The following is a 72,089-nucleotide window of genomic DNA, read 5'->3' as shown; positions in this document are numbered from 1 at the left end:
CACATAAATTGAAGGAGTCTTCTGGTGTGGTGAGATTTATTGAGGGATTTTTCTCTTAAAATGAGATAGATGAATTACTGTAGGCATCAAAAATAAGTTACTATGAATAAGAAATTCAAATCTATTTGAAATTTTAAAAGAAATGGACAAATTCTTAGAAAAGTCCTACATGAAACTGACTCCAAAAATATAATACCTAAATTTCCTATGACCATGAATACATTCATTTATATTATGATTCAAGCAATCAATTAATCAAATAATGGTATCACAAGAAAAATCTTCCAGAAAGAAAACCTCAGGCTTGGATATCTTTACTAGAGATTTTTATTAAAATCTCAAGTAAAATACAATTCAAATTTATATAATTTTGTCTAAAGAATTAAAAAAGAGAATACGCACCTTTAGTATCAAAAACTGGCAAGGACAAAATGGGCTTCCCTGGTGGTGCAGTGGTTGAGAATCTGCCTGCTAATGCAGGGGACACGGGTTCGAGCCCTGGTCTGGGAGGGTCCCACATGCCGCGGAGCAACTGGGCCCGTGAGCCACAACTACTGAGCCTGCGCGTCCAGAGCCTGTGCTCCGCAACAAGAGAGGCCGTGATAGTGAGGGGCCCACACACCGTGATGAAGAGTGGACCCTGCTTGCCACAACTAGAGAAAGCCTTCACACAGAAACGAAGATGCAGCACAGTAAAAATAAGTAAATTAATTAATAAACTCCTACCCCCAACATCTTCTTTTAAAAAAAACAAAAACAAAAAACTGGCAAGGACAAAATCAAAAAGAAAATTTATAGACTCATTTCACCTATGAACACATGTGAGAAAATACTTAGCAAGTTTGTGAAGGTATCAACAGATGAATTATATAAAAAGGATAATATACCTAACTAGCTTGTATTTATACCAAGAAAGAAATGTTGCAAATCCATCTTTGTATTTTGCCATTTTAAGACACTAAAGGAGAAAAAAATATCTCATAAACATCTCAATACAGACAGGCAAATCACTCGTTAATGTTCAGTATTAATTCATTATAAAAATGTGAGAAAATTTTAAGAAGGAATTCCTTAAATCTAGAAGAATATCTAAAGCACTTTTCCATAGATACAATATTTAATTTTGAAAGTTTTCCCTTTGAAACTGGAAATAAGAAAACGACGCCCAATATAACTTCTAATGAATACTGTACTAGAATCTGCCATCAGTGAAGTAAGGTAAGAAGAAGTAATAAAATGTACACAAATTTAAGAAAGATGATATGACTGTATTTAAAGAAAATGCCCAATAATTTATAGTTTAGTTATGTGAATCGGCAAGATTTTAGAATTGTGAATGAGTAAGAAAATAATTTTGTATGTCATTAATATTAAAAGAAAATAAGGTATTGTCAAATTCCTAGTAATAAATCTAAAAACCATGTGTAAGATTTTAAAATTTTTATTAAGACACATGAAATAAGCAAATAAATCCAGATATACAGTATTCTCATGGACTAGAAAAAAGAATATTGTAGAAATGTCAATTCTCTCCCAAAAGTATAGACTGATTTAATGCAGTCCTAAATTGAAATGTTAATAGTTTTTCGTGTGTGTAATGTGTGTGTGGACCCATATAATTAAAATATTTATGTGAAAATCAAAGAGGCAAGATATTTTAAAATAATCATAATACTGAGTAGTTTCTCTACCAGATATTAAGATGTATTATAAAGCCACAATAATTAGACAGTTTGGTTCTGGTAAAGAGATAGACAAGGACCAAGGAAACAAAAATAGACCCATGCAGATATGGACATTTTACTTATGAAAAAGAGGCATTATAGATTTGTGGGGAAAATATTGTAGGGAAATATCAGACTTTTCAAGAAGTGGGATAATTAGATATCTACATGGAATAAACAAAATTGGACCATACCCATCACACTAGGCAAAAAAAATAACACCAGGTTGATTATAGACTTACATGTTAATACAAAACAAAACAACAACAAAAACCCTGCAAAGCCTTAAGAGGATAACATAGTAACCTAGGAGAGTCTCTTTATAATCTTGGGAAATTTTTAAAATAAAACACAAAAGCACTAACCATAAAGCAAAAACAAAACAAACCACAACAAACAAATCACAAAAAACTCATGCACTTTAAAATGGTCATCAAAGACAACATGAAGAAAGTAAATGAACATCACAGAATAGAAAAAGGGTTTGCAACATGTGAAACTGACAAAGGATTTATACTCAGAATACAAAATAAACTCCAAAATATCAATAAGAAAACACAGACAACACAATGAAGAAAAAAAAACTGGGCAAAACACCTGAATAGACACTTCACGGCAAGAAATATCCAAATGGCCTGTAAACATACAAACAACCCAAAGGCCCAAAGTCAAATGGATTAATACACTGTAACATAATGCATATAGCGGGATTATTATGCAGTAATAAAAGGTAAAAGCTAAATCTACATGCAACAACCTGAACAAATTTTATAAGCATGTTATTTAGTGACAGTAACACCATACAAAATAATTCATACCGCAAAATTCTGCCATGTAAAGTTCCTAAATAGGTAAACCAAAACCATATAGATTGTTTAGAGCTGTATACATACATTTCAAAATTCTGAAAGCAGGAAAATTCTTCCCATTTCATGGGTGAATTTCAAGAAATAGAAACGAAGTAAAGGCAAACAACTCTCTAAAAAAAAGGGGGGAAAAAAACAACAACAATGCCTTGCATCACTGCCTCAATGATCACAGCTACTTAATAATGTACCCAGGACTATCTGTGAGGGCAATAACTATTGTAATTAATTTGTTTATAGTTTCTATCATATTTTTACCATGTGCTATAACAAAAAAATACTGTTATTTTCTGAAACGAGTACCAAGACATACATGGATGCATGCTATCTTTTTCCTCCTCACACAAAAACTACCACAAAGCTTCCTACACTCAACTTTCTCAAGCAAATCAAAATGATAACTGGTATCTGAAATGAATTAACATGATGAGATGCTTTAAGATACAGTTATTATCATCTCAAAACCTTTTAAAGATTTCTACCAATGATGCAAATTTGACAGCTTTGCTAAAGCTGAAAGGAAAAGATTATGACTTTTCATAGCAATGTCACATAGGTTGAACAGAAAAGAACAACAAAAGAATCATGTCTGTTGGTAACCTCAAAGAGACCCAAGGTGCTAGATGACCTAATATTTAAAATATTTAAACGACTTCCTTCATTGAAAGTATATGCAAAGGTCAGGCTACCTGGAATTCTTTCTTCTGTTTATCAAACATCTTAATTTGAGCATCACTTAAGCACCATCTTGTGTATTCACTAGGACACTAATACCATTATCACGATCTTTTATGTCTATATGCATCATATTAACTACCCAAGTTTCTCCTTGGAGAAATAAAACCTGTGGTTTGTCATTGTTGAGACAGCAACTTGGGGCTTCCCTTGTGGCCCAGTGGTTGAGAGTCTGCCTGCCGATGCAGGGGACACGGGTTCGTGCCCCGATCCGGGAAGATCCCACGTGCCGCGGAGTGGCTGGGCCTGTGAGCCATGGCCGCTGAGCCTACGCCTCCGGGGCCTGTGCTCCACAACGGGAGAGGCCACAACAGTGAGAGCCCCGCATACCGCAAAAAACAAACAAACAAAAAAGACAGCAACATGATGAAGTCACTACCACTTGGTAACACTTGTTCTTTGATGGCAATGAAATGGATTGTATCAGGAGAGGCCTTGCTTTCTCCTGCCTTTTTTCATAAATCTCGGGGCTACAAGCATATCAGTAGACATGCGAGCAGGGCAAGGTGCATGATGATGACTGTAGTAAAATATCTGGCTTTTCCTTCTAACTCGCATCACCCAGAGCCACAGCCCACAAGCCTACTTTTGGAATCTTCATATGAATCCTCCCTTTCCTTATCCTCACATTCATCACTCACTGTCTACAAGGGTAACAGTGCGCCTCCTTCACCATTCGGAACTTTATATTTATGACATGGATTGGATGTTGATTTTGAATCACAGAAAATGTACTATTTAAAAATAAAAGGAAAATGACCCTGGAAATAACCTGTAAATACATTTCAAATCTTTCTTTTAGTTGAAACAAATGAAGCGTGTTTTTCATTCTTTGTCTGGTCTCAGCCAGATCATATACAGAATAAACATAGCAAAGAAAGAAAATTACTAAAAGTGATGCTTCTTTTTTATTTGTCACCTAAGAAAAGCAACAGTCTCTGGGGGTTTCTCTCTTCTCTCTCCTTGGTTGCTTCTGTCAAATTTTATAATAAAATATATCACTAAAGTGAAAAACATAGATTCTGTAAGAAAAGAAATACCTAAACTTTATGTGGTGTTTTGAGAATTACTTAGCTTGTATAATTTCTTTGACATTTAAGGAAAATAAGTACACTGAAAACGTACTCTGAGATGATTCATAATTGCACATATTTTGACTTAATTTGATTTTAGAATTTGTTCGAGGGAACTTAGTAACCAAAAGGATTCCACCAACCACAAGGAATAAAGACTTTGATCCAAAGAACATAGTGTTATTTTGTACCATTTTCTCTTCTATTCAATATATTTAGATTGCCTATTTGGACTCCTTCATTTTCCTATATTTTCACATAATCTCTCCATTTTAGTTTCCTTTCAAAAACATTTTTGTTTCATTTTTCCTTCATTTCACATAGGGAGAATTTAGAAAAAAATATGAAAAACCATAGGTTAGGGCTCAAAAACGTTTTTTTTTTGTTGTTGTTGTTGTTTTTTGCAGTACGCGGGCCTCTCACTGTTGTGGCCCCTCCCGTTGCAGAGCACAGGCTCCGGATGTACAGGCTCAGCGGCCATGGCTCACGGGCTCAGCCGCTCCGCGGCACGTGGGATCCTCCCAGACCGGGGCACGAACCCGTGTCCCCTGCATCAGCAGGCAGACTCCCAACCACTGCGCCATCAGGGAAGCCCCCAAAACGTTCATTTTTTTAATTAAAAAAAAAATAGAACATACTTCTTTAAAGGCATGACTTTGATATACAATTGATTTTTCTGTCCTCATATAATATATGCTGGTTTATAAACTTCACCAAGTGAGAGTTCATTCCAAAACTGACCTTTAATTTTGGCATTCTGTTAGTAATCCTATGCTTAGAAAAATGAGCATTTTCCTGTTGGTTCAACTGTAGGTATTTCAATACACTATTTAGCCACATTTTTCTTTTGGAGTTTAAAAGTGCACTCAGGCCTGCCACGAAGAGTGTCATTAGTCTGAGAATGGCAGAAAGGATTCATGAAACAAAATTTAGGACACTCCAAACACATTTCACCTGTGGGCAAACTGCTGCAGAATATTTTCCATTATAGACACACGCTGTCTTTAGTGAAAGGCCGTTTTAAACTGACAGTATGTATTCATTCATGTGTGTACATTTTCCCCAAAAAAACATTGAAAGAGTGACTTATTATGCTGTATCTTCAGCTGTAATAAATAGCCTATAAATATTCAATTTACTTTAGGACATATTACAATTAAGGCATAAAGACTAAACTAATCAGGCCAGGCACAATTCACATCCAAAAGGGAACCAAACAATTCAGAACCACAGAATGCATTTTAAAGGCTTTGGCAGATTGCTTTGCATATTTTTTAAAGAATTATTATATTCATTTAAGATAATTATGACCATACTAAAAAGAAATAATTATCTGGTATATTGAAAGGATATCTGTAAAAGAAAGCTTTATTGATATAACAAGAAAATAATTTATTATCCAAAACTTATAGAGCAAATCATATAATTTTATACTCACAATAGCTGGAGTTTTGGTGTTCAAATTCACTGTTTTCAAAACTATTAAATAAAGATGCACCTTATGCATTTACTATACATTAACAATATATAGTAAGTATAATAAAATTATACTACTAAGCTATTAACCTTGAAGAATGTGCCATGTACCTGCATTCCATAAAGGAGTGAAGTCTTAGCCCTTACCTACCAAAGATGAGTTTAAGACCTCTAATCCCTTAAAGATGTTCTAGAAAATGTATTATTAGGCTACCTTCTATGTGAATTCTTAGAGCAATTCCTCAGGATTCCATTGGGAGAATAAAGCCATAGTTCAGTTAAAATCCATGACTTTATGCTATTTAGGACTATGCACAAGGAAATTTAGGGGTTCTGTGAATACACGGTGTGAACACAAAAGCAGCATAGGGAATTAATGACAAAGAGATGTACATATATAACCCACTCTGTACACTCACATATACACGTGTATCATGTTTATAATGATAAAAAATATTTTACAGTATTGGGAAACTAAAATTTAAAATGTATTTACAGGTGGAAATCATTGCAAAACACATTTCTGAATGATCAGGTAGACTCTGCAGTGTGAAGAGAAAAACAAATGGTTGGGTTCACTTGAAACATCAACACACTTCTGAAGAACACCAGAGTGAAGTGCGTGTGTGTATGTATATGTATGTGTGTGTGTGTGTGTGTATGTATATACTTTTTTTTAATTTTTAAAGCGTTCCAGAAGTCCTCCTTATTCAGATTTCACTACTCAGAAACTCGGTCCTAAACAGGACCTACAGGTCTCCTGTAGGAACCAGGAGACCAAGGTTCTAACTGCCATTTTACCATTATTTCACTTTGTCACTTGAAACAAATCAATTAACCTGTCTAAATCTCAGCTACCTCCTTTTTAAAGTTAGGAACTAGATTAGATGATTTCTATGGTTGCCTCAATCTCTAACAGTCTATGATGCTGATTACATTCTGGCTTGAGAGCAAAACTCTTTAGTGCAAGATAAGAGGCTACTGCTTAATGACACTGTGACCTTTATAAATGATATTCCCACAAACGTAAGAGGGGCAAAAGCTTGAAGGCAGTAGGATGAAAGGCTTATTCTTCTCCAGGGAGCTACGTGGTTCATCTCCTCACTTCATTCAGGGCTCTGTTGAAATATCCCCTCATTAAAAAGGCCTTTTCTGAACACCCCACATAACCACTCACCTACTGTTCTCTTCACATTACCATTTTTCATTTTTCTTTCTAGCATCCCCGGACACCAAATATTTTACATTTTTAATATTCTCCACGTTTATAATCTCCCCACCAACATTAACTCCATGACAGCAGTTTTGTTTTGTCTTACTTTAATTCATGTTAGTGCTTCCAATAGAATAGTGCCTAGTATACCAAAGGTGCTCAATGAAAGTCTGTGATTGAATGATTGATACTTTCAACAGCGAGTACTTGGACATGACTGGATCACAGAGGCGCGTTGACACTGTGTAGAAGAAAATTGAAAAAAAAAAAAAAAAAAGAAAGAAAATGACACTGGAAAGTAAGCTGGAGCATGGCTATGGAAGGGTTAGTACAACATTCTAAGGGACAGTTGTCTAATAGAACTTTCTGTGATGATGTAAATATTCTAGATTGCTGACATCCAATTCAGTAGTCACCATCAACGTGTGGCATTTTATTAATTTTACACTTAAATGTAAATAGCCACATATGGCTAGTGGCTATTGTATGGAGCTGTGTAGTTTCTAAGAAATTTGAAACTTAACTCAAAAACAACAGGAATCAATGGAAGGTTTTCCAGCAGAAAAAATAATGGGATAAGAACTATATTTTTGAAAAATGATACTGAAAGTAACATTTAGAATGAACTGGAGGAGAGAGAAACTGGAAAGCAAAATGGCCAGATAGAAACTTGGAAAAATCTGGATGTTAGGAACTGAGGAAACCAGTTTGAACAGAAGGAGAAGAAATGACTGGAAAACATCAAAGAGGCAAAATCAACAGGACTTCAGTGTTTTTAACTATGACCCCATGTTTGCAGTTATAGATGATTAGATGGATAACAAGCCCACCAACAAAAGAATCCAGGTGGTGGAGAAAAACCATACTTGTGCTAAGAGACGTTCACTAACAAAAATCAGCTCATTTTGAATATTTTTTTAAATCCAGATGCCTGCAACTCAATTATGGCCTGAAAAACATGCATCAATTTTAAAAAGAAAAAAGAAAAATATTTGCTTGCTTTCCTAGTTTTGTCAAAAAACAAGTCCAAAGAAAGTTCCTATCCAGTTTCATACTGGCACTAAATTGAAACTGTTTCTAACATTGGATATATATGTATGTGTGTTTGTATGTGTGTGCATATACATACAGATATACACACACATACAAAATATATGTTTGTAAGCACATACATATATAGTTTGAAAAATAAATTAAGATCCAAGATGTTATCAAATAATCTACTTTGTTCCTCTTTCCTGGAGAAAGGCCACCTGGGACAAGCAGTGACATTTTTTTTAATGGAGGAATACATTTTTTAGGGTCATGTCTCAACAGTGAAACTCTTTCTATCACAACACAAGGAAGACTTCTCCCATATTGGCAACTGTTTTTATATGGTTGGCAGGTTTCAATGAGTCTAAACATGAATAAAATCTAACCACTCCACTGGATGAAGAGCTCATGAACTTCCGCTTTTAAAGATGAAGTAGAAAATAACTGACAGATGTAAGAAAGCCAAAGAGTGGTTTAATATTTCAACAACAAAGAAGCCTTGACCCTTATCTGCTCTATTAAAATCTTAATATAACAAAGTCATATAATGGGACAGTCAGAATTTAGAAGCAAATAAGTTTCTTGGCAGACTAAGGATTTTTGCCATCTGTATCTCAAAAGCAGAAGGAAACATACATTGTGTTCAGGCTCTGTAACAAGCATATGAAAGTCAAAGGTGTATCTGTATACCCCAAGCTAAGTAAAAATGAAAAGAAATGCCTGCAGGGCTCATGTTCTGAATAAAACTGTCTATATTTTGAGAAATTCCACTCTCTATGGGCTTCTAATGATTACAACAGCAGGAGATGGAGTCAAAGAGACTCAAGGCAAACTGAGAAGCATGATTTTAAGAGAAACCCCCCAACACCCAGTAGAATGATAACACAGATTTACTCAGATTTCAATCTATATCTCCTAGGCAGACATATATTTGGACAAGAGCAGCATGACAGAATATAATTCATCTGAGAGACTGACACATACTGGCCACCTTTTCTATTTTTCCTCTCCTGAAAGAGATGTGATTATAATTATAAAGCACAAAAATTATTTTAAAGAAGTATATGTAAACTAGGATTGCAAATCTAGGAACTACTAAAAATCTTCAAATGAGAAATACTACTAAAAAATGACCATAGGTAGGAGAATGTGCAGAAGATAGCTTATCACTTAGTAGGTTAATACAAGTCTGATAGATTCAATCTTAATTTTGAATAATTAAATTTTCATTAAAATTCAGTATTCTATGGATAATATTATAATTGCTAAGAATTAAACATAAATTGTTCATAGCCTTAGCTAGAAGGTAAACGGGAGTGAGAAAATCTCACAAGTCATCTGAAGGTATGTATTCACCTAGACATTGCATTTTCTTCAATATTTATCAGCTCATTACTGTATTTTTATCTCTTTGTGATGAAAACATATCTTTGGCCAAAAGATCTATATTCTCACTTTTTTCAACACTTCCTTTGCCTATCTCATAACCTTATACATGTAGCTCCCCTCACTGGTTTGGATCTAGTACAAAAGTTGGAATCTGAGACTGTTTTTAAAGAAATATAGATCCAATAAAACTATGAAACTATTTTCAATATCACGGGTAATTAAGGATACTTAAGCGAAAACTATCATGGATATGACTGTACACCTATGAAATCATCAGATAACTAAAATGTCAGCTGACACCATGAGCTATTAAACATTTGAGAGCAATGGGAACTCACACAAACTGCTGATGAGAGCTATATTGCTACAACTGCCTTGAAAAACTGTCATCATCTAATAAGCATATATCTCACATAAAACTGCAGTTATACTAGAATATACAAAAATTTCATAACAACAGCATTTGTGATAGCCAAAAAATATATATATATATCACATATATGCAACAAAAGTAAAATGAATAACCAACTTGTAAAGAAAATGAACTAACTACAACCACCATCAGTGATATATATGATTCTTATAAGTATAATATTAATTAAAGGAAGCATAACATAAGATATATAATTGTTTCATTTATATAAAACTCAAAAATATGTAAAACTGTATTATTTTACTACATGAGTACAATTTTAAAGAAAAGTGAGGAAGTGATTCCATAAAGTCCAGATAATCCTAGTGAAGAGGGAATGAGGAAATGATTATTAAAGGAAACAGTGCATGTTCAGAGTGCTGGGAATGTCTCCATGCAGGTGGGGGCTACTCAGCTGATTACTTAATAATTACTAATTATATTATACATTATGTATTTCTCTGTACTTTTCTTATACTTCATACTTTTAAAAGGCTTAAAAAATTCATCCTTGACCACTGTAATTGGTTAAATAGTGGTGCCCCAAAAGATACGTCCACCCAGAACCTCATAATGTGATCTTATTTGGAATAAAGGGTTTTGTAAATATAATTAAGATAAGGATGTTGAGATGAGATCATCCTGGATTAGGGTCCTAAGGCCAATGAGAAGAGTCTTTATAAGAGACAAAAAAGATGCAGACAGAGAGTATGGACTTGAGGACACGGGGAGGGGAAGGGTAAGCTGGGACGAAGTGAGAGAGTGGCATGGACATATATACACTACCAAACGTAAAATAGATAGCTAGTGGGAAGCAGCCACATAGCACAGGGAGATCAGCTCGGTGCTTTGTGACCACCTAGAGGGTGGGATAGGGAGGGTGGGAGGGAGGGAGAGGGAAGAGATATGGGATATATGTATATGTATAACTGATTCACTTTGCTATAAAGGAGAAACTAACACAACATTGTAAAGCAATTATACTCCAATAAAGATGCTAAAAAAAAAAAAGAAGATCAAACTCCAAGTTTCTAAATCTAACACATTAATATGAAGCTGGGGACCAAAAATTTTCACAAAAAAACAAAAAGAGAGAGAGACAAAAAAAAAGGAGGAGAGACACAGAAACACAGGGAAGAAGGTCATCCAAGATGTAGTTGGTAACTGGAGTTATGCTGGCAAAAGTCAAGGAAAACTGTGAGCCACCAGAAGCTGGAAAAGGCCAGAAGCTGTTAGAAGGAACCAACACCCTGATTTTGGACTTCTGGCCTCCACAACTGTGAGAGAACAAATTTTTGTTGTTTTAAGCCGCCAAGTCTGTGGTAATTTGTTAACTGCAGCCCTAGGAAACAAATATATGCATTCTGCAAACAACATTGTAGAGTGAGTCCTTTAGATTTCGGGCTGTGGAACTGGCCTTGGTTCCAATTCTGACTCAACCATTTACAAGCCTTGGACAATTCATAGTACCTTTTAACCTCAATTTTCTCATGTGTATAATAAGAATATTATCAACTTGAAAATGTCACAGTAAAGGGTAAATAAAAGTAATTTTAAAAGCTCAATACTGTCATATATGCAGGGCCCACATAATTACACACATTTATACCCTCTCCTCACAATGAGCCACAAATAATGGACTGTTCTTGAGGTAAGACCATCGTATGAGGAGATGAACACATTAGATAATTGTAGTGATGTTATAAAATTAAATTCAATTAACTTGCCTTAGACTCATTTCAGGAACACCAAGCAACTGGTCCCAGCAGAGGCTTAACTCCATGAAATAAAGGGGCTTCTCTAGTCTAGTTTACACTTATTTGACCCTCTAGTGTAATAACATGGTTCTAAAGATTAAAACTGTCAGGTGGTTTTAATCTCCGCTCTGGTATTTAGCAACTCTGTGTCTCAATTTAAGTTATTTAATATTTCTGGCCTAAGTTTATTCACCTAAAAAATGAAGATGGTAATAATACCTACAGCAAATGGTTAGAGCATAAAAAAGAATTCAATTCAGCATCGACAGCATCATTTAACAAATATTCATTGGTCATCAGTCTTATCACGTCCTTCATTTTTGACTCACCCTTTTTTTTTTTTTTTTGCGGTACACGGGCCTCTGACTATTGTAGCCTCTCCTGTTGCTGAGCACAGGCTCCAGACGCGCAGGCTCAGCAGCCATGGCTCACGGGCCCAGCCGCTCCGCGGCATGTGAGATCTTCCCGTGTCCCCTGCATCGGCAGGCGGACTCTCAACCACTGAGCCACCAGGGAAGCCGTGACTCACCTCTTTCTTTTCTTCTTTTGGCTGCCTTCTTGGGTCTTCATTACGGCAAGCAGGGACCCCTCTTCATTGCGGTGCACAGGCTTCTTACTGCGGCGTCTTTCTCTTGCTGAGGAGCACAGGTTTTAGGCATGTGGGCTCAGTAGTTGTGGCTCGTGGTCTCATAGAGCACAGGCTCAGTAGTTGTGGCACATGGACTTAGTTGCTCCGTGGCATGTGGGATCTTCCCGGACCAGGAACCAGTGTCTCCTGCATTGGCAGGTGGATTCTTAACCACTGCGCCACCAGGGAAGTCCCAACTCACCTCTTTCTGAATTTACTTTACTGTCCTATCCCACAAAACCTAAACTTTGGGCCTACTGTCCTATCGCTCTCACCTTTCATCCAAGCTTCTTGAAGGATTTGTCTCTGTTTCTCTTTAGCGCCTCACCTACCATTCATTGCTCAATCCACAAAAATCTGATTAAAAATAGGTTTTTAATATACATGCTGTGATTCACACATATCCATATTTCCAAATGCAATCTATATGCCAGTGACTTAATTTAGGACTCTGAGATGCATACTCCAGCCACCATTCCCTTATTTTTATTTAATATAGAAGCCAATTTTTAGCCTGCCACATAACCACACAGAATAAAAGACCACATTTGCAGGGCTTCCTGGGAGCTTGATGAGATACGACTAAATTGTGGTGAAAGAGATGTAAACAGATGGGTTGGAGGTTGACTAAGTCTCTTTCAAATGGAGGAGCTATGCTATCTTCCTCTCTTCCTCCATTTTGCTACTGGAGACACCACTGGGACGAAGCATCTACATCAGAAATTTTGGATCCTGTGGGAGAATGCCACACCCTGGGATGGCAGAATGGAGATCTCAATGACGTTTTAGGGCTCATTTCAGCCTAAGGTGCCTTCCACCATGCTCTTCCACATGAGTGAAATAAATTTCTTATTTAAGCACCTGTGATATGGGAGTATTGCTGTTCTGTGTAGATAAGCTAATCCAGTTGATTCTATATACTTAGACCAAACCTCTGTGATGAGCTCCAGTCCTTTATTACAGGTTACTATTTAATATTTCAAAGAGCCTCAAGGTTAATGTATTCAAAACCAAATTCAACATTTGTCTCCTCCAAACTTCTTTCTTATATTTTATATCTCAATTAACCATGCCAAGATCTGCCTAATTCAAAGTCTGTATAGTCAAAGGGGAATTCCCCAGCCCATTTGTCTGCAAGAGATTAGAAGACTCTGCTCTATGAAAATTAGCCCAGGATAGATGATCTCTAGACATTGATATTTAAGAATCCCCAATTAAATGACTCTCCTTAATGTGAGGGAAGTACTCCATTCTCATGCTGGCCTCTTTGCACACTGAGCATCCAGTCAACCCTTTTATTCTGAGCATGAAATCAACATTTTAGTTTGGCATTTAAAAGTGAATGGATGGAGACTTCCCTGGTGGTCCAGTGGTAAAGAATCCGCCTTAACAATGCAGGGAACACAGGTTCCATCCCGGTTAGCGAATTAAGATCCCACATGCCACGGGGCAACTAAGACCGCACACACACAACTACGGAGCCTGTGCACCTCAACAAGAGAAACCCGCAGTCCACAACTAGCAAGAAGCCCATGCAGCAACAAAGAGCCCCACGTGCCACAACTAAAGACCTGACGCAGCCAAAAATAAAAAATAAATAAATAAAAATCTAAAAAAAAAAACAAAACTAAATGGATGAGCATCACAGATAAAATATCCCCCTCAAAGAAAAAGAGTGAACAAAATCAATAAACAGAAATCAAAGAGAAAAGCAAAGGGATCTGGGGACAATGGATGATGATGAAGAAAGTTCTCGATTGACAGCCATTGCAGAATGGAATAAGAAGCTGCCAGTTTAAAAAAAAACACCTAGATTTCAATGTGTTCGTACTAAGAGAACGTTATAGCACTTCTGGAGAATTTGGAGTGATAGGGATGTACAAATTAAACACATAATAAAACCAGTGATTACTCCAGATAAAAAGAGTTGCATAAGAAAGCAATTATATTCATAGTATACAGCATTTAGCTCAGATAGAACGAACTTACTCATATAATGTAACAACTGAATAATGTTTTAACCAAAAGTTATGATAAAACTCTAATGAAATAATGGAGGTAGAGGATATGTGTTTTTATAGGTATGAGCAGATTGTTAAAAAAGCTTCTACTCTGGGACATTAATGGATACATATAGTGTAAAACCAAGAATCAAGAAATAGAAATATCAATAAGCCATTTAGATATATAAGTACAAATACCAAAAGAAAGAGCTTCCAAAGTTCAGATACCTGCCCCGGATGATTGGGTATCTTGGGCAGGGAGAGTCGGAGCAGAAGAGCTCAATTTTTTACACACTGTACTATTTTGTTAAGATATATGTTAATTTATTACACTGAAAATATTAAATTAATAAACAGTTATTTTTAAGAAACTGTAGTAACTTGAAATATGTTATCTAAAACACAACTATTTCTTAGGAAGATAAATGCTATAATTAATAAGTGAGCTGAAACTGTCATATCAAAGTGATTGAAAAATAATGCTTTGAACATTTTCAACTATTTTTAAAACTTTGAAAACTGCTTGATTTCTAAGTGCGTATACTTTTCCTATCTAATTTTTTATGCTATTTATTTGTTTAGCATGCCTTTTTCCACTGTGTCAAAAAAGTTCAATGTTAGACTCACATTTTCAGAAATTCTAAATTAATCAAGTGTGAATTAATTTATGATAGATGCTAGACAGCAAAATTCCAAATGCTGCCGTAAATTCTGCCTTTGAAACAATCACAACTGTGAAGTAGCAAAACTGAAAATAATCTCCATAAAAGTCCAATATTTTACAACATAAAACAATCACTATTAAGACAAAAAAAAAGTCTTCACTATCTGAGGTTGAGGTAGGAAACACATAAACAAAATGTTCCCTCACTCTATCACTTATGCATTATCAAGAGACTTCAATTCTGCAATTTATATACCCCGAGTTGTGTGTTAATTTTACAAAGTTACTCTGGTTTTTACTAAAGTGAAAGGGAAATGAAAACCTTTCCGGGACTGGCCTAGTATAATGCATTTGTAAAGGTGAAACATTAAAGTGAAATGGAATGGGGCACAGGAAATCAAATGAGTTTAAGGATTTAACTATAATCAGGGAATAAAAGGTTATTCATTTCTGCAAAACTCAAAGCAGTCTCTGACGAGTCTAATTAATGAATAAAATTCTTGTTTCTTTTACAATAGACCTTTAAGCTATTTCTACTCAGCAGTCTCAAAATAATTTCACTAGGAGGTACGGGAGTTATTGAGCTGAAATGGCAGCTGCTGTTTTTCTCAGTTTCCTTTATTCCATAAATGGATTGGTAACTTACTTTTGGCTTCAAAACCCTTCTCCACTGGCAACTCCCCTCTGCTTTGTCTCTCCCCAAAAAGTTTAATCTAATTTAGAGTATTCAAAGGGGAAAGAATTAAGTTCCTTTCTAAAAGTAATTAAAAGCATGATGCCTTTTATTCACTTGCTTTTAAATTAGGACTGCCCTTTCAAAGAAATATTAAGCTGAAACAGATAAAGTTCATCTTAGTAAATACTACAGTCATCTAGGGAAGGAAGGATCTATTTGTAAGCCAAGCTCTCCATACCTGTGGTTTAGCAATATCCACACGAAAAGAAGATTAAGCAGCTCTCAAACTGCATTTGAACTATTCAATAGATGTCAGCATATTAAATTCCTTACTCTTAAAGATCAACGAGATATATTTTCATATTTGAATACTTTCTTATCATAAAAATACATTCAGTGCCTTGCCGGTAACAAAACAGGATTGATATTGATCCTAGATTTGACCACAGATTATAGTCTTCAATAAAATATTACTTAGGAGAAATATATAGTCTGGAATTTTTAGTGAGTCATTTTGGAGAACAGAACTAAACCAAATAAGTGAGGAGAAATGTAAAAAGTGGAAAATGCTCTGAGTCAATTAACTAAGGGCAAGCTCCCTCAGACTTCCCACAACTAAAGATTCCTCTGAGGATACAAGTAGGCTAATTAAATAGGTAACTTTGTGCTTCTTAATTACTTTAATTTCTCCCAGAAAGGTATTCTATGAAATTTCACAATCATTCTATAGAAGCCACAATATAAAACTGAAGAAACTAAAACATTCCAACTCTATGGGATGAAATTTAGCTAGAAATTAGACATCCACAGATAAGTATGTATAAAATAATTCTATATATGTTGTACAAAAGTAGAACTCATTGCATACAGGTGGAAGAATGATTTATACAACATTCTTTGAATGTTTAGAAGGATTAGATAATTAATTGCATTGCAACTCTATAAAGTATAAGAAATTCTTTACAGATAGAAAACAGGTTTGCCGCAAACCAGTAAGATAAAATATACATGGAACAATTAAATACATAGATTGAATAAAATCTGTAATGATATAATTTATCCATCCATGTCTAAACATAAAATCATCCATTCAAAGTAATTTTCTTTATAAAAGAACTTTAAAAACTTTACAAACTGCTTGAATATATAAATATGAACAATTATTATCAATAATGTAATTTGTTTTTAACTTCACATAAAGGACCACTGTGTTGAAATAATTCTGCAATGTATTAAAATGCCTCTGCCTTATTAAGAGGAATAAAAGCAACAGCATGTAACATTTTCTCTTTGTCATCATTATGACTGTCACATGTGTAGCACCTAATTGAATTAATCCAGTTTCTGTTTCTCTGCTTCCAAACCTAGTGACACTACTATGTCTTCACTATCATCCACCCCTCCTTTCCTAATCTATATACAGCTATAACCTAGAAAGAACTAGTGGTTCTCAAGTTGCGTACTGTGACTAGCAATATCGCAGTCCCGCCTTTCACATGAAAACATTTTTATCCAGATCTCTATAAGTACTTAGCACAATGTCCCAAACATAAAGGAGTTCATTTCATATTTTTCTTAATGAGTAAATAAATGTGTGAAGTTAGTAAGCAAATAAATAAGCTTGGCAGATAGGCATACTGGTAAAAATCAAACAAGGAAATTTTAGCAGGAGAAAATCATCCAGAGCACTACAAGAGTGAGCATTTTGCACTTACAGGTTTTGCAAGGACAGAGGACATTACTTGTTCTAAGACCACTCTTCGTCCAACTATATAACAATGCGTTGAGAGAAACCCTATAAAGTGTGTACAGCCAGCACACCTATACTATTAGCAGACAGCACATTCTAGAAGAGTCCATCATACTGACATTTAGCATGTTTAAGCACTTTCATTACAACTTGAAGGCAAGTCCTATTTTTGCAAAGGTCAATGGGGATAGGCTCTTAGAGCAGTCAAATTTGACAAAGTTGTTTATCATCGGTTTCCCCGTGAAACGTACTTGCTCAAATAACAGCCACTAGATATTTCTTTGCTTTAATTTCTTTATTGTTATAATTGTTTAACTATTCCCCATGGAAGATAGGGGTTTTACTGAGGCAACCAAGAAATTCTTCTAACGTCTCCTGCTGGGGACTTAATATCCTAAATCCAAGTTTTGCTTCCACCAACATATCTGCTTAAATACTGCCTTATGTTTCCGGTGGGGAAAAAAAAAAAGCAACTATCAAAAAACTGAAACCAACTCGACATCCCATGTAGACATACCTTTACTTTAAAAACCTTCTTGTCATTAAATGACAGAGTTGTTTTAATGGTTCTCCCACTAATTCAGTGTTAGGGGCAAATTGCCTAGTGGGAAAACATTCAGTTTAGCAGCTAATGAGAAATCTACTTTAAAGTAACTCCTGAAGGAAACCTTAAAAAAGAACATGTAAAGTTGTGCTTGTTTTCTCTTCTCATGGCGAAACAAACATGGGTGCTTACTAATAACCCACTCTACTTCATGTCGGAGTTCTATTACTCTCACAGATTTGAGGGGACAAAAGTCCTTAATTTTAAATTAAGAGATCCTGTTAAACCGTTCTACTTTTCCTATTCTCCATGGAACTTTTCACCTTCTAAGATACTAGACTATTTATTTATTTATTACACACACACACACATACACACACGAAGTTGAGAACATCTGTCTATTTTATTCATAATGTACCCAAGCACTAAATACTAAGGTACATGGGTAGGTGCTCCATATGTATTTCTTGAATGAATAAATGAATTAATCAATCAACCAAAAGTTCTTGCCATTTTTCATTTCAGATTCAAGTTACATGGAGCATTACACATTATTAGCTTCTGGAGGGCCCTATAGTTAATAAATGTGAGTTCATAAAAGTAAAAAGGTCTAGGGCTTCCCTGGTGGCGCAGTGGTTGAGAGTCCGCCTGCCGATGCAGGGGACACGGGTTCGTGCCCCGGTCTGAGAAGATCCCACGTGCCACGGAGCGGCTGGGCCTGTGAGCCATGGCTGCTGAGCCTGCGCGTCTGGAGCCTGTGCTCTGCAACGGGAGAGGCCACAGCAGTGAGAGGCCCGCGTACCGCAAAAAAAAAAAAAAAGTAAAAAGGTCTAAAATCTAGATTATAATATAGGTCTATGCAAGCACAACCTAAAGAAATGATCATTTTTTTCTCTTAGGCCCTAGCCAAATATGCAAAATAAGTCAGCTGTACTTATATTGCAATACCCACATCTTGAAGATATTTATTTTTTATTAAACCTAAGCATCAATAGTGGGAAGGATTGAGATCTCAAGCAATATATTCTTAAAAACATTTTAGGAAGACATATCCAGTGGGATTAGGTTAGCTCTAAGCATATTTGTTTCAGGTTAAAGGATACTCATACTTAACTTGCTATTTCACTCAGAAGATATCCAGGAGAGTAAATTATTCAAAAATAGAGAGGATAAAACCTGGGGCCCACTGCATTTGTTCAACCCAAATAGGAGACCTTGGGTTAGTCTCCTATTTTAGCAGATTTTCATGGCTTCACTTTATTTTAAAGATGAACTTAGCTCAATACATTTAGCCAAAGTCTCCTTGGGTTCCTAAAGGTTTATTCCTGTTTTAAACTCCAAATGCCTAACAGCGTTCAGACTTCCGAATGCTGGAGAACTTATATCTCATCAAAAAACAATAAGTTTCCTTGGAAAGCACTTTAAAAAACATTCAGGCTTAGAGAATTTATCTTATTGACCTAGGAAAAGGCAGGGGAAAAAATCTGAAGAAATAGTTTCTATCTGAATTTCTTTTTCTGCTTATTTCATATTAGAATTAATCATGCTTATATATCAGCTTGAGAGAACCAAATGATCCTAAAACAACTGGCCAGCAGTAATGTGAGTATCTGCAAGCAAGCACATCTATTTGAAAATGATAAGCTACATATGGACCAATAATTGCAAAGCAACTGAGTGCATTAAGATGAATAAACAAATTATGATGGCAAAGAGGACAAAGGCAACAAACAAATAAGAAATACGGGAGGAAACATAAATAGAAAGTTAGGACTGCTTACTTATCCATGGTAGTAATGTGTAATGTCAGCCCTACACTGATAATTACTGACTTGTCTCTGGGTCAGTGTCTGAATCTACTCAACTCTCAATTTTCTCCTCTATACCTGAAGAATCTGGATTAGATAAAAGGATTTTAGTTTAAAAGGGAAAGGGGTGTGGTATTTCACAAAGTTCAATAAGTAAAACAAAACAGGAAAACTTACTTGCCTCTTGGGCTCTCACTTCCACTTGTCTGTGGGTAACGGTCAGGAAACCCTGGATGCACCTTGTGAAAGTCTCTGGAAGGAATGGTTTCAATGTACTGCTGTAATGCCTAACTTTCTTATTCTCCACGAGATGCCACAGTATGGCTATCGATCATCAATTTAACGTTTATTGTTTTGCTACTTCATTCATAATTGTATTATTGTTCTCATGAATAGAATGCATTTAGAGTAGATAGCAGGCATAAAGAATAGCAATTTTGTACTTAACATTCTCAGAGATAGCTATCAGACCTCAGGACATTAAATCAAGAAGGTATTGCATTTTTACCACTTAGCAGTCAAATCATATTTGCCTGTAACTTTTAAAACAGAAAATGTAAAGAGACAGAATAAAAATTTCTCTGTCTTTCGTCTGAGATATAATTCTAAAAATCCTTTCAGCTTTAAAATTCTGATTTTAACATTAAATCAACTGGTCAGTGAATACTCTTTCTAATGTATCTTTATTTAATAACATTAAAAAGAAACAAACTTCTTAACAATGTTTCAGAATAGACCTGTTACTTAAGATACTTCACAAGAGCCCTCTCTTACCTAAGGGAGTTTATTTGATGTTCTTACATTCACAACAAAAAGGAAGGAGTAGTTTAAAATGGGGCTAAAATGACAAAAAGCTTAAATATAAAATTGTTAACCAATTGAAATATCTTCTATACACTTGCAATAAAACATGGAATTTAGCTGTGTATACTGCCACCTATAATTCACTGAAATATAACACATTCTTCTCAGATAGAAGGAAACACACAGATGTTCCTGAACACAATAAAAATTCTACAGGAACTGTGTAACCATCAGCAATTTAATACAACAGCACCATATTAAAATGATGTCCTTAAATGCCATAGCCTTTATTTTTTTCCTTTATCCATTTTATTTATAATTATTAAAGTTGAAATAAAACTCTAACAGCAATAACATTTCTGCCTTTACATCTAAAGCTCATCTTCATATGTGGGCAAAATTTAAGAGCACAGAAATAAATAGAGGAGTTCTTGTTACAGTCTCTGATCTACGAATTAGAACTCATGTTCCCATGCAGAAGGAAATGATGTTTTTTAAAGGGACATTCATTTTAAAATTGTAAATAAATTTTCTCATCTCAACAGAGCTTATTTCAGATGTGCTTTTAAAAAAGAATCAGGATAACGAATAATAGATTTTAAAAATAAATCATATGTTTTAGGTTGATATCTACTCACTTTCTACCTTTCTGAGATAAACACAATCTTAAGAAATACAGTGATCAAATAAGGAACAATATACTAAAACATAAATTAGAAGCAAAAAACTTTTAGAAAAATCCTAATGTGAACTTCAGTAAGAAACAACCATAAAACAACCAGTAACTTAGTTGTTTATTTTTCCCAATCAGAAGAGATTGTCAAAACTATCTATGCATATTAGAAACATGTCATCATTCCAAAAGGACTCTCCACTTGGAATCTGAAAAACAGGTCTCACTATTTAAGGACTCACCAACTGAAAGAAGCCTCTTCCTAGAGTTTCTAGAAGCTCAATACGGAAAATTAGGATATTTTTTTTATCCTGCTAGTGAAGAATATACAGAAAACCTAACAATCCTAATTCCCCCTCTTCCCACACCAATGTCAAAAGGGACTCACCTTGCAGTAACATAAACGCCCAAATCTTTCAAGCCTGCATTTCCCCTTCTAGACTCTCCATCTGTTGCCACCATCAGCAGTTTCAGATGACGGATGCTACCTATAGGAGTAGGTCCCGACTACTCTCCACTTGACGAGCTTCCCATTTCTGCTGTCCCTCAGATATTTGTTAAGGGTTGTTTTTTTTTTTTTCTGCTTTCTGGAGTAGACCTGAACAACACAACGTTAAGCTCTTTTAAGAAACCTATCTGGATGGGTGTAAATATTCGACATGTGAACGTATCTTAAATGGAAAAGGAAGTTATGAAAAGGATAGCCTCACCAACGTGCCCTCAGGAAAATAGAACATAAGTATTGAGAGACTGATTTCCCATAAATGCCTGATTTGCATACGACGGAAACATCTCCTGGCCAATGAACAGCCGCCATCAATCCCCCTCCATCCTCAAGCCAATGAATTTACAGCTTGGACTCTGGCTGGACTCCAGCTCTTTGCGCTCCATGCTCGTAAATGCGTCCCGCTTCAGACCCTCAACAGACATCCCTGTAGGTTGCTGTGGTTTGTGTTTGCCAATTGTAATCCTTTGCTATTCCCAAATGAACTCAATTCCTGGTAATTGAAGCTTGCCTCAGTTTACCTCTTTATTTAGGCTGCCAAATACTATTACAGATCTAGTTATGCCATGGTTTTATACTTTGAGTTAATGCTCAAATTCATCTGGAGTTCATTTTTGCATATTGTATAAGATGAAAAACTTTAACCTTTCCTTTCACAACAGACATGGAACTTTACCACTGTAAATCAAGCAAACATATAGTATCTTTCAACTTTGATCTATCCTGTTTCACTGATATGTTAATATATTTTCTTATACAAAAAACATGGTTTTAACTAATGTGCTCTTTTTTTTCTTACATGTGTGAACCTGTGTTCACCTTATATTTGTGTGTACCTTACATTTATACTTAAACCCTTTCATTCTGGTCAACTAATCCCGTTTTATTCGCCTGTGAAAAACCTCTCAGATTACTCTTAATCCTGCATGTATAAAATAATTACTAGCCGAATTACAGAATTACTTCTAAACTCCATAATATCTAAACCACAAACAATACAGGTCTGTTAGTTATGAAAAAGGAAGCTGGGGGGTAAGAAAAGAAAAATATATGTATACTATGGTGATCAACAGTCCTTTTTTGGAACTGACATTCCTTCATTTCAGGAAAACTGAAGAACAGAGAAACTAGAAGCAAGATGGTGTCCCTGGCTTTGCCTGGTGTCACGGTGGTTGAGAATCCGCCTGCCAATGCAGGAGACATGGGTTCGAGCCCTGGTCCTGGAAGATCCCACATTCCGCGGAGCAACTAAGCCTGTGCACCACAACTACTGAGCCTGTGCTCTATGACACCGTGAGCCACAACTACTGAGCCTGTGTGCCACAACTACTGAAGCCCATGCACCTAGAGCCCAAGCTCTGAAGTAAGAAAAGCCACCGCAATGAGAAGCCCGTGCACCGCAACTAGGAGTAGCCTCCACTCGCCACAACTAGAGAAAGCCCGCACGCAGCAACGAAGACCTAACACAGCCAAAAATAAATAAATTAATTAAAAAAATAAAGTGTCCACTCTGGCTGAAAATTCAGGACATTGCTTTGAATATATCAAGTCAGTCAACCTTTCTTTTTAACTTAACCCTGAAACACTTCTAAATTATATTTCCTGATTCTACCTAAGGCAGCAAATGCCCTCCCATATCAGCCATATTTACTTTTAACATCTAACATTCTAATCGCAGAAGACTCCTTCTTAGCTTGTCATTCTGACCTTATAAAAGGAATAAAACAATTCAGAATACTGGCCATTGTACTTACTCTGGTCATAGTTATACAGTCAACGTAGTATATATGAAATAAGATGAAAACTAGAAAACAAAGAACATTATAATATGGCACATCACTTTTGAATAGTAGCAGTTCAGCAAGAGAAGGAATGCATTTCATGAGTTGTAAGTGAGAGATCAAGTGTTTTGAACACACTTGTAATGTACAGTGGATTTTCCATTTTAAGTAAGGTTTCTTTGAAATAACCAACTTAAAAGACCTTTCTCAAATACAGATTATTAAAAGTATAGCCTTTGGAATTGAGTATAATATCTTAGACATATTTTTAAGATGAATAATAGTGGAAAGTTAAAAAGTCAAGCATTCATTCATTTAGTCAGCACGTCTTTATTAAGCATTGATTACGCAGCCAACAAATCTATCAAAAGTGTGACCGTTCACCTGAATGTTTGTTAGGTTCCTTGGGCTTAAGCAATACTTCTCTCCCTTATTCTGCCCAGCAGAATGAAAATATGTTCTTGTTATATTAGATACTTGGTTAGGTAGTCTAATCAGACAAGATTCTAAAACTATTTTGAGAAAAGCAGCTATCATCACTTCACCATTAAATTAGAAGCAGCAGCCAGGATTCTCAAATATATATGCTAATGAACAAGCAATGATATTAGGTTTTATCATAATTCTAAGGCTGAGCATTGGCCGTTAGCCCAATCCATACCAAAAGTATTACTCAGGTGTGAATGCTAAATGAGGATCTCACCCATCTCTGCTGACCTTAAATCTGACCAAGTTCTTGCGGGTGACAATGGGGAGCAATAAATCCAATGAAACAAAATTGAAGCCGCCTGGCATCATAGATTCAAGTAACTAGGTCCGAAGTCAGGATATTGGCCTATAATTGAAAAGCTTAATTTGCTGTTCTTATGATCTCCATAGAAAAGCTTGTTGCTATCACTGTTTTCACTTCTTTACTGTGCCAGTTCCTTTAACCTGCTTCAGATATTTCTTTCTGCTAACCTGTAGTACTATTGCCCTTAAAATCCTTAACACAAACTGTCCTTTTCTGGAAATCTTTGCTTAACTAAATGTTTTTATTCTAGTCTTTTCTTTACTCCCCATGCACTCAGCATTCATAGTCATTATATGTTTAAATGAATTTTCCATGCTGTTTAATGAAGCTATTAGAACATTTTTATGCATATTCTTTATTTATCAAACTGAGGATGAATTCTGGAGAAATATATCCATGATTTCCCTTGTTTTCCATTCTTTCTGTATCCCTACAGCTGTGCTCCTATCACACAAGCACCAGTGCATGTTTTTGTTTCTAAAAGTATAAGAAGCTACCAAGGAGAATACTAATAACGTCAATGCTAGACAGAAATATAGCAAAGAGGAGAATGCTGAAGAGAAAGTCAAATACATTTGAGGCTTGAGGCTCAGAACTGGTCATTCTAATAAATTCATTCTACTTTAAGTGATTTTCACCAATTCGTTTTTAATTTTGAGGATTTTAGTACTCATCAGCATGAAGACAGTAGTAGGTATTAAGACTCTACGTCGGGCTTCCCTGGTGGCGCAGTGGTTGCGAGTCCGCCTGCCGATGCAGGGGACGCGGGTTCGTGCCCCGGTCGGGGAGGATCCCGCATGCCGCGGAGCGGCTGGGCCCGTGAGCCATGGCCGCTGAGCCTGCGCGCCCGGAGCCTGTGCTCCGCAACGGGAGAGGTCACAACAGTGAGAGGCCCGCGTACAGCATAAAAAAAAAAAAAAAAAAAAAAAAGACTCTACGTCAAGGAATTGGAGGAAAAATCATGAATATGTCAAATAAGAGTCCTTTAATCCTAAAATGTTGATAAATATAGAAATAAAAAAACAGTATTTTACAATGAAACACCATGTTTATATCAAAATGATTTTATAAATCTACACATAAGTTTTATCATATAAATTAAAACTTACAGAAAATTTAAACTTACCTAGAAGAAAATAAAAGTGTTAAAGCAACGTGATTATGAAGAAAAGCCCATTGATTTTTATGTTTTGATGCTTAATTAAAATTTAGTTAGATTGGTCTTCTTCATTTATTATTTGCATTCTCTTTAAAATTATAATCTCCTGCAAAATAAGTAAAGTTGTCCTCAAAGTAAATACTTTAGTTTGGGTTTCATGAAGATAATAAAACCACCAGGAAAATCAATACTAATTATTCTCAATAAATATCTTAGTTAAGGACTATCTCATTCAAAAAAATCTTGCTATGATAATAGTTAATATTTAGTGAAAGTCTACTATGGGCTGAGAATTTTACATATATCGTTTCAGTTTAAGCCTCACAATGACTCAACAAGGTAAATATATCATCATATTCTAACAGATGTTTAGAGTGTTTAATACACTTTGACAGTGTTTCAAAGGATTTAAATAATTTGGCCAAGTTCAAATATTTGGAGAAGCAGGGATTTGAGCCCAATTTGGTTTAATTCTTCATAATTTAATGTATCATCATCTGCCACAGTTGGGTGCCTTCAGAAATTAGTCAGATATAGAACCTACCTTACAGGGCCTACATTACACATATTCTGAATAATGGGCACACTTCTAGAAGAAATATGATATTTCTCTTCTATCAGTACTTATTGCCAAAACCATAATACATATTTTACTTACAGTAAGTAAATAAGATTCCATAATCATCTTGGCCTCTCCCATTGCGGAGCACAGGCTCCGGACGTGCAGGCTCAGTGGCCACAGCTCACAGGCCCAGCCGCTCCACGGCATGTGGGATCTTCCCGGACCGGGGCACGAACCCGTGTCCCCCCCATTGGCAGGCGGACTCTCAACCACTGCGCCACCAGGGAAGCCCTGAACTCCATCTTTAATCTCTAAATTAATTCAGTTTTTGTTTTACCTCCTAAGTAAATTCAATCAGATAGACTAGGAAAACATCATAGTGTAGTAAAACGAGACTCAACCTGAGCATTAAAAGGCCTGGATCTGCATTTTGTATTAATTTGGTGAGATATTTAAATTTTGAACATCCTAATATCCTTACCTATAATGTTGGGATGATATTACTTGTAGACATGGGGGAAAATACCACAACTTATCTAAGAATGCTTGGCATATACTAGCTGTTTACAAACCAGGTGTCACTTTCACCTAAAAAACCCCAAGAAACTGCAATCAAATAAAGCATTTTACAGTATAGCATTGCAAGTCTATTTAAATAAGACATCATAGAAATCAAGTTTCTTATAGAGTTATAGTAACTAGCCAAACTGAGAGAGATACCTTTTTTAATTGAAGTATCTGCTTTACTATTTGTTCTGCTTACTATTGTAATTCTAATTACTAATGTAATTCTCACTCTACGTTTCATATTCTTTCCATGGTGCCTGTCTCCAATACCGTTTTTCAAACCCTTCAGAAAATAATGCTATAACTTGTAACCCTAATCACGATTTGAGTAATCTCATTCTGTATTCATAAAATCAAGGGGCTTCCCCTTAAGAAAACAATTTATACTTTCCAGACAAACACTAGTATTGTGTTGACTGTATCACTGTCAAATAAGAAGCAAACTCCCTGGGGAAGAAAAAAGAGAGATTTCTAGACATCTTTTCTCTTACTCATATAAACTTAATCAGGGCTTGCAATTAATTTTTGAAATTGTTCTATATCGACCTTAATGTTCAAAGCTTCATTTCTACCTCTGGGCCCCATCAGTAAAACCCATACATCATCCCTGTTAGCAAAGCAGCTGGCTTTTTAAATGTGATGTCTTGTAGTTCTTATTTACAATCCTAATCACATCATTGATTTCAGTAATCTTCAGTAAGAGTAATTATTAATGCTGTCAAAAGCAGAGGCTGGGATTCAATTTTTTTTTTTTTTTTTTTAATAAACCTGGATCATTAAGATTAAGCCTAATAATGTGACTCTAGAGGCCTCTGGGTAATTAGAAGTTTCCTCTGGTTGAGTATGTAATACAGTAAGGACAATGTCTTCACTTAAAATTCTAAAATATTTAGTTATATAAGCCACAAATGATTAAATAAAAATGCTAGGAGTAGTCACTCATCATAACACAGAAGTAACTAACTTTTTTTTTCAGACAGGCACCACACAAAATTTTACCTAATTGAGTATTTTTCTGTAATTTAAGACAGCCATAGATCTATTTTGTCTACTAATGCCAAAATACTAAGGCACGTGACATTTTTACTCACTCAGGTGTGTCTTTAACACACTAAGGAATTAAACAATGTTCTAAAAAAAAGACAGGATAAACCAATATGAAGAGGATAAGAGACATTTTGGAGAAATCAGATATTTCACTATCCAAAGCAATTTTTAAGAAAAGGATAAGATGAGGTAATGCATTTTGATTTTCAGAAAAAGAGGTCATGATGTAATAAAGATTGTCATTCCGCATCAGATCTCTTTATTTACATTTTGAAAGAAGGTGTGGAACAAAACATAAGTTTCCAAAGGACTACCTATTTGTCACTAAAAGACAATATGTGAGGGAGCCGACAAGCATGTTACTGTGTCAATGTTGATCACCCACCCCACACTCAGGAAACATATATGTATTTGGAACCAGTATCAAACACCGTTGTCTAATTTAAAAATACTCCTGGACTTCTTACTGATCAATATCTCTTATAGAAAGGATAAGAGTATAGAGCATCTGAACTGAAACAGTATTATTAGAAAATGATATCGTGAGCATTTAGGATGTATAATTCATGTTGCTTTCATTTGCTCAGACCACTGTAAAAATCCATAAATCATTTTCTTGTTCATGTATTGTTTAAGTGCAATTTGTCATTTTGCATTAAAGGGCTGCTTCAGCTCATCAGTGCTTTTAATTCACTGTAGAGTTTAACAAAACGCTGGCCCTGTCTGATAACCGAAAAGACACTGAAATGTGAAGCCACACCAATATTAACAAGGTTAAACAAAATGGAGAAGAACGGTTCTACTTCAAATATCAAGTAACACTTAAGAGCTGGTATTCTCAGCCCGCGAAACTGGGTTGGTTTGTTCTGTGGGGTCCAAAGGATTAGAACACAGTAACAAAAGAGTTACCTGAATGCTTACAATAGCATGTATATGCTATAAATCTTTTCCAGAAACTCTAGTCAACACTCACTCTACTGTAGATGAACCAGAACGACCAGTGTGGCACTGGCTCCGAAGCCTTGCCTTCCCACCTCTTAAGTTAGGTTACATTACTACAAATAAACTGATTTCATGGTTACCCATTCGAGATGCTATACACTCCAGGTACTTTGCATTTCCTCTCTGCACTGTGCTTGCTGGGAATGACAAGTGCCAGGAACCACTCAGCTCAACCCTGGCAAGGGGCCTGGCATTTGAAAGACTCCTTATTGACAATTTAAATTTTTTTTCTTCCATTTCTTAAAAAAAATTTTTTTTTCTCTCAAAGCCCTGGGCACACTGCAATAATAAGAGGATTTAGAAACAAATTGCTTTCAAGTCAAATTAAATCACTGCAAACACTCATTCATCCAAACGCTGGTTAACAAACTTGTTTCCCTCGCGCCTTTTACAGAAAAGGGTAGGGAAGAAAGCAGCCCGGTTAGCTGCTTTCAAAGTTTGTAACTATGTACATAAAACGCGACGGTGAGATCCTTAGCGCCCCCCTCCCCATTCGGCTGCCCTTAGAGGACAATGAAGTAGACGAGGGTGCATAATCACTCACACACCTACCAGGATTTTTTATGAAAATTGATTTTGATAAACCGCCTCCAAATAATAATAGCTACTTTCCCCATCTGCTTTAGGATACGATTTGTCTGGGCCCAGATGGTTGGCGCTCCTGGAGGGGGCGTGGGGTTTGGAGGAGGGTTACATTAGGAATTGGTTCTCCCGGCCGGTTTCAATAATTGGGGGGAGGGGGTCGAAGGACGCTGCATTGAACTGTATTCTGCACTTCAAAGAGGTCGTCCACCCCCCCCGCCCCACCCCCCCGCCGAAGCTGTTATCTATGTAATCACGGCCTCACTACATTCTGGGGTCCGCCAAGTGAAAAAGAAGGGGGGGGCGGAAATCTGCTGGATTGACACAGCAAGGAAAAAAGTACACGGGTTTCATTTCAAAAGCATTTTTAAAAGGCAGATTTAAAGTGTGGTTTTGTTTCGTGGGTGACGGGGCGAGGGGGGTCTGTTTAAGGTTCCAGAGTAAGGAGGCAAGTAAGGCAGTAAGGGTGCTGATGCCAACGTCTGAATCTTGGCCCGGGACAAAATACTCTTGCAATTGCCCTTGGCCGGAGCTACCCAGACGGAGGCGGACGGCCAGGCTCGCGTCTGCTCTCCCAGGCGGAAGACTCCGTAGTCACCCCGCCGATACCACGGCGCCTCGGAGACTAGAAGTCAGAGGCGAGACCTCTACAGGACCCCGGCCGGCGTCGCCGGCGTGAATGCAGGCCTCTGCGACCCAAGAAATCCTAAAGAGCCCCCAACAGGCCAGCCCTGTCGAATGAGAGCTCCAAAGCGAAATTCTCCGGCATGCCCTGTGTTGCTTTCGCCGCTAGGAGACGCCTGTAACCCATGTTTGCGGCGAGAGTTCCCCTTTCAAACACAACTGCTACCAAAAAGAAAAAAAAAAAAATGCAGCTCAAGCGTTAACAGTGGAGGTAGTGATTATTTACAGGCAAATCTGGCCATCTCTCCACGTTCTCATCTCCACCTCGGGAAGCACTCTGGCTCTCAGCGAACGTCCAAAGTCGGCTCAAACTTCATCTACATCTTGAGAGCACAAACCGTCTCCCGCAAACAATTTCCGGATCTGCATTGTCATTCAGCCGCATGTCTCTCACACGCAAACACGCACGCACACGGGCACACACACAAGTGTTTCCGTATGTACAAATGAAATATTAGAAAATTACCGTCATTTAAAAAATGCTCCAGGATTCTGATGGGTCAGCTTGAAGACCTCAAAACGTGTCATTTCAATCCTTCAGATCTAAAGAAAAAACAGGGAGGGGGAGGGGTAGAAAGTACAGATGCAATGCCGTTATTAATATTCAGATACACTATAATCTCCTTTTCATTGATCCACAGGTCCTTTTATAAACTGACGCTCCATTCGCAGCCGCAGACGTGATGCTAAAATCATTTCAACTGCAGCGGTTTTCGCTTGGCTTTGGCCAATCGTCAATTTACTGCAGCTGGAAAAGGATTAGCCATTTTTGCTGGCATCCTTTCCTTCTAACCGCTCAAAGGCAGGACCCATCTCCATGAAAGAGCCAAGGGGGGCGGGGGGCTAGGGCAGCAGACACGCACTCGCAGGGGCATGCCTCAGTCTATAATCACGCCCATGGCCACTCGCCCTCCTTAATTCCCCGCCAGGAGGGAATGGCAACGTACCTCGGGGTCGGGGAAACGACTCTCCTTTTCCCGCAGGTTGTGGCGGTGTTGCTCTCAGGTCATTCATTACCAGGAAGCCCCAAGGGACCTTCCCATCCTGTGGCATAAGAAGGAAACTGAACAAGGGCGGCTTGCGTTTGAATAAACAACCCCTTACAGCCCACTAATTAATACACAATTATGTTTTCTGGGGTTTTTTTAAATCTTTTCTTGGAGAATTAACATTCAATCCACTCTCTCGCATTGAAGAGTTCGCGCTCTATTTCAACTTCACAGGAACTGGGTGCGTTTACGCGCCGCTTTGCCCCCGCGCCTCAGGAGTGAGCCCTCGGAGCTCGTCAAGCGCATCCTTCGCGACCCGGGAGGAGGGGTGGAGGGTGCTCCGTTGGGGCTTACACAGAGCTGTGCGCTGGACTAGGAAGGATGGATGCGAGCACCGTGAATGTGCAAGCGCGTTCGCAGATACCCGCAGCGGCACACACTCTGGCTCCGCGTGTGCAGCGACCCAGCCCATGCACCCACCCCCGCCTCCGCCCGCGCCCGCGTTCGCCGCCGCCCAGCTGCCCTCATACAGCGGTCTTGCCCCAAGCTGGGCAAGAATCGGTGCTCCGGTCTAGCAGAGGGCGGAGGGGGGAGCTCTCCAATTGTCAGAATAAGCAGAAAAAAGCCTGTGCGCGCCGCCGCGGCGTCGCACTTGGCCGGGGGGACGCGCAGGCACATCCGCGGCGCCTTGCAGCGAACAAGCCAGAGCCCCGCGAGGCCAGCGTTAGGCGGGCGGGCTCCAAAGCGGAGCTCAGATGAAACTCCTCAGTCACTGACCGAAGGGTTCACAGCTCAACCCGGGTCCCCAAGCGCATTAATCTATTTGGTAAGAATATTGTGGATGTACGTTTAGGAAGGGAAGAGGTAAGTCTAACGCGGCCGCACGTCTATAGGAGCCGCCAGCCCTCAACCCTGGGCTTGAATCCCGCGGCTTTTCAGGACCCACCTAAGCTTCACCCCTCCCTACACGGCCCCTTCAGACCCTCACACTTAGTTTAACACAGTCCTTATCGTATCTGTTTTTTAAAAGCCCTGCCAATCTCCACCAGAGTCCCTTAATTAGGTAACCCCTGCCAATTAGTGGCCCCTCTGCAACTTTTTCCTGTTCTCGGTGACTTATTTCCACGAACAGTAGCAAGGAAAATACCTTAAAGGAAAAAGAATGCTAGCGTCATTGGAAACCCCGCTCCTGGGAGAGGATACCGCTGCTATTATGTTTTCGCATTTGCTGATGCAAACAGGGGAACCTCTCTATTCCCTCGCCATTACCTGCGGCCGGGGACTGGGAACTTTCCGTGGCAGAGTCCCAGCTAGCGCCTCGGGACCTGCCGGGCTGTGGTCGCGCTCACACTCACACTCACCCCGGCAGCCCGGGCGCGGGTTGCATCCCGCCCGGCCCGGTTGCTTGCGTGACGCGCCTGCTTGACGGTCAGGTTGGCCAATTAGCGGTGGCTCGGTGGGTGGTGCTTCTCAGCGATTGGTTGGCAGAATGAGGGCGCTGCGCAAAAACAGGGAAGCGGAGCGCTCGGAGCTCAGAAACTGCCAGCCGAGATCGCAGGCTCTGGGGCTGAGGCAGGAGGAGGGAAGGACTGGAAAGAAGAGAGATAGGTTAGAGGGAAGAAGAGGCTTGGGAAGGAAACAGCAAGAAAGAAACTGCTCTTCACACTTCCAGAGAGGCAAACGACGGTGGAGATGAGGACAGAGAGTAAGACTATGAAAGCCAAAAACTACAAATAGAGCGAAAGAGGAAAAAATGCCAAGAAGCACATCCATCCGGAGAAATGAAGAGAATGAAAGTTTTATGCTGCAGAACCGTTCTTTGCTTTTTCGGCACAAAATTCTCTCGCCGTTTTTAAGCTCTTCTGCATTTGCCAGCCGTTGACGTTAAGAGGCATGTTCAGCGGTGCCAACAGCATCTCCTCTTCCTCTTCCTCTTCCACCTCATTCTTCTCCTCCCATCAGCAAGAAGACAAACCGAGGACAGTCTTGAAATATCAAAATTTCCTCCTTGGGCTTTGCCAGCACCGCGTTGCGCCAAGACTGTCGGAATAAAGGACGCTGACTATTGTTATTATTTTATTAATTGGTCAGTGGAAAGATTACAGATGAGGAAAGGGGACGCCTGTCACCCTTCCTGCGCTAAGATTGAAAAATTAGGCTGAACTGGGGGAAACCCTAAAATGAGGCAAAAGTAATTAGATTTTTAAGGACAGAAAGCCACAAGACAGCCCCCCCACCCCCCCCACACACAGAGCGCACTTTTATTTGAGATTTTTTTTTTTTTCGTGGTGGCTGGGGAGGCGATTGGGTGGCTGGCTGGCTGCGGGAAGCTGCTTCCTTTCCCTTTGGAGATGATTGTGCTATTATTCTTCGCCTTGCTCTGGATGGTGGAAGGAGTCTTTTCCCAGCTTCACTACACGGTCCAGGAGGAGCAGGAACATGGCACTTTCGTGGGGAATATAGCTGAAGATCTGGGCTTGGACATTACAAAACTTTCGGCTCGCGGGTTTCAAACGGCGCCCAACTCTCGGACCCCTTACTTGGACCTCAACCTGGAGACCGGGGTGCTGTACGTGAACGAGAAGATTGACCGCGAGCAAATCTGCAAGCAGAGCCCCTCCTGCGTCCTGCACCTGGAGGTCTTCCTGGAAAACCCCCTGGAGCTGTTCCGGGTGGAGATCGAGGTGTTGGACATCAATGACAACCCCCCCTCCTTCCCGGAGCCGGACCTGACCGTGGAGATCTCTGAGAGCGCCACGCCGGGCACCCGCTTCCCCTTGGAGAGCGCATTCGACCCAGACGTGGGCACCAATTCCTTACGCGACTACGAGATCACCCCCAACAGCTACTTCTCCCTGGACGTGCAGACCCAGGGGGATGGCAACCGATTCGCCGAGCTGGTGCTGGAGAAGCCGCTGGACCGAGAGCAGCAAGCGGTGCACCGCTACGTGCTGACCGCGGTGGACGGGGGAGGAGGGGCCGGAGGAGGCGGAGCGGGAGGGGGCCTGCTCCCCCAACAGCAGCGCACCGGCACGGCCCTACTCACCATCCGAGTGCTGGACTCCAACGACAATGTGCCCGCCTTCGACCAACCCGTCTACACTGTGTCCCTCCCAGAGAACTCGCCGCCGGGCACGCTCGTGATCCAGCTTAACGCCACGGACCCAGATGAGGGCCAGAATGGCGAGGTCGTGTATTCCTTCAGCAGCCACATTTCGCCCCGGGCGCGAGAGCTCTTCGGACTCTCTCCTCGCACTGGCCGACTGGAGGTGAGCGGCGAGCTGGACTACGAAGAGAGCCCGGTGTACCAAGTGTACGTACAAGCCAAGGACCTGGGCCCCAACGCCGTGCCCGCGCACTGCAAGGTGATCGTGAGAGTGCTGGATGCTAACGACAACGCGCCAGAGATCAGCTTCAGCACCGTGAAGGAGGCGGTGAGCGAGGGCGCGGCGCCCGGCACGGTGGTGGCCTTGTTCAGCGTGACCGACCGCGACTCAGAGGAGAATGGGCAGGTGCAGTGCGAGCTGCTGGGGGATGTGCCGTTCCGCCTCAAGTCTTCCTTCAAAAACTACTATACCATCGTGACCGAGGCCCCTCTGGACCGAGAGGCGGGGGACTCCTACACCCTGACCGTGGTGGCTCGGGACCAGGGCGAGCCTGCGCTCTCCACCAGCAAGTCGATCCAGGTGCAGGTGTCCGATGTGAACGACAACGCACCGCGATTCAGCCAGCCGGTCTACGACGTGTATGTGACCGAAAACAATGTGCCGGGCGCCTACATCTACGCGGTGAGCGCCACAGACCGTGACGAGGGCGCCAACGCCCAGCTAGCCTACTCTATCCTCGAGTGCCAGATACAGGGCATGAGCGTCTTCACTTACGTATCCATCAACTCCGAGAACGGCTACTTGTACGCCCTGCGCTCCTTCGACCACGAGCAGCTCAAGGACTTCAGCTTCCAGGTGGAAGCCCGGGACGCCGGCAGCCCCCAGGCGCTGGCTGGCAACGCCACTGTCAACATCCTCATCGTGGATCAGAACGACAACGCCCCTGCCATAGTGGCGCCCCTTCCGGGGCGCAACGGGACTCCGGCGCGCGAGGTGCTGCCCCGCTCGGCGGAGCCCGGTTACCTGCTGACCCGCGTGGCCGCGGTGGACGCGGACGACGGCGAGAACGCCCGGCTCACCTACAGCATTGTGCGGGGTAACGAAATGAACCTCTTCCGCATGGATTGGCGCACCGGGGAGCTCCGCACGGCGCGCCGGGTGCCGGCCAAGCGCGACCCCCAGCGGCCTTACGAGCTGGTGATCGAGGTGCGCGACCACGGGCAACCTCCCCTGTCCTCCACCGCCACCCTGGTGGTGCAGCTGGTGGATGGCTCTGTCGAGCCTCAGGGCGGGGGCGGGGGCGGGGGCGGGGGGTCAGGGGAGCACCAGCGCCCCAGCCGCTCCGGCGGCGGGGAGACCTCGCTGGACCTCACCCTCATCCTCATCATCGCGCTGGGCTCGGTGTCCTTCATCTTCCTGCTGGCCATGATCGTGCTTGCCGTGCGTTGCCAAAAAGAGAAGAAGCTCAACATCTACACGTGTCTGGCCAGCGACTGCTGCCTCTGCTGCTGCTGCTGCAGCGGTGGCGGCTCGACCTGCTGCGGCCGCCAAGCCCGGGCGCGCAAGAAGAAACTCAGCAAGTCGGACATCATGCTGGTGCAAAGCTCCAACGTACCCAGTAACCCGGCCCAAGTGCCGGTGGAGGAGTCCGGGGGCTTCGGCTCCCATCACCACAACCAGAATTACTGCTACCAGGTCTGCCTGACCCCCGAGTCCGCCAAGACCGACCTGATGTTCCTTAAACCCTGCAGCCCTTCGCGGAGTACGGACACTGAGCACAACCCTTGCGGGGCCATCGTCACCGGCTACACAGACCAGCAGCCCGACATCATCTCCAACGGAAGCATTTTGTCCAACGAGGTAAGGCTGAAGCGCCAGGACCACCATCTCTCATCTCCTCCATCCGAAAGCCTCCTCTAGCCCGGCCCTTGTATCTCTGGTGCACTGTGTATTTATTTTTAGGATATTAGCTCACTTGTATCTTTGTGGAGGCAGGAATGGGGAGTCACCTCTCCCACACTTTCGTGTATAACTTAAACTTCGTGTTGTCCCTAATTTTCTGCGCTCCACCCCTCCACGTTTATTTTCATTCCCCTCCTTTGGTACTTTGCCACCTTGGACCTTCCCTCTTCCCTCTGGCATCTTTCCTTTAAAATCCCAACCCCCCCTCAGTCTTTTCCCTTCTTAGAAATCTGGGGGTAAAGGGGAAAGTGCGCGGTGGGGAGAGGGAAATGCGGTGGAAGGACCTTCTGGCGCTGGCAAAGGTGTTTTTTTTTTTCTCTTTGCATTTGTCCCAGGCGTTAATAAAGTTCATTGTTTTGCTTTGTTTATCGATGCTTTCAGTCGCGTGTAAAAGTAAGCTATAGATTGTTTAACTTTGCACAGTTGTCTAAACTTGAATGCATGTTTTAGTGAATGAGTTATCAGATCCTTGTCCTTTGAACTCGGGTTGCAAAAAAAGCCTTCAGTTCTGCTCTGGACAGCATTTACAGACGCTCTTGAAGCCGAACGCCCACACAGTGTGAATTTGAATGAAGTTGCTTTGGCACAAACCCCTGTAAGCGTAAACTAACGGAAGGCTTAAACAATTGTTGTCTTGAGTATATCTTTTAGCTAATAATTACCTTCTTGCCACCGTTTCGGATAACTCACTGCTGTTGGCTTTCTTCATCCAAGAATTTGGCTTGTCAATTCCGATTTCTTTTTATAAGATGGAGAAGTAGCGAAGTTGAAAGGAGGGAGGGAGGGGGGGAGAACGGAGTTGATTTCTGTAAAAGAAAGTTTGGACCGGAAAAGGCGTGTGGGTGCTGGAGGCGGGGAGGAGAAGGCAGGGGGTGTTTGGAGGGGAAAAAGAATTGGGGCCAGGAGGGAAGGGAGGATTATGAACTCCTTTCTTGGCAGGTTATTTCATTTATTTTGAGTCTTAGATATTATTCATTGATTTTCATGAATATTTGTACAGCTCATTTGTATCTTAAGCACATTTTGAAAATAAACAACAAAATAATTCCATAAAATATCCAAACTTTTTCTTATTGAGCGTGCTGTTTTTCTTGTGTCAACCAGTATATGCACCTAAACACTGTATCTAGGCCACTGAAACAGAAAGACTGTAGCATATATAACTAGGTTGACCCTATTGGAGACAATAGTTTATGAGCCCCAGCTATGAGGTCATTTGCATTCTCTCCTTAACACACACACACACACACACACACACACACACACTTAAAATTGGCCTTTTATCTCTGCATTTTTTTTTTAACCTTTACTGAAGATCTAGATTGAAGTGTCTCTGCATATCTTCTTGCCTTTACCCAGCAATCACTAGTCTGAGGCTTTAGGACAGCTTAGATATTCATAAAAATGTACACAATTACTTAAGCTAGAATTAGTTCCTAACTTCAAAAGCAGACTTGTTAGTTAAACCCTTAGCATTCAAATGCTCTTGATTTATTTATTTTTTTTCTAGACTAAACACCAGCGAGCAGAGCTCAGCTATCTAGTTGACAGACCTCGCCGAGTTAACAGGTATGGACTCCTTTTTTTTTTCCTACCTTGGTGTATGGACAAATTACTACCTACTAAAAGTAGGAATTAGGTATATTATTCAATATCAAAATAGAAAATGATAAAGTATTTCCAATTAGGGCAGGACATAAATACTGATTACGTTAGGTTTCCTAGACAATAAACTTTAAAAATATTGGTGTGTTTCATTTACGTACAACCACTAAGTATACTTGAATATTTTGTCAGTTTACACTCCTACACTGCTTCTAATAATCTTCCTAGCTGTTCCAGATATATACATATATATATCTTCTATGAAAATGATATAAACATATGCTTAGTTCCAATCACAGAATAATGGCTAAACTTTACATGCCTTAACGGCTCCAACTAACTGCTAATGTTTAATTTTAGAGAGTTAGGCTTAAGGTTATGAAAACTAGCTTTAAGCAGAAATAAAGCCACCTGAGAGCTCTAGGCATCTGCAGCACCATCAGTGACCATGTGGTGGCAGAAGAATGTTTTCTGTGTTTCTTCACCTTTTTTATTCTAATATTCACATTTTTGTACTTCTAGTTCTGCATTCCAGGAAGCCGACATAGTAAGCTCTAAGGACAGTGGCCATGGAGACAGTGAACAGGGAGATAGTGATCACGATGCCACCAACCGCGGCCAGTCAGCTGGTAAGTGTGATCAAAGGGCAATGCTGACTTTTATAGTGTTTTTCAAAAATCAATCCTGAAAGGATGATGTTCTAGGTAATTTTTAGTGTTAGTAAATCTACAGAAGAATGGTGCCATCCTATGTCGACAATTGTATACTCGAAGAGGATTGTAATATTTACTGTTCCTTCAGAGAATGAAAGCTAGAAATTCATTGTGGAATATGTTAGACTATGAAACGTTTCTTTTTTATGTAATGTTCTTTCCTGGAATTATACTGCATACAAAAGCCATAGATTTCTCGCGTGGTCCAGTCCTCAGTCTTCAGTCAATTACGATATTATTAGACTTGCTTACGGATGAGGTAACTGAAGATGAATGAAATTGGTTGACCTGCACAAGGTCACAAGAGGATGAGTGGATGATTGGGGACCAGAATCCAAATTTCTCCATTTCCAGAGCAAGGCATTTTACATGTCAACGAATATTGAATGAGAGAAGGAATGGTGATTAAAATCATGAATAGGTTGAAAGCAGGATTTCCAATCCTGGGTTCTTAGGCTTCAGGACACTAGTTAACATTTGATAATGTGTATTTTCTGAAGCATCCTAGGTTCCCTCATATTTTCATTGGATCCATGTTCAAAAGTTGAACTCTAGGTATATTTGTATGCGGGCTTAATGGTATTCACTGATGGAGGTTACAACGTGATACGTATTTTTTACTTTGTTTTACTTTATCTTACTTTACTTTTTCTATATAAATTTACCCTTTAAGTTTTATAGGATCCTGATAACTCTAACTACTAATAATTAAAGAAAACACTTAAAAGAAATAAAATATGTACCTTAAAATAATGAAAACAATTTCACAAGGTTTGGGTTTTCTTTCCACTTAATTTGCATTTCAACTATGAAGGGTGCTTGTTGATTTTTTTTTTTTTTTTGCTTTTTCTTTTTCAATTGAGTTTTGTGTTCATCTGACACATAAAGAAAGGCAAAGGCAAGCTAACTTTTATAACTTCTAAGACGCCCATCATTGGACTGTCTCAAGGTCCAACTTCATTCACTTGAGCTTTGAGCTTTATTTTGGTTAGTGATTAAGTGTAGGGTGATAGGGTTCTCATTTTCAAGGTACCATTGATCCTCGAGAGCACCCATTCCTTAACACGCTCCCTGGGCCTCTGAACGGTGCTGACGCAGTGTGCCAAAGGGCAGTATCAGCCCCACGGTCGCCTGGCAGCAGTGGTGGCTGCAAGCCTCTCACTTGGCTTATGTGTGCCGTGTCTGAGGCTGCCTTAGCCTTGGGAAACGCAGGCAGGAGGAGGGGAAAAAAAGGCTGCTCAAGGGTCTCTTTATATTGCTGCAAGTCATTAATATGCAGACCTAATGAGACTTGAGAACTGCCAAGAATCCCCGGAGGTCCCTGCCCCTTGCGGGCCTTCACGCTAAGTGAACAGAGCATCTATTTAGTGTCTGGGAACCTGACAACAAACCAGATCTTGCCAGAAGTTTATATTTGAGTACAAAGTCCCTTTCATTTTTGGCCTATATATGACATATGATTTATTGTTATCTTTTAAAAGGTATATGTTTAGAATTGCTCATTCCTATTCCTTTTTCAGAGTTTCTAATTTAATAGTCTGCCTTTTAAAACTTTTGAAACAAAATGCTTAAAATTAAAAAAAAAAAAAAAGAGTATCCACTGCTGCATGGTTCCTTGGGTGCACTTTATTCCTTTCCCACTCCCCCCTACTTTATTTTTTTAGTTTTTTTGTTTTTTTTCTGTAGCACTCCAATCTCAATGAACATTTCAATTAGTTTAGTCCCCTCAGACATAATGAGCCATAATAACCGAAAAAAGAGAAATGAATAAACATCTGCAAAAAGTGTTAAATTTGGAACATGGATGGGAATACATTCTTATCAGTGCGCCTTCCCACTAGCTCTTTCATTTCACAGGCGCTCAATGTTGCCATTTTGGTAATGTTTCTTTTAAATTATTTGAGATGTCAAAACATTAAAAGGAAATTTTAAATGCTAAATTGTGTAAGGAAAACATATTTAAAAGCAGGCAGTTTTTCTTATCAAAATGGCAAATTCTTTTTTCTATCTTTGAGTTCTTAAACATGTAAAAGTATTACAGAATTAACAATCTACTTCATTAGCAGTTATAGAGCTGCCACCACATACTGGGCACAATGATAGCTGTTTTCAAATTGTAATAACACACTCGTATTAAGAAGTAATTATACCTTCGTGTGCTGAATTTAAGTCAGATTTAATATGTCTAATTTTATTGTAAAAATGATTTTGAAGTGTTTACCTTGTAAAGTATAAAACCCTAAATGCAGAGAATTAAGATGTTAATGACTTTTTCCTGTCCATTCTTTGTTGGGTACTATAAACTTTACACCAAGTAGCCACAGTATTTCCAAAAAGTTAAGCCTATTTCAGGTAAATAAGTACATCTGCTTTATTACCTTCTAAAACCAAGTATTGATGGTCTTCCAATTTTGCAATATTTAGAGAATATTCTTCATAGCACATACATTTCCAGGTTTAGAATATGAAAAACTTTTGTGCTAATAAGCAGATCCCACTGAGCTAGGTTATAAAGGGGGAAAGTTAGACTATCAAGGAAAAACAGCACTGAAAAGAAATAGATTCTGAATTCTTTAGTTTGTACCTCATTTCATACTACATTATATACACTGTTTAGCTTAGTGCTTCACCTGTTTAAACTTCCTAAGTTTTTATTTATTCCCACTTTCTTTTTCTATGTTAACATTAGCTTGTATTTATTTATTTGGATATTCCTTCTATTTATTCTTCTATGAATAGTTTTCCTTTTTGTTCTTTCTCCTCCCTCCCCCCCTTGCTTTTCTCCTTTCTAAGCCATTTGCAGTCACCAATCTTGTTCATAGAAGGGCTTTAAACACGGAGGCAGCTGCACAGAGAATCACATAAGCTTTTTCAGTTTTCCACTGCACCTGGCTCCATGTGTGAAATTCTTCGGCTTGACCACTGCTCTGTGGCACTTACTTTCTATAGCCTTGTCAAGGTGCTTTCCGTTTTTTTCAGTGCAGTATTGATGTATTGGTTAGATATGGCAGAAGTCCAAGGAGATGTGGTAAATGCTTACATAAACCATCACAAGGGGAGAAACTGATTAATCAAAGCTTAAATAGCAAAAAAAAAAAAAAAAAGATAAAAAAACAATAAAATGAACTTAAAACCAATATATTTTCAATTTTATAATACCATTAGATTAAAAGATAGAATTTTTGTCTAATTTAAATACTGATACAACATTTTTAGTTGTATATTCTTAAACATTTTAATATTTTTGGAGGTAGATCTAAGGCAATCTATTTAATTGTGAGAAATTTTTTTCCATTTATTAAATACTTACCATGTACATACTAGGATTAATTATGAATTTATTTTTAATAATTGTGCCTTCTTGAAATATGTATTGAAGAAGAAAATGCTAGTAAGTGATGATTCAGTTAATGTTACTTGTTATATTTACCTGAAAATTTTCAAATTTCTCTTCTTGTAAATTTTTCTTTTAGTTATAAAGGGAACTTAGCTTCTCAATGTGTCAATTTCTTACCTAATTATCATGAGATTTATACATGACACATGGTCAAAACTTGGCTATAAATTTAAAGAATTAAGTGATTCGTATTATTGGTATTTTCATACTAGTAGATAAAAGTATATCATGAAATGCATTAAGCCACTGCACTACTACTACAATGTCAATAAGAGAATTCTTGGTTTGTCATAAAATACAAATTCCCCTTTCCTGACTCCAATAAGAATTTAGATAATGGCAATTAGTTTCTGGCTTTATAAATAAAGTGAATTCATACCATTGCCTGAATAAGCAAAAACTTTCTGTTAAGGTTTCTGGTGAAAATGTGAGCTACAACTTGATAATGAGGAGACATTTAAAATTGGAAAAAATATAAGACCAATGTTAAGAGAAAACAGAGAAAAATATAAACATTTTGAAAGATAAGTAAGGAGAAAATTTTGATGTGCATGTTTTGATTTTTTTCATGGGTGAATTATGTTGTTAAATCTCTGCTCTCAAATCAAATTTTCCTAAAAATTATAGCAATATTTATGGTTAGAGTTAATATCTGTAATTTCTCCAGTGTTAAATAATTAAAGGAAGACTTGAAATTTCCTCCAAAACTTGAGTGTTGATTTTTTAAATTATTTATCATATTTGGGGGAAAAAAACCCCACATATTTTCTGAAGGCTTGGTATGTGAGAGAGAAATGAGCATGTAAATTTATAGTATTACATTCATCAGAAAACAGCACAAATTGAATACAGATACCTTTTTGGAATCAGTTTGTTCTCAGTGGTAATATCACTGCCTCTGACTGTAAGGGATCAAGTTACTTGCTAGTTAAAAAAGATGTATTTAAAAATTTGTCTGAATATATCTTTGCATAACAGGCAGTCTATCATTTCAGCTGTCATGCCTTGCAGAACAGACATTTCTGAGAAGTGGAAAAAAATAAATAAATAGGATAAGAAATTGTAAATAAAATATGTATGTTGAAATGCTTCTTAGGAATTACCAAAACTCAGGCTTGGCCTGTATTTGTCTGCTATACAAATCCCACAGGTTCTAAAGTAAGGGCATTTGAACAAGAAGAAAAAAAAAAAAAAGAAGTTAAACTTATTTTCTCTTGGGACTTCAGTTTGAGCTGTTAAAATATTCCGAAAGCAATGTGAAAGGTATGCATTTTTAAATGTCCCATGTACTGAAATAACTGACATTCCTGTCCTTTATGCAGTCATTTACCACCACAAAAGTTAAATATGCCTCTGCTTATCTGGTCATTAAAATAATATATTTAGGGCTTCCCTGGTGGCACAGTGGTTGAGAGTCCGCCTGCCGATGCAGGGTACACGGGTTCATGCCCTGGTCCAGGAGGATCCCACATGCCGCTGAGCAGCTGGGCCCGTGAGCCGCTAAGCCTGTGTGTCTGGAGCCTGTGCTCCGCAACGGGAGAGGCCACAACAGTGAGAGGCACGCATACCACAAAAAAAAAATATATATATATATATATATATATATATATATATATATAATTTAATTATTTAATGGGATTAGTGATATATGAAAAAAGATAAAATAATTTTAAAATAATTTTAGTCAATGGCTCCCTAAGGTGAGGACCAGTAAATGGGCAAGATGTATTTGGTTCTCAAACTATATATCTAAGACAAATGAAAAAAACATTTTCAGTGAATGTTTCTAAAACTTATTTGAAATTTATTGATGCACTATTTATATGATTTTAAAAAATTGTTTCTGTGTCTGATATTTTCCTCATGATAAATTAGTATACTTGTCTTATCAGTAAAACTGGTGAAACATCTACATGCAGAATGTGTGCCATATTCCCTTTCCTTGTAGTTATATAAAGCTGTGTTATCACTATGGGGATCCCACTTTAAAAGGAGTAGCTCATAAATTTATTAAGAACATTATTTACAAGTGTTCCCCTTTCAGGCAAGTAACAGTGTTCTTCCAACAGAAAACTTTATCATATTCCTCACTTTTCTTGTTATGCACATGATATGTTTTGTTTTACAGGTTCTCAATTCATGAGAACTTTACTTCATCATCTAAGGGAATTTTAACTAGCCTCTAATAAGTCAAAGAGGCAGAAAAACATACACTCCGCGAGAAGAAAATGGGCACAACTGAATATAAACTACCCATAAAAACAAACTCTACTAAAAGTACCCTCTAACATAGGCAAACATCTTAATGATAATGTTGAGAGACTAGGTTATTAAAATTTTTCTCTGTGATTATCATTTTCAAAATTATAAGAATACTTGGGTACAGTGTTCAAACAGATGTGAAAGATTGTTAATGGTCTCATGAGGTATATCTGAAAGGGTTTGATCAGTTATGTGATGAAAAAGTGTATTAATATCAAATTTTGCATTAGTACCCATCTTTATCAGGATCCAATAAAACAATTCTGTCTTAAAATTTGAATTTTTTCATCAACTTCAAATTTAATGACATGAATTTATTTTTAAAATATATAATTGCTCGTAATTTACTATTAATGGTAGTTCCACCTATCAAAAAGGCCTTTTATTCCTTATCACACTATAAATAGGGAGCATTTAGAGTACAGTGCCTCAAAAAGAGACGTCTCTGGTTCTCTAACTTCTACCTAGCTCATATGTCAGTGTGCATCAGGGATATTCTCCTTCCCTTCCTCTTTTTTTTTGTTAAATACCTATCTCCTTACAGGCATAGGACAACTGAACTTCCCTGGTGTCTACAGAAAAATTGACATGTTTTACATGCTGTTCTTAGTCTGATTCCTTATCTTGGCTTCAGCTCATGTTTATGTTCCTCAACAGTTCACTGATCAGTAGTTTACTTCCAGGCTTATGCATCAATTATCAATGGAATGTTAGAATTGAAGTCAGACTTAGCATTATACGTAGTTTAATTTAAAATAAAAAAGTCATTGTAAAGTGAGATTAATATATGATAAGAAGCTTGGTGTTATTTCTTAAAACATAATATATGTAATTAGTTGTTCTTAACTCCAAAATACTTGAGGATAATCTGGAGGTTTAATAATTGTGAAAAATTGATTTCTTTATATTATATAGAGAGATGTTAAAATATATACACAAAAAAGTAAATTAGTACTAGTAGAATACCATTAGGAATTTGCAAACTAAAACTTGTTCAAGAGCTCAAATCACTCATAACATTTAAAGAAAAAAAATCAAGTGTGTTCATGACATAAATATTACTCTGTTGGTCAAAAAAATAATCCCTAGTTTTTCCACACCAGGCATTTCATGCATTTGAGAGTTTCTGACATACGGACTAATCACACTTTGGTTATTTCAAATTGATCCTGTTTTTAAACATATTTAATAAATGCGTTGCTCTGTTTAGAAACACGTTAAAATGTGATTTTGTTTATGTACTTATTTTTTCACCTACTGCTAGTTATCAAAATGAATAACAAATGGTATTCTATAGTGCCCCCAAATTGTTATGTTTTCTTAAGAAAGTGAGTGAGCTTTCCTGAGTCATAAATAACGTGTTTAATATTCTTGTCAATCTATGGGAGACAATGAAACTTGAAGATGTCGTTTGAAATCTTGGTATTCTATCTAGGATTAGTAAGCAAACAGCTCTGTGTTGTCTAGGACAAGTGTTTTCCAATATAGAACAAGTAATAAAGTATTTGTCAATAGCGTTTGCAGCTGACTCATATTGCACTTGTTACCTTGGTTTCACTAATTACAGTCATTTGTTCTGGACTTGTCTAAGGTGGTAAATGATAAGTGGTTTGTAGTAATATGGACTACGAGAGTGTCACTGAAAAATAACTTTTAGGAAGTCATTTTCTAGGAACCTAAGAAAGCATGCTCTTGGCCACTCACGAAATCTTATTTTATTCTTGTTATTTACTGATGTATCAGTATGTATGCCATGTTTCTGTTGAATTTCACTTTTTATTTCATGTCCAGATTTTATAATCTAAATGTCATCACTAGTACTTCCCATATTTCTTCCCTTTTTGTCTCTAAGAAAAAAAATATCAGATGACTTAACATCATTAGAGATTATGGATAACGAAGGTTTGCCACTTCGGTTTTTTCTCTGTTATGAACTTCACGAGAGATTTTTTTAAAATATTCATTCTCACTATTTTCTAGTTATTTAAATAATTTAGAGCCAACATTTCCCCCCCGATATCCTGAGTAGTTGAGAAACATCTATCTCAGAGGCCTCTTTGCCAAGAGTCTTACCCTTTATAAAATAATGTAAAGCGATTTTTGGCTCCTGTCAGGTTAAAACAAGAAAAATTTGTCAAGATACCTTCACCCATTTCTCTTTATGCTGCCTGTAACTTTTCACTTCTAAGTAGCTGGTCATGTTGGTGAAGGCTCCCTCCATAGCTTCTGTGTTTTCTGCTCGCAGGTATGGATCTCTTCTCCAACTGCACCGAGGAATGTAAAGCCCTGGGCCACTCAGATCGGTGCTGGATGCCTTCATTTGTCCCTTCTGATGGACGCCAGGCTGCTGATTATCGTAGCAATCTGCATGTTCCTGGCATGGACTCTGTTCCAGACACTGAGGTGTTTGAAACTCCAGAAGCCCAGCCTGGGGCGGAGAGGTCCTTCTCCACCTTCGGCAAAGAGAAGGCCCTTCACAGCACCCTGGAGAGGAAAGAGCTGGATGGACTGCTGTCTAATACACGAGCGCCTTACAAACCACCATATTTGAGTAAGTATTCCGTAAAAGGCTGTAGCAAAGTATTCCCTTTCAGGAAATAAAGTTCAACATGCCATTCTTCTTAGTAAAAATAGAGTTCAGGTTGTTTTCAGAAACAAGGATAAAAGTGACTCTTGGATGCAGACAGCACTTTACAATCGAAAAATGGATATACTTAACAAGAAGACAAATTCCTGGGTTAGGACATGGTGGTTGGCTACAATCAAAGATAATTTTTGATGTTGTTGAAAACATTTTTCAAATGATCTTCCTATTTCCTTTGAATACTGCTCACCTGCTGACTTGATTTCCATGTGTTTTGAAGGTCTTAAGGTGGAAAAACATCTCTTCACAGTTAAATCACCGAGAGATCTCGTTTTCTTATTGCTTACCAGCATTATCACTTAATCATCCTTTTCCCACAATGACATTAAACACAGGCTAAATTCAGAAATCATTGCAGCCATCAGTTTGATCATTCTACGTGATTTAGTAATATGTTGGCATGGATACACGTTGCTTATCCGAATCAGAGGAACTACACGATGAAAGCATATCAACACAGCAATATTATTCATTTATTTAAAATAGTAGCTTCTTCTAACATTGAGACATTGATAATTGTAGTCAGCTCTTTCGATATTGGGACCATAGTCTCGAAGTGGATAACTTTATACAACCACTCTGAAAAACAACAATGCTTTGAGATTCTTTAGCATATATTTATTAAAGTAGCCTAAAATCAAATTTTAATAAATAAGGACTATGATTCAGTCTTTGCCCCTCAAACTAAATTCTGGATTTAAAATTTTATTCATTCTTTCTGGATTTAAAGTTTTACTTATTATCAAAAACCAAGCTTTTCCAAATTTTACAAAACATATTCTCAGTAGTGTTTCACTTAAAGTAATAATATACATTATAGAAGTACATTATCAATAATTTCAAGGTAAAAATTCAAAGGGCATATGATTCAGAGTAATTCGAATTTGTATTTCTAAATAAATGCAAATATTTCCTGTTAGCATAGATTAACTGGTAAATCTACATCAAATATAGTGAAAAATCAGTTCAACCTCTAACTCTTAGTGAGTACCAACCTTGAGGAAATTTCACTTACATTATAGAACTGAAATTTTGAACATCTACAAATGTCTTTTCTCTACTGACTAGTTTTTCTTTTTAATTTTAAGAATCATGGTAACAATTTTTGTTGATAAAAATATTAATGCTACATATATTTTAATGCAAATTTCTCTACTTTTTAATAATCTAGTATTTCATTTAGATCCCTGATTTCAGGAATTATAAAATATGTTATCAGATATATGTGCTGCTAGAAATCAAAGAATGCATCTATTATTTTACCAAGAAAATTAAGATTTGTTTGCATATCATTCCCGATGTGTATTATAATTAATTAATTTTGAATAACAATTTCCGTCTTCTGTTTTAGCCAGCTCAGCTCATACTGCTCAAAATTTAGGGTTTGGGATGAAGTGTGGACGGGATGAAAAAGAAGCAGAAAAATAGCATTTTGTTGTTTTTATTTATACTCTCCTCAGTTCTTCATATAACTTTAATCATGTCTGAATTTTTTTTTAACTTCTAGTGTTTAATGTCATCTTAGTCTCACACAGTTATCTTTAAAATTACTTCCTAGCTCTGATTTAATAGGCATAGTCAATTTTATGGTTAATCTAACTGTATAAGCTAAACCAAAACCCTCCATTCCTGACAATTTTGCCCCCCAAATTCACATGGTGGTAGTTGTTAATACGTGTATCATTTATCATCAGGAATGGAAATATTCTCATCTTCTAAATTGAAAAGCACGTCCCTTATGTAATTAAAGAAGCTAAAAATTAGCACTAATTACCTTTATTTAAAATCAGAATGTTTAAATAATTATTGAGGAAGCAGTTTTTCTTTTGCTAAACATGCATTTTGTTTTTTAATGAACATAATGAACATTTTGATGTTAAGAAAAGTAACTGTATATTTAGTTATTTTTGTAAAGCCCTAAAAAAAGCCTAATCAGGCTACCACTGTCATTTATAAAATAATGACAGGGAAATGGTGATACGCTTAATAATACAAATGAGATCATTGTCTACACCCAAGAACTTTCTATTTCTACACCTCTGATGGCTAAAGTTAAACTTAAAAATTGTAAGAAAACAACTTTTACACAAAAGTGCATGTATGCACATTAAAAACAATGTACTTTGTGTTTCTAAAAAAATACCTATATACAATTATATTTCTTCTTTTTTTAATGTATAAGAAAAGATCCATGAAGACTATACATAATGCATTTAATGAAATGGAACTTATTTTTTTAATCAGGAGAAATTTTCAGCATATCTCTTAAACCTTGTCTCATTAGTCATGAGCTCTTTACAAGCATGCCTCCTCTTATTTTTGTCATAATGTTGTATATTGCTAACACTCTGATAAGGACCAAAGGGATACGCTGAAAGATGGAGTAAATAAATTTAAACATGGTCATATAGTCAAAATATAGTGTTTAGATTTATCTTAAAATGTTAATAAATTTTAGCTTAGCTTTAATTTTTATTAAAGTAATAAAAAATATGAAAATACTTTGTCTTAATAAAAATCAATAATTGTTTTCAACACATTAAAATGAAATAAAAATATTCTCTGGAGTTTAAAACTAGTTATATTTTTCATACAGGATTCAAGAATTTCTTTAAAATTACTGACATGTTATTTAAAATTACTGAGTCTTTCAACTGACACAGTAAGTTATACATAAAACATCTAGATAGTCTGAAAAAATAAAGATCATAAAAATAATTCAAGTTCAAGAATATAACTGGTAAAAGTTATAGCATTAATGTAATTTAGAAAAGCCCAAAAGTTAAAACAACATGTTTAATATTATTTTTGTAATCATTCTTGCTTATGATTTTGGTTTCACATTTTGAACATTATCTCTTCAGATTTTTTTGTCTGGAAACAAGCATATCTTTCAGTTTAAATCCACCTAAACAATACAGTACTAAAGGTATGAGGATTTGTTATTTGGAAACCTGTTGATTTCTTGTCAAAAACTTAGTCATTCCCTAAGAATTGAAAACAATCATAAGATAAATGGCCAATGAAATTTCATCTAAAATGTATGTGTGAAATCTTTCTTTCATTTGTTTAAAGGGTCATACAATAATAAATTATATTGAATAAAGTGAAAAAAAACTACATGGACATCATGATTTTTAAATCCTAAATCCATGAAATTTTCTACAATCATAAGACTGTAGGAAACCATTTATTGAAAAGTGTTACAATTGATTCTGCTTTCATAGCATACAACATTTAGACTAGTCCAGGTGTGTCAAAAAAGCAGCTGTCTCCTGACCTAACTTTGTTTTTGCCTACTTTTGAGCCCTTTTGAAATTTCAACCCAACTCATACATATCATAATGTAAGAAAAGATGTCAGAACTTTGAAACATTGCATTTAAAATGCTGCTGACACTTTGACTTCTTTTCAGTAACCCTCATTTTAGGAACATTCTTTTTGGCATCTATATTATTTCTACCTAACACTTCAAGTTTTTACTTTTTTGAAGTCGTAGAGTGTGTTTTGTTGAGTCACACATCTTCCAATTCCTTCATTATCTTAGTTGGCCCTCTAAGTTTTCATAATTTGTTGAAGTCAAACGAATTATGAAATATATATAGGAGCATATACAGTATTCAAAATAAAATGACTTTTCTTACTGGTACAGATTACCCTCATACTTATGTACCCCTGTGTAGTGTTTTCTCTGGAATTTGTATATTCCTCTAATGTCATAAGCATAGCATCACTTTATCAAATATTAAATTCCACAGAAAGTATTTTTATAGGTGGCCTTTTGACATTTTTGTCTGTTAGGTCCATATGTTACTAAATGAATGGACATGTTTTTCAGTAATTTTTCCTTTTTTAATAGATATGTTTGTTTCTGTTCACTTTTTCTCCAAGTTGTGCTACTTTTTTTTTTAATAATATCCTATTTCTGAGATTTTTGTTCTCTCACTTGTCTTTATAAGAATACCTCTAGATTTGTGAATCTAACTAATTTTCTTACTTTTTTAGTTTATCTCTTTGTGACAAATCTCTGGTTTTTGAATCACACCAGTATTTCTATTTTTCCATTAAATTCTTTTATTCTGTAATTATGAATTAATCTCTCATAATCCAAATAGTTTACTCACATCAACTCTGTGAGCAAGAAACAAATGACAACTCAGGATCAGAAAAAACCTGACCCCAGTTCATATTCTCCATATATCTACTGTTAGAATTAAATGTTCACTGAATTTTACAGTATTTCACTTCTTTGAAAAATGGTAATCTATTCACAATTTATGGGATTACTCCAGTTAAATGGTGTAGCAGCTGACTGGAACCTTTGTATACTCTAGATAAATGAGATATCATAAGACTATCTTGTTTCTTCTCCTTTAGTTGTTGAGCAATGGTCTGCCTCAACTAATAGGATTTAAATGAAAGCTATAAAAATCTTTCTGAGGTGCAGATATGAAACAGAACTGTTCATTTTACATCTATACATCTGGCAATTTCTGTAGGCAATTTGTGTTTTACTTATTCAGACAGCAGTGCTTCTCTGTGACTTATCACATATCATTTAAAATGTGTGCCTTTGGGTGCATTGAAACTAGTTAATATCCAATACTCCCTTGGCATATTTAGACTCATTACCCAGCCATGCATATTATAAACGCAAAATAATTATGTGATAGAAAATGAATTAATGGACGAATGAGTGTTTTTAAAGCACCCAAACTTTCTTTAATACTGTCATCATACTTTACTTTACACACACATCTACACACAGCTTTTGATACCTCTAGGCAAACTCTCTTCTTTTCTTCCAATTAAAAAAGCATGTTTTAAATTAGTTGTATTTCTCTCTAGATAGTACCTACAAGGTTTTATGAGGGAAGATAGATATTGAACTCATTCAAAATATTGAAATACACCTAACCAAGATGTTTTGTGAAATATGATGGTGTTTTTCAGTACTTTAAGATTTTAAACTTCTTTTGATTTATTCAAGGGTCTTACTTCATATTCTAAGGAGGAATTAAATTTTTTTTTTAATTTCTTAACCCTCTTAGAATATTAATTGCCCCCCTTTCTTACCAGGTCTGTAAAACAATCTTTTACATGTTTTATTTACTAATAAAGCTTTCATACTTTAGCTCTCATCCTTCACATTTTTATAAAGCTAATGTATATACATATATACATTTTCTTCGTTATGGTCACTTATATTTCTTATTTAGTTCCCAGGTAGGAGTTATTTATTTACATGTTATTATTTACATTTTTGAGTTAATGGATACATGGTTAAATAAAACATTTAAGGTCATATAGAGAAGACAATTGGTTAAAGTAATTTATATCTTTTTCAGTGTTTTACACTGCTTAGTAAATGATTCTTCATCTACATAAGGCAGTTTATTTTGTGCACACTTTGCATTTTATTGAGTCAACATTTAGCACATTAATATATTTATATACTTCATTTTATATTACAGACCATTTTCATTCTCTTTCTTATTTTGTACATTGGAAGTAAATCCATATAAGCATTTGTGCATCACGTGAGCCTAACAAAGGAAGATTATCAATTAAAATATAAATAGAATTGTTCAGTGAAAAGGAATATCTACTTGGGAATTTTTCCTGCCTCCTCATACTGAAGATTTTGGGTCAAAATTTAAATGCATCAAATTATAAAGATATTGTAAATAAGTCTCGAATATACAAATTCAATTGCTTATAAATATTATTAAACATTGTTCAATACTCAACGTGCCAGACTTTTTTTGAGTGAGTCTGCGTCTTCTGAAATCCTTTTAATAGGAATTAGTATCATTTAGACAATATAGCTTGGAAGTTGTTTTGGACTATAAGGTTCATTGTTCAAGATTAAATAATACTACTGAATCAGGACTAAACTCCGCATAATGTGAGTCCATTTAATGCTTCCTAAATTATAATAAAAATCTTGGAAGTTTTATATCTAGGTCTAATAAGACTCCCTAATTACTGTGTTAGTGATTTCTAATTAACTACATCAGTTTAGGTGGGGACAGTATAGAAGATTTGAAAGATTGAACCCCAAAATATAATTACATACAAAAGGACATGGATAAAAACAAATTGTAAGCTGGAAAATCTACAGATAAAAATCAGGATTTTATTTTTGATTTTTTAATTGATATAGTATATGACATTATATTTATATATTATGTCTAGGCACTTAACCATATTCTTTTTCCTAGAGATACATTTCTTTTAACTGTAGGGATTGAAAAGATTATATGTGAAATTTATTTCAATAAAATTTTTATAACCTGTCCTCTTAAGTGTTGTCTAAATTATCAAAGATAGTTTTTAAATCATTGAGTTCAACAAGTGATTATAAATATATTTTCTGCATTCTATTTTAATGATTCTGTTGTATGGATAGAGTTGTGCATATTTGCAACCCATAGAGAAGCATTATGTTTTTAATTTAGTTTAATTTTTAATTATATCTATCAGTTACCAGAGAAAGAACAGACAGAGATTATGCTTAACATAAGAGTAAATTTATTTAACTAATGGCTATTTCATTATCAGAAGCTGTTAACATGATAATATGGTGCTTTTTGAGAAACAGATAACTGATACAATCAATTTTGGTTGTTCCTTTATTTTTTGGGGTCCTGGTTGTACTTTTTGAGGATGAGTTCATATTGCATAATACAACAAAATTAACCATGACACTGTAGAGGAAATAGATTTCTGTATTATGAGGAAGACATTATTTTTACTGCTTGTAAAAATGTTGTAATCAGTAGGGCTTTTTTTTCTCTTTTAATGTTGATGTTAGCTGGAATCCTACACAAGATTCTAATATTACTTGTGTTGGATATTTAATTGTATATTTTACACAAACTGGAAAATTGACATTAGTTTGTCAGCAAGTGTTCCAAGGTTCATATTTATGCCAATAACTATGTTTCAGCTGAAAATTGGATAATTACTACCTTATTCCATAAAAAGCATATCTGTAAATGTTTTTGTCAAAATAAGTGTTTGGAAAAATAAAAAAGTCCTAAGCCGAGAAGTAATACATAAATAAAATCAATATCAAACATATATTTCCTGGGTTAAATTTTGAATCACCCTGGATAAAGAAATAGCCAGGGCAGAAAGCTTCTCTCATACTTAACTGAACATCACTGGGCTTTGTCTCAAAGGGCAACATATTGGTAAAAGTTCTGAGTCAAAAATGGCAACAGTAGATAAAGTAAATGTAATAAGTTGTCTTGATGATGTACACCTGATGGTGACTTTAAAGTAAAATACTTCACATGTAGGTTTAATCAAAATAGTGGTAGGAGTAATAGGTCCATAGATAGGAGAGTTAAAATTATAGTTTGACAGTTTCTATCATTTTATTCTTAAAAAAATATGTAGAAAACCTTGAAACTGACCTGTAAAATTAGTATAAAATTATTGTACCTTTTTCTTTCACTATTAATAAATCTGATGCCAGAACCAATCCCCTTGCTAGTCACTAGTAGTGTGGTTTTAAGGTTTACTTGCCATAGAATTATTCATCAGATGATTACATTGGAGGTCAGGAAATCTAGATCTGTTATGGTGAATATATATTGATTCTTGAATTACCTCAATCTTTTTGGTAAGAACAATGGTAATAGGGAATGATATTACGTACAGCACATACATTCTACTAAGTTATATTTTTAAACATTTTTTAAATGATGGATAATTTCAAGCTTATTCAAAAAAGAGAACAGTTTACTAAACTCTCCACTTAAACAATTATCAATTCTTGACAAATTTGTTTCATCCAAAACCTAATACACTTCCTCTTCTTTCATATTTTTAAAGCAAACCCAGAAACCCTACTGTTTAATTCATTAATATTTCAGCATATTTATTAAAGATAAAGTTGAACATAACCACAGGAATAATATTCCTCCTAAAAAATTTTCTTGCTATCGTTGATTGGTTGTTGTTCAAATTTCCATAATTTTCTCATAACATTATTTACATTTACAATTAATTTGATTCATGATTAAAATAAGGTTTGGGGGCTTCCCTGGTGGCGCAGTGGTTGAGAGTCTGCCTGCCGATGCGGGGGACGCGGGTTCGTGCCCCGGTCTGGGAGGATCCCACATGCCGCGGAGCGGCTGGGCCCGTGAGCCATGGCCGCTGGGCCTGCGCGTCCGGAGCCTGTCCTCCGCAACGGGAGGGGCCACAGCAGTGAGAGGCCCGCGTAACGCATAAAAAAAAAAAAAAAAAAAAAAAAAAAAAAAAAAAAAAAAAAAAACAAAAAATAAGGTTTGTTGATAGCAACGCATTTTTATTTTTTATTTTAAAACTTTTGATTAATGTACAGTATGCATATAGACAAGTACAAAAATCACAAACGTATAACTCAAGAAATTTTCACAAAAGGAGCACACCTGTGTAATCAGTGACCACATTAACTGGGTACTGTGTCCAGTAGCCAAAACATTACTAGTATCTCAAAAAGTCCACCATTCTGTCCCCTTTCAGTTACTACCACCCAAAGTGTTACCACTGTCCTGGGCTCTAACCAAAGATTAATTTTTCTGGTTTTAAAAATTTATATAGTTTGAATAAATGAACTAGTGCAATATATTTGAGTTTAACTAAAATGTAATAGCTGGTTAGTCTCTCTGATAATATAGGGAAAGCAAATATCATAGCTAAAACATATCAGTATGTAAGCTTAAAAAGATAATTTAGTTAGGATGTGTTCTCCTTGGATATGATTTCTGTTACTATCTTTGGAGTTCTTATCATGTCTAGTATTTCAGAAATGCTTGATACTTGTCGTTATATCTTCTCTTTGAAACATAATCTTCTGTTAACTTAGTGGTGTTTTACAGAAACAAATACTTAAATATGTTGATTTGAATACCAGATTATAACAAAAGAGTAGAAAAATTGAAATGTGTCTATTTCGCATTTCTTTGAGCCTAGATTAGAGGACTGTGGCAAACTGGAGACTATGGTGCTTAAAGGAGACTCTGAATAAAGAGATTAACATTGTGGAAAATAACCTATCTGAAGAGACTCTAAAGGATTGAGGGACTGTGAATTAAGAAGAAAAGGGGAGAGGTGACCAAACAAATGTTAAGTGTTTAAACAAATATTTCACAGATAAATATCCTGACCTTGACATTGGTATTTGCTCCTAAGAGAAATGGAAGCACATTACCTAGAAAACTTTACAAACTACAAACATATACATACGCCAACCGTAATTTGGCGGAATAGCACTTTCTAGCCCTGTGATGTATTCCCACAGAATGCTTTTCTAATACTGGGTCTGGTTTAAAGGAGTGAAGGATGGGGCTCAGTTTTACTAGGGGAAAAGGAAAGGCAATTGAGAAAGCTTGGATTTTTATATATTTCCTTTCCTTCCTGTTTCTACACAGATGACTTCTTATCTTTCGTATTTTGGAATTTGGGGAAGGAAACATTTGGCTTCTTAAATCCTTTTTTTCCCTCTCACACACTGAATTGCAATGGATGATTAAATGTCTAGGAACAGAAATTTTAAAATCCTAGTTTTAGAAGGAAATTTGGGAAAATATATATAGTGCAAAAGCTGAGTATGAAAAAGTCTAGTATATTTTATATATGCAATAAGTACCATAGAGTATGTCTATTAAAAGTATGCATTACAACTTAAAGATTTAAGACTTCATATTATATATAATAATTTATAAAAGACATGACTATAGATTTTAATATCTATATGAAGATATTTTAAATATTTTAAATATATTCATCAAATATTGAATCTTCTCTTTATTGAGTTGGCTTATTTCTCTTATAATAAGAATTTTCCATTTTGGTATCATATTATCCTCTGCTGAATTTTAAGGAAAATCCTTGGTGTCAGTTACTGTGGAATGACTTACAAATAAAAATGCAGCAGCTATCATTAGTGACTCAGGGTCAAGTGGCCTACTTTCCTTAAACCTAGTGGTGATACGTGCTTTCTTAATTATTTTGGAGGATATAGCAAATAGGCTATATATGATCATTATATCTTGGATCGATACTTTGGAGAGTAAATTAAAATGTAGCATTAGCTTGGTAAGGGTGGAGGCATGAATAAATCATGCACTTAAGAAAGGGAAAATAGTCAAATGGGGGAATGGTGTTAGATAAACATTAATGCTTGATTTAAGAACAGTAGTAGCTACTACTGAGTGCCAATTTTATAGGCATGGACAAGATGAAATGACACACTACAATTTCATAAATATACAACCAGTGTTACAAAGTGATAGTTCTTCTCATCAATTAAGGGTCATGAAATAAGCTCTATGAATTTCAGATTATAGTAAATAATTTTAGAAATGTTTGAGAATATTTTATGATTATATAAATATACTCAATTTTATATAGGCAAAGGGGTTTTTGGTAGTAGACAATGTAGAAATGCCTTTTATTGATAAACTGGAGTGAATTTTAACTCCTTTGAAGTTGAATTAAAACTAAGGATTTGAGAAATCTATATTTTAAAATTATATTATGAAACGGTGGGAAGATAATTATTTCTCAAATTATAACAACAAAATATTGACTCTATTGAAATGTGACTGGGAAAGGTTTTTTTTTTTTTTAATGCAGGCTTACTTTAGAATTGTTTTTAGGCAAATACTTGACATTGAATAATTTTATTTTCGTCTCTCAGACTTAAAATTGACCTTGAAATCTAGAAACATAATCCTTAAGAACTTAAATTGCTTGCCTTGTAGGAATTCTTCATAGGAATTGTGATTTCTTAATGCTTATAAAAGGTGTGCTAAAATATCCAATATGGGGGAATATTACCTTTGCTTTAAATAAAAGCATTTAACATAATTTACAAAGGGTATATTATATTGTTTTGAAATTAATTTTAAATCTATGTCTTTTAAAAATTCTATTAAAGTTTTTCACATTTCAACTACTTTCTAATTCTGAGGGGTAGATATCAATAGGTCCTATTGTTTATAATACTATTCTTTATTGTAAAGTAGTGCTATGGTAGTTTGAAACTGTAAAAATGTTTTTAACCAGCTGTTTTAAACTGACCTTCCCAAGCTACTGACAAAAACAGTGTGACCCACATTCAAGAAAACTTATTATTGAAGACATACTATATTGTAGGCATGGTGGCCTTCAGTTTTGTTTGCCGTAGATCTAGATTATGTAAATGTTCTCAAGGCCAGCCATATAGGAAAATGATTCTTATCACAGACTGATGTGAAAATAGGATCAATATCTTAATTTAAAATACAGATGTAATAACAATCAACTGAAATACTCCTGGAGATATCCAGGGGAAAAATAGGAATACTATGAGAACTCCGGTTGAGAAGGTGTAAAGGACATCAGATCAACTTCATTACTAGTGATCACACAAAGTGTCAGGCATCCTCATCCTATAAGGATACTATACCTCCTGCACAGATCAAATCAACTCGGATCAAGTCATCTCAGTGTCATCTGCTCTGGGCCGTGCTAGAAACATGCAAAAGCATTTTCAATTATTGATATCTCTCCACTCCATACCTCATAATACCTCATACAAACTTCCTTTGAAGTGGTTTTGAAAAAAATGAAGAAACCAACCTCGGACATATTACAATACCAGTGAAAAGTTTTCCTCTTCCTTTACGATGTATGTGGAGTACAACCTGCTTGCCTACTTGGATTATGGTGTCCTTAGTAAATATTTAAAAAAGACTCTAGTCATTATTTTCAGGGTAGGTTTTCCTAAGCATCACTAATTTTATTCATTTTGACTTTACGATAGCTTGGAACATTTAATTTCACAAGACATCATTTTCTGATTTTGTTCTCAAAGTATGCATGTACTTCCTTTGGACACATAGCCTGCTACAGAATTACAAGAGTGGGTCTCTATACTGGTCCTCACATCAGAGAAGTGATGTGTAGTTAAGCGCTCCAGTTATAGAGCCAATCTGCCAATCTGCCATGGTTCAAATACTGATCCAGCCAGTTACTAGCTGTGTGACCTCTGTAATTTCTTTAATCTTCCTGTAACTCATTTTCCTTATCTGTGACATAGATCCTCAAAAGCTCATTGTGGAGATTAAATTATTTAACATATTTAAAGCAGTGAGTGCTTGGCCCAAAGGAAGCACTCATTTAGGTGTTCAGGGCAACCATATATTCAGTTAAAATTGGAACAATGACATCAGCCTGAGTATGGAGAAAATTTAAATTCTGGGTTTAAATAGAACTAATTATGCTTTCTTTTACTCCCAGAGAAAAATCAGACTCCAAATGTTCTTTTCATGATATATCACTATTTTACATCTGCAGTGTATATCCTTTCACATAATACATATGCTTTAAAAGTACAGTATCCCTATTTTTCTTTTTCATCTGTGAAACCAATGAAATGGATAGATGAGAACCAAAGTTATAATGTCCAGTAAAGACTAAGCTTTATTTGTTTTATAAGATGTTAGTCACGAAGCATGATTATAACTTTAAACATTTCATATTCTCATTATTTTACTTAACTTGTGCATGTCCAATGAGTGGAGATATTTGATTATGAGCAATAAACAGTAAAAATAAACTGATAAAGAATACTCTTTTTTGAAACAACTGATTTTTATTTCATATAGAAAGCAACATATTATATTTGATGATTGTAGAAAAATAAAGACTATTTCTTCAGGTCAAAAATTCCATTTCCAATTTGACTTAATCTACATTTCGACAATTGTACTAACCCCTTAGAGAAATTCTGGCCTTATGCAAGATATTGTTACTCCAAAGAGTTCTGATATCCCTGTGTGAGAGACACAAATGCCCTAAAATTATCACAAAAAGTAAATGTAAAGAGTCTATTAGTGTGGAAAATTGGGTTTTTCTATAAGATATACCAAAGATATCTATGTCTGCCATAAATCAGTCTTTACACACAGAAGCCCAAAGATATTCCTGCCTCCTTTTTCTTCCCTAAAACCCTATTATCTGATAAACTCTTTCAGTTACCCTTATATTTATATTTTTGTACCTTTACTTTCACAGTCAGAAAGAACTAGCAAATGATGTCACAAACCCTTTTGAGAAACGCCTGAAAAACTGCCCAAACTTTACTTTTTTGTTTATTCCTTATTCATTGAACTCTCTCAGGTGTAATTCTCTTGATTTTACGGTTCTCTGTTTTCTGTCTTCTACCTTCCCATCAGTTCTGCATAGGTATCATGATTTTGCCTAGAAAACAAGAGGCCTAACAACTAAGTTCCAGTGCCCAGTTCCATGCATTATATGTGCTTATTTCTTTTTATCTTTATGACTATTTAGAAGAAAGTCAGTAAGGATTTGTTACATGGGGTTTAATTTTTGGTTTTGGTTTACTAGCAGAGCATTACTGCAGTTGTCAATCTTTGTGGTAATAAGGGCCCGACGGAGAATGATAGGGGAAGGATCAGAGACATTCTGAAAAAAAAATTATAGTATTAGAATTATAAATGTAAGAATAAAAGGCAAAGAAAGTAGTTATCAAGGATGGTTCTCAGGTCTTGAGACTGCATGATTGGGAGAAGATTGCATCCCCAATCTCACAATTAATTGTGAGACAGTGTAGAAAACAAGTGTGCTTTCTTTTCTAAATTAAGATTTTTAGAAGTGAAAAGTAGATACTAGGGAAGATGATAACTGAAAATACTAGTAGATCGAGATACAACGGGAGTTATTTTTGGATAGGAAAGATTTGATCAAATGTATGTGACATTTAATCACTTTAAATACATTATTTTAAATGCCGTGATTAAATTTGTCCCCGTGTCTTCACCATTTCTGTGAGTTGCAGACCAGATGTTCCTAGGGTAAGATTTACTTGTGAGTGTCTCTCTGTGAAAAAAAATAAACCCTGAAGCAGTATTTTATTTTAAAAAAAAAGATTCATATAAAAATCTTACATAAATCATATATAAATCTTATACAGTGTATTTAGTATTTGTGATCATTATATGCCTTATTTTTCTTTGTTAAAATCTGTGGAAAAAAATGTCCCATCTTTTCTATGGTTCCTGGCTTTAATTGCTGCTGACAGAACCTGAGGCTTGAGACAATGGGATAGAATCACTTCCTAGAGCAGCTCATATCACTGCTTTTTTTCTGTCACAATTATCTTAGAATTGAGTTATCAACCACAAAACATCCAGGCAGTCATTTTGACTGCAGAACACTTTGTCACTTTTGGAAGATTTAGGGTGATGGAATGCAAACTATTTCCAGATGTGTAAAGTATAAACCCTGGATCCTCGGCTGGACTCTGTGAGAAGACACAGGCGTACTTTCTTTTTTGCATTCCCCGAACCCAGTCATTTCTTCCTAATTCACAAAAATTAATGAAAACCCCTCTACTTCTCTGTCTGGCTTCCACTGTCAAATAATTAGAGAATTTATTTATATTCACAGACATTTGACTTTAATATGTTCCCCTTTAAAAATCTTGAGAGGCTTTCTGTTTCGGCTGCAATAACGTTCACGCTGTTATTAGCTTTAAAAGTTTTTTGTTTAAACCCTGCCTACATTTTTTAGTTTCATGCCATTCAGTGATTGTAGGCTTCTTGATACACTGTTTTTCCCAGGCCCTTGCACTTTGACATTCCATTCTCCCTCTGGAATGCTCTCGCATTGGAAAAACCACTCCCACCCCGGCTGCTTGGCCATCTACTCATCCATCAAGATTCAACTCCTTTTACCTTTAATGGGAAGCCTTCCCAGACAAAGAGATATATACAATCTTCTTGTAACTTCTTATAGATTTTATATGCAATTGCTATTGTTAAACTATCCTATAAAACAATTGTTAGCCTATTGGACTGGTAGATCTTTTAGAGAAGAATCCATGTGTATTCATTTTACAGTCTCAAATCCCAGAACTTTGTCTGGAGCAAAGTAAATACCCATAAAGCCATATTAGACTACATCAATTAATCAATAAATGAACCATCCTGAAACCAAGGAAGCGAGTGCATTTCTTTTTCTCCTTAGTTATTTAGGCATCTTCCCAATTTACATAAATTAATATAATTATAGTAATCTCTGAATGGCAAAACAAACAAACAAACAACCCCCCCAAACCTAACCATTTCCACTCCTAACATACACTCTCCTGGATTTCATCATTTTTCAACCTTCCTTGATTTTCATGTTCTTTTATTCTGGCCTTACATATACTGCTACTAGCTCTTTTATTTTTTATTTATTTATTTTTTTTCTGATTGATTGCTTTCTCTTTAATAACTCCTTAATCCTCATATTTCAATATCACCAACTGCTAATTTCACAGTCTATTTCTTTTCAGTTGTCTGTCGCATATAATTCACAAACATATACATAAACATTAAGTAAAAATGAGGTAATCTTATACATGAACATAAAGTGGGATCCACTGTAGATATATGAGTATAAGCAGGAGACTGTTGTAATATGGGATAACCAGGGCTAGAGGTAATTTATCTGGCTTTCCTTTGGGTTTCTGGGGTTTTCATGTAACAGTTTTTAAGCCTTTGGTATTTTTGTTTATCATCAGTATTGCACAAGTTATTTTCAGATTTTTCTTTATGGCATTGTGGCAACTAAAGAGTATCTCAGATACTTTTTTTAAAACAAGGATACAACATTTTTATTTTGTTCTGTGAGAATTTTATTATAAGACATGTAGGTACATTTGTACTTTAGTCATATTTTAATAATGATGTAGATATGTTATATATAAATATATATTGTCAATACTATTTAACCTGGTTAATTATTTAAACAAATACTAGACTTAACAAAGGTTAATTATTTAAAACTTGAACTTTTTCCTAGATTTATTGTGATACTTTTCATAAATAATAAATGTATAACATGACTTTTATTGACTTTATTAGGTGGTTAAATATTTACAGTAATTAGGAAAAACCCTAATCAAACACAAAGTTTAAAGTTATGGAATGTAATATAACTGTGTAAGGATTTAACTCTTGTCATTTAATTAGAACATAACTAAAATGATTTTTAATGTTTAACAAGCATGGTAGTGATCTTATTTTAACAAATTCGCATTTTTGTGATGTTTTTAAAGCTGAGTTTGATTCACTGCTTATAGGTTTTCAAATCTCTAATTATCTGATTCTAGATTAAATTGAAGGTCCAAGAGGGAGGTAGTTTAATGAGTTTCTAGAATAGAACTAAAATTAGAATGTATATTTAGATTTAAATTTTAGAATAAATAATTAAAAATTATGGTTCTTATGCAAAGAAGAAAGAACATTTTATCAAATATGCTATATCTACCTCACAAAAACAAATGCTTCAATTGAAATCAAGGTTAAAATTTAATTATAATACAAAAAAATTTAAATGACAAGATTGTGTTCATCTATGATAATAGATAACTGATTTTTTATATTTTATCTCCTTTTGAATTCTTACATCTTAATTTTAAAATCATTTTACATGGAAATATGTACAAAATGTATTATATGAACTACAGTTCTACAAATTAATTAGAGAATAGAGTGTAATATTTTTCTAGGAAAAACAGCCTAACATTCTCCTCAGTGGTAACTAGTATCATCTGTGCTATCATGTAGCTGATATCTTGAGGATATGGTTGCCAGATCTAACAAATAAAAATACATGACACCCAAATGTTGCATGGGGGGTATGTATACTAACTAATTATTCACTGTTTATCTGAAATTCAACTGTAACTGGACACCCTGTATTTTATCTGGCAACTCCGCTTAAGAAGTTATTGGCACCTGTAGTCTTGAGTTCCTAACCTGTTTAGTGTGGGGATGTTTTTCTAGATACAGAAAACCAGTGGTTAGCTTTCACTTTTCAGTGAGTCAGATTTCAACCCTTCTGAGCCTGCAGTTCCTGTTATTAATCTGCTATTTGCTTTGACATAGAAGCAACTGAATGATGTTAGGGGAAGTCAGATCATCAAGTATATTAAATAAATAGCCATACTTCTACACACCGTTTCTAAGTCATGCGTGTTGTGTCTCTTTTTTGAAAATAACCTTGTAAAAATTGTGCTATTAGTATTTTATTTACCAGCCCAGAAGATTTTCCACTTATTTCCATGGCTTAGTTATCTAAAGTGTTAGTTGAATTATTTTGAAATCTTATCACTATTTAAGTAGGCTATTAGTGGTTAATAAATTAGATACATGGCTATGTATTTTTTAAATGAAGATCTTATGTATTTATTCTTAAGTTTTCCCTGTCTTTCATTGCTGGAATTTCTCTGCTTGGTTTTCATATAGAAGACAAAGTTGTGCATGTCACTAGTAGTTGGTTTAATATTGTGATACAGTGATGTTGTTTGTTGCAAATAAGTCTAAACAGGTATAACATCCCTACACTTAGAGGAATAACTAATGCCTTGCAGGAATTTTCCAAACCTTTACTTGGAAAATTAATGCTAATTTCAACCTTACAGGGAAGTAACTAATTTGATCTCCTTATAATATTGTTTTGAAGGAAACTACTAGAAATATAAGTATCTAAATGTCAGTAAATATCAGCTCCATAATTCTCAAAGAAAAAAAAAGGAACCATTTATTCTTTAAAGAAGCATATGGATGTCTTGTTAGAATTTAGAGACACATAATCATGGTATTTGTCTAAGTTAAATGAAAGATCTTTTGTCATTATTAAAGTAAGAGTTAATTGAGTGGATTTTCTTCAAAAGAAGTTTCAAGGGTATTTCTTTATTGCCATGTAAAGAATGCAATTTTCAAATAGTTGTGAAAAAATCAGTTTCCATATTTTAGTGCGTTATGGTAAAGAATTCCAGAAATTTTTTCAATGATATTATAAACATGGAGAGCAATATGTGTTAGAGAGTTCCATTTCCTAAATATATGCCAATGTAGGGGCGGAGCATTTAAAAAGAATTCAGTCTCCAGACTTGATTTTAAGATACCATTCAGGCAAGGGGTTTTTTTTTGTCAAAGAGAGCCTGGATGGTGACCAGAGTGTTCTTGGTAGGTTCATGTCCTATTACTTTTTTCGCCCTCAGGGAAAATTTGTTTAAGTTTTCAAGGCATAATTTTTGAAATTTCTAGGTAAGTTTGGAATACATCCATTCAATCTATAAAATGCAAGTACTTTGTCATGCTAAGTTTTTTTAAACAAATATTTTAATATAAAAGTTTATTTCTTTAGCATTTAAAAAGATATTTAGAATATTGACAATTTTTGTGTCTAGATGATTACCATGTGTTTTTTGATATTTTGCTTAAATCAGTTCAGGTAATGATAATAATCAAAGTATATTGTCTAATTAAAGGAGTTAATATACTATCACTGTTTTTTGTTGTAGATTTTAAAGCACTCTTAATTAAAGTAATTAATTAGAGACAAAGATTTTTAAACCAAACAAAATTGAGTTACTGTAATTACACCTACCCTGTTAATACATAGCACAGGGAGATCAGCTCAGTGGTTTGTGACCACTTAGAGGGGTGGGATAGGGAGGGTGGGAGGGAGATGCAAGAGGGAGAGGATATGGGGATATATGCACACATATAGCTGATTCACTTTGTTATACAGCAGAAACTAACACAACACTGTAAAGCAATTATACTCCAAAAAAGATGTTAAAAATATATATATTAATGGTAGTTGACAAGGTTGCAGTAACCCATAGAGTAGATATTTCTTGGTGAATGTACTATTGCCTTAATAAGAAGGTAGTTTTAAATCACACATATTCACATACACACAAACACATACAAGTATATAGAAATTTCTAAAAGCCTATGGATTTTCTATCTACAAGAAATTCATGATGTTTTGGGAGACTCACTTGCTCAAAGCTATGTGAAGGTAATGGTATTCTGCCATACTTTTGGATTCTACTTGTAGACAGATAGAAGCCCCTATTTTCAAGGCTATGAAGTCTTTTAACTAACAACAAAATGTGGTTTAAAAATAAGCTCCATTTGTAATACTAAATACTGTAATTTTCACAGGTGGTACATATAGGGCTTCGCACAGTGCATCAACACTGCTTGATCTCAAGGGTAACTTCCAGCTTATGAAATTAATTCTGTCTTTGCCCACACCATTCTTAGTAAGCAAATGAAGTCCAACTCATTTCTATTTTGTGACCTCAAGTTCATATACAGTCTCCATCGCAACTAAAAAATAGCAGTTTTGGTCACTAGGTTCTGGCACTTAGGGGTGCCAGAATTTCTAGAGCTAAAATGTCTATAAAGAGAATATTATGCTCAATATGTTTGTCTCCTATCTTAGAAAGGATCCATTTATTGATGTACATTTCTAATCCACAAAACTACACTTACCGATTTCTTATCCCTTAAAATACCCACGGATTTATCTTTTAATTTAATAGGCATTTAATAATTGCAAATTATGTTGTAAGCATTGCGTGCATATATAGACTAAACTAAAAATAAACACTTGGCTTTACGATGTATTTCTTAGGTGAGTGGTCTGAAGTCTTATTTGAGTCATTTATTTCAAAAAGTTTCCTTTCTAAAAAACTAATCAAGTTTACAAATGGGAATCACCTCCTCCAAATGAACTCTTGTTTTCTAGATATATTCTATAATCTCTTAACTCTGTCAAACTAGAATAAAAAGGCATATTGTTTGATGAAAGGAAATTTAACATGAGGATGCTGTGAACATTATGAAATAAATATAAGAAAGCAAGTTTATATTGCTCTGAGCTACAGTTATTAGACAGAAATACAATCTATATTATACTAACAGAAGGCTTTCAGTCTTTATAATTCATAATAAACCATAGCATGTAATTTTTTAAATTATATACATATTTATTTCAAATATTTTTGTAATTTTTTGAGAGGAGGAAAACATTTACAATATGAACAAGATACAACTATATTAGAAAAATAAAAGCAAATATAAGGGCGTTCCAGTGGGAAGATCAAAAACAAAGCAGCGACCCATTTTAATAGTTAACACAACTATGCTCATCTCAGAACTTTAGGGTTAAACAGAAAAAAAACTCTTTAGAGACATTTTTGAAGAGAATCTTCAAAAATGGTTCAAGAATAAGACAGAGGAAAGTTAAAAGAACTGATTATTCGCTGGACAGATCTCTAATGGGGCTTACTTTTAAATGATCTTTCAGTTTATGATGTGCTTTCACACAGGGAACAGAGAGTAGATGTTTCTGACTCCTACAAGGGGTAATGGGCTTAAACTCTTGTACTGTAGTTCACTTTATACATAAAGAAGTGTCCTGACCCTGAGGCTCAGGAAACATTTGAATGACTTCCCGGGTAGCTTACTGATCTCAGCTTCTAGAAGTTTTTCACTGTAGTGGAGAGTCTCCATCATCTGGGATATTTGAAGGCTGTTCTTTCTTTCAGTGGCAGAAATAGATTAGATCACTTCATAAGCTTTATTTATTACTTTAGCTTCTGTGATTTACGCTGTCATAAAGTATAAAGAGTATTATGCTTCCTGCTACGCAAGTAGAGGAATGTGAATATTCAAATGATTAAATTGTCATTTTAATATATTATACGATATTGTTTTTTCACCAGATTTTTAGTAAACTATAGTATGTTGAAGAAATAGAATATCACTGGTGATGTTTTTCAATTATTTTTTGCAACATACATATTTACAGGCAGTCTTCTTAAGTCATTCATCAGAATTTTTAAATGTCCAACAGTTTAATATCAGACTTTACAAATTACCAAAGGCAGTAACACGATTCCACAGTATAAGGAAAAATATGCATCATGGAACTTTCATTAAAATAGTATGTATATGCTGAAAATATACATACGTATACCTGTTAAATATATACACACATATATATGCTAAATTATAAAAGGTAGATATTTGAACCTCTTCTCCATTAATAGTAATTTTTCATCTGTAGTTCAGGCAGTAAGATAAATGTGTTAAATGTAACATTTATATGACTCACTTTGAAGAATAAATGCAGTGAATGAATAAATAGAGGTAAAAACAAACAAACAAATAAATAAATAAATAAAATAAAATTCCAGTAATCTGGACTCACAGTATCTGGAAAGATAGTCACAAAGTTGTTAGCAGCAGTTATCATTTTTTGGGTATTTCTGAGTGCTTTTATTCTTATTTGGCTTTTTCTGTGCTATTTGAATTTTAAATTTTTAATGAATTTTATTTTATTTTTGAATTTTTAAAGTAAATAGGTGTAATTCTACAAAATATATATATATTGTAAATACTTATAAGTACAGCTTTTTAAAAACATATAATTAAGGAAGAATTGACATAGTTAAAAAAAAAGGAATGCTAATAGTCCTTTTTCTATTACTTTTGACTTGAATGAAAATAAAATATTTTATTCATATCAAGTAAGCAAATCCCTATACATGCTGATGAATAGCTAAGGAAAAATGCATTTGCGAAATGCAAAGAAAAAGTAGAAATTCTCCAACTATGCTTTGATAATTTCAAAACATATACAGAATACATCAGAAAGCATGAAGATTCAATGTATTTGACCCATACTCTGTAGCCTGAAATGCTTAACAAATGCATGACCATAATCGTTAATACTGTGGAATAACTGTCCTTGGTATGGACTCTAAAATGTAATAGCGTCAATTTGTCTCTTATTTTGTGTGCTACTTCCAACATTAACCCATATATCCCCCAAAGAACAATGATTTTTCAGTATTCAGACTCACCTTTTAAAAGCCTTGAAACAGGGGGCCTCCCTGGTGGTGCAGTGGTTGATAGTCTGCCTGCCGATGTAGGGGACACGTGTTCGTGCCCCGGTCCGGGAAGATCCCACATGCCGCGGAGTGGCTAGGCCTGTGGGGAAAGAAAGAAAAAAAAAAAAAAACCCTTGAAACAAAATGTATATGACTGTAACTTTAGTAATAATATATTTTATTTTCTCTAGTTTGTCTAGCAATCCTTAACATTCGGGAAATTAGCTTTTGAAATAAAGGAAATCTTCCCTCTCCATTCTAATTTGTTCTGACCTTCAACTTCAGCCCTTACACTTGTCCTATTCAGATTTGCATTCCTGAATTAACAGATAGATGGGAAGAGGTAGATGTAACGAAAGGTGATTATATTATTCGGAGAACTACTGAAATAGGTGCATTTTAAATAAAAGCAGCACACATGTAAGCCTAAGCAGTAATAAAATATACCTTTTAAGCTTGTGTTTATGTTTCAGATATTGAGTATATTATATGCTAAACATCTGTGTTCTTGTAACAGTGAACCACTTTAATAACACGATTTTTCTGTATCCTAATTAAATCAAATGAACGTATAATATCTAGGTTAATAACTTATTTTATAAGTAATTTTTTTTTTTTTTTTTTTTTTTTGTGGTGCGCGGGCCTCTCACTGTTGTGGCCTCTCCCGTTGCGGAGCACAGGCTCCGGACGCGCAGGCTCAGCGGCCATGGCTCACGGGCCCAGCCGCTCTGCGGCATGTGGGATCTTCCCGGACCGGCACACGAACCCGTGTCCCCTGCATCGGCAGGCGGACTCTCAACCACTGCGCCACCAGGGAAGCCCCCTATAAGTAATCTTTTAACCTAATTAGAAATATTTTACTCATTTAAACTTGTGTTAGGTTGACTAATCTCTGTATTTATGCTAAGTAGCTTTTCAGTGTATTCATTTTTTTCACATAATGAGTTAGTTTATAGGTTGAGTATAGGTCATTACTGAGTTTCTTTTTTATTTTGAACTAGTAGAATGTTTCCTAAAAATCAGTAGTTTCTGATTTATACTGTTTAAGAAAAACTTCAAACTGTAAGTAATATCTCCAACTTATTTTGAAAAAAATTATTTGTAAGATGATGGTATTTTCTGGGTTGTCCAGAAAAGTGCAAGATTACACCTTGTGCAGTTATTAATAATGCTCCCTTTCAGCTACACAATTGTGCAGTTTAGACAATACGTTGTTTGATCACTATAATTATTTGTTCCAATTCATTTTATAAACCTGAGTTTCTGTGATGGCTAAATATTTTAATTTACTTGAGAATTTTAAATCCTGATTGATATAAACAAAATGTAAATCATTCATATTTATCAAGTTTATCACGAAGCAGAGAATTTGAATTCAAAGGCATAGGAAAATAAGATTCGCTTCTTTTAAAAGAGTGAAGTTTCTATTTGCTTATATAATAGAATACTCTTTGTAGCATTATGACCAGGTAAGTTATAATAGCTACCATGTGGTCCCCTGTTATAGCTAATTCATTTTATAATTCATGATATTATATGATATTATAAAAATATGTTTTGATTATTTTCAGTACTGGTTACTACACAGAAGATGTATATATTCATTTTCACTTTGATTTCTGTCAGTGGTGGTACCTGATTTTTACAATTTTAATTGATGTATCTTTGCTAAAAGGTGAACTAATGAAGAAATGCTTGATGGTCTGGTCAGAAACTGAGTTTGTGAGGAAAAATAAATGAAAGAATCAGGGAAAATAAATTAAGAAAATATAAAACTAGAAAATCTACTTGAAATGAATGGAAATACCATAGGAGAGGAAGTGAACTCATCAGCATGTTCTTACATTCGTAGAAAACAACAAAAAAGTAACTTTTCACCAGTTTGAAACAATTCAGTTATGCTACTTAATGTTGTACTTATTTTTTAATGAGATACACATATATGTGTTTTTTAATCACAATTAAACCATCTTGATTTTTAGCTCATTTTTATTATACATCTCTTATGTCCCAGATACTGATCTAGGAGATGCAGTCTCTGTTCTCATTGTACTCATGGTCAAATATCACAAAGATTATGAATAAGTGGGAAGAAGTATCCTTTATCATTACAAATTAAATACTGAAGATCATAAATTCTGAATGATTGAATCTGGACATCCTGCTTCATAATTCATTTTATAAGACTGGGCCACATTCAATAATATCTTTTTCTCCCCTTTGCCTATTCCCACCTTAGAAGAAAACTGATTCCTTTCAGGGGATAAATTTACCTTACAAAATTATGAGCCATAAAAAGATTTGGTTTTTATATAATTCTAAAAAAATTAGATAAAATAAACCTCAACAATGTGAATCATCCTTTAATTTTTAACTACATGAACACTTCCTGCTACAGTTTTCTCCTATTATATGTAGATTTAATACATGTAACTTAGAGCTTGTTAAATTAAATATATAACCACTTATCACAGATATTCTAAAGACTTGTTCTAGAAATGTAAGGACCACAATTTTTTCCTCTATTCTGATTGTGCATAAATAGTGAAGTAGGGATTGTTTTGTAGATAACTTTAAAAAGTTAATCACATAATTGAGGGTTGGTATATAAAGCTCACATTTCCCATGCAAAACTGATTTGTATAAATGTCAAAATTGTCATTTTCAGAAACCCAAACAACAGAATGACTGTGGCTATTGGAAGCCAAGGTGACACAGAAATATCTTGCCACTACCTGGGTCTGGTAGGGGGATACAACTTGTTTCCAGCTGTATTTGCTTCTTTTACAATACTGTGCAATTCTAAACACCAACAGTCAGGCTGTTTCTCTTAGAGTATTTTTCTTTTCTTTTTCACAGCACGGAAAAGGATATGCTAGTCAATTCTACAGGACTTACCTGAAGCAGCATGATTTGCACAAAGTCGACCAACAAAAGCATCAACTTTTCAACTTCATTATCTTGGCCATCCAGTTAGTTGTGTGTAACTGAGTATTAGGTTGCCAGCGGAGTCATTACGGCCAATTATAGGACCTAATTGCTCTCAGCAGGCCTGAGAAATGAGTTGAAATGTGCAGAACTGTAGAAACTTTAGGCAACTGATTTTGCCTCTCCGATCAGTGTGTGCCTGTTTACAGCACTATATCTTTCTCTCTCCAAATGTCACTGAGCCCTTTAGATGTTTATATTCACCACGAGAAGCCAGTTATAAAGATAAAGGAAATTTGTGCATTATAAATGCAATATCACTGTTTTAAACTTGACTGTTTTATATTATTTTTGTGTGATCAAGTGTTCCCCAAACTATTCCAACTTTACAAGAGAGATTGTGATTATGTTCTTTTCACCTGTGGGTTATAAAAAATGTTGTATTCTGAAGACCCACAAAATATCAAAGACATTCTGTAGTTTATACACCGTGTTGCAAAGTGTTTACTGTACTATTTCAAAGCTTCTAAATAAATATAAAATATATATATTATATTATATAATTTTCCTAAAATGTGGTACAACTTAGTTGGTTTTTAAATGGATTCATACAGTCCACATCATATAATAAAGTAAAAGGTAATTCAGGGTCCCAAAGATAAACTTACTAAGAAAAAAATAATCATTAATCGTTTCCTTCCAGTTTTTGTATCTTATTCAACCCTGTTTTTCCTTGTTTAAAAGAAAATGAAGCTCTAAGCTGCAAAATTTTGTCAAGAACTCGTACTGATTTTCAATGCCAAAGATATAGCTGTCGAT

General features: G+C 36.0%; 1 protein-coding gene across 2 annotated transcripts; it reads left to right on the top strand.

The window, feature by feature from the left end:
• Window positions 1-33,091: 33,091 nt before the first annotated feature.
• On the top strand, window positions 33,092-71,783 carry PCDH10 (protocadherin 10). Of its 2 annotated transcripts, XM_032633639.1 has the most exons (5): window positions 33,092-35,868; window positions 37,481-37,539; window positions 38,098-38,204; window positions 46,193-46,498; window positions 71,202-71,783. In XM_032633639.1, the coding sequence occupies exons 1-5, from the start codon at window positions 33,253-33,255 to the stop codon at window positions 71,219-71,221; spliced, it is 3,108 nt and encodes a 1,035-aa protein (XP_032489530.1). In that variant the 5' UTR covers window positions 33,092-33,252; the 3' UTR covers window positions 71,222-71,783. The 2 variants fall into 2 exon arrangements, with proteins under 2 accessions (XP_032489530.1, XP_032489529.1); XM_032633638.1 differs by lacking the exon at window positions 71,202-71,783 and having other exon boundaries at window positions 46,193-49,711.
• Window positions 71,784-72,089: the final 306 nt, after the last annotated feature.

The sequence above is a fragment of the Phocoena sinus genome, chromosome 5 (genome assembly GCF_008692025.1).
Source record: "Phocoena sinus isolate mPhoSin1 chromosome 5, mPhoSin1.pri, whole genome shotgun sequence".
In the NCBI taxonomy this organism is placed as follows: Eukaryota; Metazoa; Chordata; class Mammalia; order Artiodactyla; family Phocoenidae; genus Phocoena; species Phocoena sinus.
This window is presented reverse-complemented; position numbering and strand designations above follow the sequence as displayed.

Coding starts and splice junctions, on each gene's coding strand:
- PCDH10 (XM_032633638.1), top strand. CDS start 33,253: ATGATTGTGCTATTATTCTTCGCCTTGCTCTGGATGGTGGAAGGAGTC. Junction 35,869..37,480: donor GAAGCATTTTGTCCAACGAG/GTAAGGCTGAAG, acceptor TTTTTTTTCTAG/ACTAAACACCAGCGAGCAGA. Junction 37,540..38,097: donor AGACCTCGCCGAGTTAACAG/GTATGGACTCCT, acceptor TTGTACTTCTAG/TTCTGCATTCCAGGAAGCCG.